Here is a 72,089-nt window from a genome sequence, read left to right as displayed (position 1 = left end):
TAATAATGGGACTGCATTTGATTTTAGGTCATCTGACCCATTCTGTCATTTTGGACTGGCCTTTTGGACTCCTAGTGAAACTTTTGTTGTTGTTCGCACTTTGCCATTATGACTGTTTAAGTTGCTCTTATAATGTTACTGTCTTTCAATTCTAGCTGAAGTTTTAGTTCTTTTATTGGCAGATCCAGGTGAATGATCTAATGGAGTCTAAAGGTGGTAAGAAGTCTAGTAGTAAATCCCTACTCTACGAAGCACCCCTCGGTTACAGTATTGAAGACGTTCGACCAAACGGTGGAATCAAGAAGTTCAGATCTGCTGCTTACTCCAACGTAAGTATCTGGATTTCTTTTGTTTTGGATATGAACCTTAGAAAATGAGCTTTAAGAATTTTATAATTCTGATCACTTGCAACTTTTTTATTTTTGTATATGTGCAGTGCGCTCGCAAACCCTCCTGACATTCCTTAAGCTTCTCTCCTGCACGTGTCTCCTGGCACAAAAAAGAAAAAATCCAAAAAAAATTTCCTTCTGTCAATTGTTTTTGTCGTTAAACCCTCACTCCTTTTCCTCACTTTCTTCCTTCTTCTTCTGCTGCTTTCTGCTCTTGCTCTCCTTGGCTGTGAACTATTTCCTTTAAAAGATCGTTTGTTGCTGTGAACGTATTTTCATCATGGAAGTGGCATTACCAGCTTCTGCCATAGGCTTTGAAGGTTATGAGAAGAGGCTTGAAATTTCATTTGTTGAACCTGGCCTTTTTGCTGATCCTGAAGGAAAAGGACTTCGATCACTGTCAAAAGCACAATTGGATGAGATTCTAGGACCTGCTGAGTGCACCATAGTTGATTCTCTTTCTAATGAGTTTGTTGACTCCTATGTCCTCTCTGAGTCGAGCCTTTTCATTTATTCTTACAAGATAATCATCAAGACCTGTGGTACCACAAAATTGCTTCTCTCAATTCCTGCCATCCTGAAGTTGGCTGATACCCTTTCACTTGAAGTACAAGCTGTGAAGTATACCCGTGGGAGTTTCATTTTCCCTGGGGCTCAGTCGTTTCCTCATCGTCACTTCTCTGAAGAAGTTGCTGTTCTTGATAGCTACTTTGGAAAGCTTACTTCAGGCAGCAAAGCTGTGATTTTGGGCAGTCCTGATAAACTTCAAAAATGGCATGTTTACTCTGCCTCGGCTGGACCTACTCAGTCTAAGAACCCTGTGTACACTCTTGAGATGTGCATGACTAGTTTGGATAGGGAGAAGGCTTCTATATTTTACAAGACCGAATCTAGCTCGGCAGCTCAAATGACTATTAGATCCGGCATAAGGAAGATCCTTCCCAACTCTGATATATGCGATTTCGAGTTTGATCCTTGTGGTTACTCCATGAATTCTATTGAAGGAGCTGCACTTTCTACTATTCATGTTACACCTGAAGATGGTTTTAGTTATGCTAGCTTTGAAGCAGTTGGATATGATTTTAAATCCTCGAGTCTGGGGTCGCTGGTTAAGAGGGTGCTGGCATGTTTCCAGCCTGATGAATTTTCTATTGCTTTGCATGCTGATGTTGCTCTTGAGCTACTGAAGCATACATGCTCTCTTGATGTTAAGGGCTACTCTCCTGCTGAGTGGAGCCCAGAAGAACTTGGTAAGAGTGGTTCTATTGTCTACCAGAAGTTTGCTAGGAGTTCCTTCTGTGGGTCTCCAAAGTCTGTTCTGCAGAACTGCTGGAAAGAGGAAGAGAAAGAAGAAAAGGAGTGGTGTTGAGGGTCGTTTAGTTCAATTACCGGTGTCGTTTGTGGATGTTTTCTGGTGTTTAGTTGTGGTGTTGATCCTTGTTTCTCCAAACAATGGACTTTATGTCCTGGTTTTCTGTCGTTGAATTAGTAATGAGAATTGTGCTAAGTTTGGCTTTTTGGTTCTCTACTAGAAGCCCTATTGCTTGTATTTTGGATTATTACCTCATTTGATTGTTCTCAGTCCACCTACTTAAAAATGTGATTTTTGTTCTTTAGTTGGCATTTTTTCTTCCTGGATTTGCAACCTACCTTGTTTTACCTTTTGTTGTAGCGCTGGCCACTAGCTACCACAGCTTTGCTGTATAAAAGAGATGTCAACTAGTGCCTAAAGGCAAAGAAAAGATGTATTAAGTTGTACAACATCTAGCTTCCTCCCAACACTAATACAACTGCTTAAGAACCTGATACATTTTCATGGAACTTGGATGTACTGTACACCGAGAACAGAATACTTTCTTCAAGTCATGTATGTCTAGCACAAAAAGGTGATGGTTAAAGCTGCAATATACCATTGTTGTAAAAGTCTGTTATTTCCCTCTATAATGGCTTTCTAAAGCTCGTGTAAGTCTCATCCTACCCGCCTATTAGACTTAGAACTTGTATAGCAAATGCCCTACTGGTAAGAGAAAGATGAGCTAGACTGCTTATTTCTTCAACTGAACGCATCTGCCACCACCTTGGCTGTGCCTTGATGACAATGAATGGTGCAATCGTAGTCAACACAGTGGCTATACTACAGAATCCCTCCGTCAAATACCTGGCTAAACCCAAGAAACTGTGTATTTCTATAGCAGTAGGGAGTTTAGGCTATTTCTAAACTGCCTCGATACACACTAGTGCTTATTAACCAGTCCATCTATAGTCTCCCACTTGATTAGTTTTTTTCAAATAGAGACATTCTTTTTAATAGTGTGACTTGTAGTATTTGGCATTTATATTCATGATTGTGGTTTAATGATTTACTCTGAACTCTATAAATTTAACATATTTTAGATTCACAATACATAATTCCTTTCTTACACACTGCTGTAAAAGTTTAACCATTTACTATACTCTTTTTTATTCATCAGTAGCCCTTTGCTTAACACTTTAAAGCCATAATAAAATTGATCTCAACATCCCATAATTGACCCTTAACATCCATTCAAGCAGTCATACACTATATTTATAGTAGTATCTAGGAATCATTCATTTATTCACCATGGATTTTAGCATGTATAATAATGCTTATTAACCAGTGCAATTTCCCCCTTGATTACTTTCTTTAAATACACAATTTCACAAACACATACAAAGCCTCTCATATTTGCTTTCCTTCCATATTTTTAGTTCAAAATATAGGAAAATAAGCCAGTGAGAGCAATTTGCACTTTAGATTCGCCTAATCCATTGAATAAATCAGGGACCAGAGAGTTAGATATTTGGTGCAGCCACCATCTCAATATTGTAAAAGGACAGTAAACTCGAGAAGGCAAGTACTCCCATAGCCACTGCGATTGAAAATACAGCCAGCTTTCGACAATACAAGGCTACTTTGGGCTGTTTTTCTCGCATAGATTCCGACATCATAGACCCTGTGAATGCAAATAACAGTGAAAACATAAATGCATGAAAAACAGCAGGCTTTCTCGTGAATACTATAGTTGGTACTAGGTTGCCATCTATTCTCTCCAATGGAAGTTGTAGAAGTGCAAGAACTGTCAGATATGCAATTCTGAATATGGCATCTTTTGTGGCTGTGGAAAATTCATCTTTGCCACTAAATGGTCGCTTTCTTGAATCATCACTTGTTACCTTCATAAGAACTTACTGTGAAGAAGTTTTTGTTAGGAATTGGTGTATTATGACTTATGCTGTTGCACTTTTATTGGAGGGGAAACTGCATTGATCTTATATATTGGAAATCAAGAACAAAAAGTGAAAAAACGCGTAAATAGGGAAGGCCCGGAGAAAAGAGTAGTGTGTTTCTCGGTACTTTCTCTGTCACATTTCAAAATTAGTGATCAACTTAAATGAACGCTTGGAAATTTCCCTGAAATTTTCCATCAAAAGAAGTACATAGTTCTATTCAGTGGCGGACCCAGGATTTTGTGCAAGCGGGTTCAATCTTAGAAGTACATAACTTTAGTCATAAAATAGTAGTTGTTAAGTGGGTTAAAATAAAATATTTATACAAAATTTACGCTGCTTTAATCGTAATTTATACATATACACAGTATTATTTTTTAGTGAAGCAGGTTCAGTTGAACCCGCTTTCCACCACGTGCGTCCGCCACTGGTTCTATTGTTTGTCTTCCTATAATTATTTTGGTATCCAGAATTCACTATCCCGACTAATTATTTTTCAATTACCAAACCAAACCAAACCAAACCATGATGTCGGGTTTTTAAATTTATAAACCAAACAAAACCAACAAATTCAGATTTTTCAATCTCGATTTTCTTGGGTTTTTCGGATTTTCGAATTTTTTTCCGTTAAAGTCTTCATAGCACAAAATATGTAACTTGTGCACCAAATATTTCTTTAGTCCTAGTAAGAAACAACTATATAATGTACTTTCAAGAAAATAATATAATAATATGAGAAAACTCATAGCATTATACTAAAATATTCAATAACAAAGATAATAAAATTGCATAAAGCAAGTATTGCTAATTAATAAGTCATAATAAAAATTAACATAATCTAAAAATACAATATAGGTCATGCTAAAACAAGTATAGCTAATAAGTACTATTAATTACATAAGTAAGACTAAAGAACAAAATAAACTGAGTTATGCATTTTCATTATAAAGCAATGTAAAATTAAAAATAGAGATCCAACAATATCATCATTTCTAGTTTAAGAAATATTTATAAATTATATTACAATAAATATTTATATGTATAAAATATTTTTAAAAATTATATAAATGTACTATCGAGTTGGTTTGGTTTCGATTTGACATTTTTTTAAGTTAAAATCGAACAAAACCAATTATAGTTAGTTTTATTTTCCAATACCAAACCCAATCAAATCAAACCACAATCGGATTTTTTTTTCCAGTTTGACTTAGATTGTCGGTTTGGTGCGGTTTATCGGTTTTCTTTGTACACCCCTATAATATCCATTTTATATGATGCAGTAATTGACTTCACAAAATGTTTAAGTTTTAGTTAAAAGTTTGCGCTTTGGGGTTTGGACAGTATTTTCTTGTAGTTGAAAAACAAGTATTTGATAGTAAAAAAATATTAAAATAATTGTTAACGAGTTCATTTAACGTAGAATTAAATATCACGTTAAACTTTAAAATTTGAACAGCATGATGAACTTGAATTGTTCAAACTATAAAAGTTGTACTGAAATAAAATAGTGTCTTATATTTTAAAATGTCTAAAGAAGAAAAAAATTACAAATAAATTAGGACGTAAGAAATACAGTATTTGAAATTTAAGCATATTCAATTTATAGTTTTGCAGATAGACATGATCAGATATTTCAAAAAACATAAATAGACAAAATTTAAGAAAACTTTTCACAAACGTAGCAAATAGATATTTGACATACAAGGCAACTAAATAATTATATTCCTAGCAGAAAGCTTTATACCCTTACCTACAATCATGCTATGAAGTGTTCATTTCCTTAAATATAAAACCAAAAGGTTTCATTTTCCCATCTAATAATAAAGTTATCATTAATTATGATTTTATTGGTACTTTCTATTTCGTGGTATAGCTATATTTTATTGATAAATGTGAATGCTTGTATAATAGTGCATACTTGGATGAATAAGTGATATTTATAATATTTAGATATTATACAAATTATATAATTTGTATAATACATTAATATTTATTTAATAATTATATTATGAAGTATAAATTAAATATTATTAGTATAAAATATTATTTTATTTGGATATACATAGTATATAATTCTTTTTCTCAATATGATAAATATATATGATGTATATTCGGAATATTAAATTTTATAATACAAAATATACCACATATTTATTGTATAAAAATATTATATATTAAGAGCACATTGTAGTTGTTTAAATATTATATAGTATTACTATTATATATGAAGTATAAAAATGACTCATGCATGCTTTACGTTTAAAGCTGTTCATTTTATTTAGTGATTGAATTTTGTGGAAGGGAGAGAAAATCATGGCATAAAGGATTCTTAAATTATTATGATAAATTTATACTAAAAAAATAACATAAATCTTTAAATTTATTTTAGAAAGATACGATGAATATGTAACTGTTATATTCAAATGTAATAGAATATAAAATTATTAAATAAAAAAAAACGTGGTTATACAATATACATTTTATAAATATTTACTGAATTTAAGTTACATTACTTCATACATGCTTATAGATCTAAATGTCTAAACAATTAAAAAACATTAAACTCCAAAAAAGTTGAATTTTTCATATTTTCATTACCATATAGATGAGATAGAAACATTTAATAAGGAAGAAGGGAATAAAATAAATCCCTGATTTAGTAAGATCTTTTATTTTCTTAACTTGCCAAAATAGTAAAAAAATCTTTCATTATTGAAATAAACCACAATTGGTGTTATTTATATAAATAGTCTTAAATAAGAGACCTATCATGTAAAAATCTTTATTTTGGAGTTTTGAGCTTAGAAGTCGTATGTACAACAACTGGTTTACGTTGATTTTTGTGTAACATTTGTGACAATTTTGATAAAGAGTGTTGTTAAGGGGGCGACTCAAGTACATGCGGGGTCTAACACCAAAATTTAATATGAGGCCTAAATTTTTAAAAGAACGTTATAAGATATATCTTTATTTGAAATTTATTCTTCTAACTTTTTGAGATATAAAGTTGTTAATAATCCTGTTTATAATCAATATTTTTCTAATTATTCTTTTTTCAATTGATATTATCGCCAACTCGTTTAGTCTTTCTTGAGATATTGTTGATTTTAGGTAAGATATTATAGAACAATAGAAGTATAGAACTATTGGAAGCTTAAAAGTATTGGTGTACATTTAAACTAATAAAATCTTGGAGAAAGAATGTGCGTAAGAAATATTAAAAAGAAAGACAAAATATGTAGAGGTTTTTGAAATATGAGAAGATTGGAAAAAGAAAGATTGACTTGAACAAATTAAGAATGGGGAGTAAAAGTTTTACGCTTTATCTAATGAAGGCGTAAAAAGTAAGAACTTAGAACGTTGGAAAAATTATTCATCTAATCATTTTTAAGTAAGTCAAATTATTATTGTATTCATATATATAAAGAGTTTTCTTTCCTTTTATATTAAAAACTCTACTTTTGTATTAGAAGTACCAAAATATTATTTTTAAATACCTATAAACCTATTATTTTTAAAAAATAGGACCCCCAAATTTGGGAGCCTAAAGCATAAGCCTTACCACTTATGACGTTAGAGCCGGCCTTGGTTGTTTAATTGAACAACATTAACAACATTTCCTTTTTTTCTTTATAAAAAACTAGTTTTTTACACTCTAAATCTCATGAAAAAGTAATATTAGTTGCAATACTACAACTTCTTATTTAGTGTATTTCCATTTCAATTTGAGTTTTGAGCATGTTAATACGTTGATATAGTTGTTTGTGACTTGTTTGGATGATCTGGAATAAACTCGAAGGGTTCAGGTGGGTTTGGCACAATCTATATATATATATAAAATTCAGGGTCTATATATTTATATAATTCAGGGAAAATGGGAGATGACCTGGCACTATTCTCAATCCAGGATTTGGGTTCTTAGTTTTTTGCGTTTATCTTCATATTTTCCAATTTAGGCGCTCTGGAAAAAAAAAATCCTAAAAAGTCACGCCTTTACACCAACAAAAATACAAAGTGAAAAGTCACGTATTTACTCTTTAATTTCATTAATTAATTGCCCTTCCTCTCTTACTCCTCTTTCTGCAAACGAAGGGTTAATCCTCATCTCTTTGCCCTGTCGAAGAATCTATCATTTTCTTCTTTTTTACGCAGTCCTAACTCAATCTTTCTTTGTCTTCCTTCTTCAGCAAATAAATATGGCATCTGATTCGATGTATGTTGTGTTTTTCATGCTCTTTATAACGCTTTTCAGTTTATTTTTAAAATTATAAAACATTAAGATACATTAGTTCAAGTGTTTGTATAGCGCCTTCTATAAATTGCTAGCATACTACTGATTATCTTTATGTTAGAATTATCAATTCACTTCTACACTTTATTACATAAAGGTATATATCTTCTATGTTTGTGTTTTCTGCTAAATGATGTCGCCTCAAATCCTAAAACGTTAAAGAGCATCAATTCCTTTGTAGGAGAAGAAAAAAAGTGCGACGGTTGACAAACTTAAGAAACAAAGATGCGATTGGTACAAGTGAATTGCTATTCCTGCTGGATATATCAAAGCTAAATAATCTATATACGTATACAGGTAAATTCCATTTAGACGAAGGAAATAATCGAGAACACGGGTAACTACTTAAAGTGTATTTTCGGACAGACAGTAACATATTTACTCTGGCTATGCCTCCTCTCTCTTTTTTAAAATTTCAAGCAATAAGAACTTGAACAAGCATTTTTCATAGACAAACTTTGTGATGTCTTTTACAGGTTGTGTCAGTAATTAGTCTTTTAATAGATATATGTTTACCCGAAAAACGGATAGCAATTGAATTTATATGTAGTTCTAAGGATACGTGGTATAACTTGGTACAAATTAAAAAAAATAAGTAAATGAATATCGAAATTAGCTATAAAAGAAATGAATACAAACCAAATGAATTAGTTAGCCTAATCCTTCAAGTTTTATCACCTTCAAATTGAATGGAGAGTGATTGATAGAAGAACAATATGACTCAATATCTGAGCCTTCCAATTGATGGTATTTGCTTTATGTTCTATATATCTCAATGAATCTGATGCCCTTCTACAAATGATAACCACCCTTAATATAGTGGCCAAATCCTATTTTGGATATAATTAAAAATACATAGTGGGGATCCCATGATAGATTAATTAATTAGTCTCTCCTTGATTTGCGCCGTGATTTCCGTCGAGATTCTCCCCCAATTACAGCTATAACGACTTTTTTGTTTCTTGGTCGATCTCAATCTTGATCGGTCTTTGGGTCTCGAGCTCGATCTTGGCCGATCTCGATATTGATCGGTCTCTAGGGCTCGAGCTCGACAACCTAACTTTGCATCATGGCTCGATATTACAATGATGAACCTCGGACCATCACGTTCCAATCTCGATTAGTCATACGAAGGGCAAACTCGGTGTTGACCGTATACAGATAGTCCCCTAATTTCTCGAAAAGAAGATGACGAAAAACTATATGAATTTCTGAACTTCGACTTGGTGGATGATGATGTCAGCGACAAGCCCGATTATGTATGTAACAAACGTCCCGTCGATCCAGTTACCAAGGCATTAAATGCTTGTGAGACGTTGGTCGGCCACTACTGGTTCTGAGCAATCATTATCAGGCTATAAATATTCACACGTTCATCCTCATTCAAACTTTTCACTCAAAAGCTTTTTCTCTACTCTTGCATCCTCTTCAAAAAATTCCTTTGCTTCATACATTCTACATCGCATACAACCCTAATTCTCATTCCCTTTGTTTATTAATGGCGAAAACCTCCAAAACAATGCGGCAAAAAGAGGTCGTTTCTTCATCACGACCCACCAGCGGCGAAGATGCGGCGGAGCCTCGCCCTAAGGAATTCGTTCCGGTAGGGTGCTCAACTGTCATCGATTTTAAGGTTGAAAAACCTTCTTCGATACCGGGCCGATGTGAGCCGATCTCGAGATACCAGTGTGCAATCACCGAGAAAATTCTCGATAAAGTAAAACAGGAATGCAACTGGGGCGACAAGCACATGGTAGTCCCAATGCCTGAAGAATCAATTACTACCCACGTGGAAGGGTTCTTAAGTGTTTATACTTATCCTTTCACGTTGGGTCCATTAGACCCTATCATCGTCGCATTTTGCAAGAGATACGGCGTGACCCTTGGCCAAATACACCCTTCTTTTTGGAGAATAGTGATTCTTCTCCGATTCTTCTCAAGCAAAATCGAGGGGTGTCTTTTCACCCTGAATCACCTTATGCGCCTTTATAGTCCATGACTCTATCAATGAGGGTTAATTAAGCTTGCTTGCCAAGCCACAAAAGCGTCGTTCTTGAGTATAGACCAGACTCATGATCGAGGCTGGATGGGCCGATTTGTTCGAGTCAAAACCTCGGACCTGATCCCTGCCGATGGCATGTCGTTTCCTGAGAAATGGAATATAAACTGTGAGTACTTATTTCCCTTCGAGCGTTTTAATTTGTGACTGCCTTTCATTTTCTTGATCCACTTTTTCTTTCTTATTACAGCTGTGGCTCGAATGCCAGAAATGATTCCGGAACTTAAATGATGGGTTGAAGGTCTGGTGCTACAGATACCGTACTCTGAGCGCGCTTGGGTGGAACTATCAAAGTGTCTATGGGAGGCCCGCAGTCATGGTAAGTCTCTTTTTTAATTTGTTTGTCGTTTGATCTTCTTCACTTATTTACCCTCCTTTTTTTTTCCTTTGTAGGACTTGGGAAGGATGTTTCCATGAGGCCCCCATCTGGTGATGAATAGGTCCCTACTTAAAGCAGGTTAAAGAGAAGAAGAGAAAAGATGCATCGAGTTCCCCGGTCTCGGAAAAGAAAAAAATCGGCGAAGAAATCTCGCAAGCCCAAGGGGGCTCCAGTATCATGCCTCCGGACTCGATCCGTCGATTAAGGGATGAGCCCGGATCAGAAGAGGAATTAGCATGTGTACGGGATAATGTTGTGATACAATAATCCTCCGAATCGGCAGAGGTAGATAAGGGAACCCTAGCCATAACTTCTAAACAAGGAAAAACCGAGACTATCCCGTCTTGAGCTGAGATGGTTAAAGGGAAGACCGAGGGTAAGTCTTCTCGGGCAGCAGAAGATATCTCGAGGGACGAGCTCGTGATAATCGACATTAGCGGATCCCTTCAGATTCCGGATGCTATGATCTGTAAGGCCAACATGTTGGAAGGTCGATCTTACGAGGGTATTCAAGAGTCGACTGATATCCATAGCTTTCTGGATGGGCTCGAGTCGGCTGCCTCGGAGGAGATTATCGGGTTCGGTGGATTACCGGTACCGAATAAAGCATCATGGTCGCGCTCTACCGGGTCTTCATCGGTCCTAAAATTGGTGGACCGATTCCCGACCCCGAGTGTTAATCCCGATCGTAAGCGGAAGATAGTGCTCTCCATCCCGGAGGATGCCCAAATTTTCTCTCCCCCTATGGGGATTGCTAGTTACCTTCGGTCCTTGGTGACCGAAGAGGATCAAGCCGTGATGAATGCGGTAGGACTCACTTGCCTTATCAACGAGGCCCAACATGCTTTGAATCGGGTAACTTTGATGGTATCTCTGTTGTTTCATTTATGCTTGGAGTTTGTAGATAATTCTAACATCGTTTTTCATGTTTGTAGGCTTCAGTGTTGCATCACGAGGCTTTCCTCCGAATCCGAGAGGAGCATGAGGCTGAAGTTCGGAACCTCACTAAGAAGAGTGACTCCTACAAACTTCTTAGTGAGAAGCTTCGGGCGGATTCGGCAACGGCTCGGGATGAGCATGAAGAGATGGCTGAGCAGGTATTCTGAATTCTTCACGATAGTGAAGATAAATTGGAGATAACCACTAACGATCCAATTCTGCAGGTTCGCCAGAGGCTCAAACAGATCAGACGACTCAATTCTCAAGTAGATGAGCTACTGGCCGAGGAGGAAAAATTCAAAAGAGTATGGATATCCTCGCCTCGATAAAGGAGGTCGTTCAAGCGCAATTGGAGTTGGCTGAGGCCCAACTTCGGGCTGCAAAAGAAAATGCCTCATTGCAGATCAAGAAGATTAAGGAGCTTCAACATCGGTTAGATTTGGCCACTTATGATAAGGCAAGCTTGGCTGATGAATTCGAAGTGGCCAAATCTGAGGTGACCGTAGCTAGATCTGAAGTGGCAGTATCCAGATCTGAGGTGGCCGAGACTAAAAAAAGAGTTGATGCTAAAGTGGCCCAGTTCAGGATCGATGTTGAGGTCAACCAGGCCAAGGCTTAGAGCATGGTCGAACATGCTAAATGGAAGGCTCGGAGGGAAGCTCTCGGGGGGTTCAGTGCTCGGGGCTTCGATGTTGCGGCCGAAATTAAAAATGCCAAGGCGGAGGAAGCCAGGGCCCGAAGGCTGGCCTTCCCTGAGCAAGACTCTGATAGCTCGAGCGAATCTAAAGACGGAGAAAATCCCGAGGATGCGGCCTCCGATGAAGATCAAGCCACTTAGGACATTAAGTTTCTTGTTTTTCTTTTGTATTTTTCTGGGGCCGATTTGGCCTTTTGTAAAAAAAACTTTTGAATATAAACATAAGGTGTTTCTTGCCCTTTTGGGTCTTGTATTTTTCCTTTGCTTTTTTGTATTTTACAAAGGTTAAAAATGCATTAGCATAAAATTGTGTTCGAGGGTTCGGACAAACCTTGCATTTATTTCCCTTCTGCCTTATAAAATTATGAAGTTGTATTATAAGGTCCGAGTTTTAGACAATTTGATTTGAACCGAACTAGTGTAGCCCTTAGGATTTACGATCGAGTGAGTGCTTGCTCGAACTCGAAGTAAGGTAACCCTTAGGTTTTTTATTTGAGCGAGGATGGTCTCTCGAACTCAAAGCAAAAAATAGCCCTTAGGCTTTTGTAAAAAGATTGGTTATGTCTTTCTCCCCTTTTTGGCTTAAAAATATTTTTTTATCATTTATATTTGCAAAACTTATAATGCCTTAGCATGAAATAAGGAATTGTCCGAGAGTTCGAATAATTTTGTACTCATTAGAGTTTTCGAGGCTTGATATTATCGAAGCCTTTTATGATTTTGCCGGGGGTAGCCTTTTTAACCGGTTTATGAAAGGATTTTAAGGCATATTTTGTTATGGAATTCGGACGTCTCCGACCCGTGTTAATTCGGTCGTAGCCTTTTTAGTTCGGGATTTTCCCCTTGGGCTTATTTTCCCGTTTTACTTCAAGCTTGCCTGAAGTGTCAGTCCCCGAGTGGGATGGTCGTGGCCTACAAAAATCGAGGGTTGCCTAAAAGGTCTTATGATCTCGGAGTTTTAATAATTGGGTCTCGTTTATTTTTTGAACGGTAGTCCCCGAGCGTGGGGGTAATAATCTGAACTCTGGTCATGGTCGGCCCTTAAGCATGTTTACATAATAGATCTAGAGTATGAAATTGTAAAGTAGAAAAACTTTTCTAAGGCACGAGATATCGGTAAAGAAAAATACTTCTCTTTATAAATGACTATACATGCGTACATGTTCTGTGCCAGGTCTCGAGCAAACTATGCAGGCATGGTTCGTTTGACCTTTTGGCCCTTACAAATTTTTCCTATCGAGACCTTGCTGCCATGAAGTAACTTCCTTGCATCAAAGTTGATAATCGAGGGCAATGCCCCCTAGTGTTCGAGGTTGATTGTAAAGAGGCCCCAGATACTGTTGAATTATTCAAAGTTAAGCACGATCAATGGTTGCCTTATTAAAAACCTCACCGAAAAACCCATTTGGGACAAAACCGGTCTAAGGGAAAAAGAGTGCAACACGTGCTTTCAGACCTAAAGGCTTTGTGTGGAAGAATCCATCATTGTTTCTGGTCGAACACCTGCAAGGGTTAGTTTAAAATATAAATAAAAATGGAAGGGGTCGTACCTTAGCAGTAGTATCATTTTAGGTGCAATACGTTCCAATTGCTTGGCAGTTTTTCGCCGTTTATCGTGCCGAGCTTGTAGGATCCTTTTCCGATGACTTCGAGAACCCGGTATGGTCCTTCCCAGTTCGGACCCAGTTTCCCTTCATTCGGGTTTCGGGTGTTGAGGGGGACTTTTCTTAGCACCAAGTCCCCGATGTTAAAACGTCTAAGATTGGCTCTTCGATTGTAGTACCTTTCGATATGCTTTTTTTAGGCGGCTAATCAGACGAAAGCGGCTTCGCGTCTTTCGTCAAACAATTCTAGGCTCGTATTCATGGTATCATTATTCAACTCCTCTGTTACATATCGAAACCTGATGCTAGGTACTACGACCTTGACCGGGATCAGAGCTTTGGCGCCATAAACTAACGAGAATGGTGTTGCTCTGGTACTGGATTTCGATGTTGTGCGATATGCCTATAGAACTTCGGGTAGTATTTCTCTCCATATTCCTTTGGCATCGGTCAATCTTTTCTTAAGATTTTGGATGATGGTTTTGTTGGTCGATTCAACTTGTCAGTTCCCGCTGGGATGATAAGGTGTTGATAAGATCCTTTTGATCTTGTGATCCTCGAGTTTAGTTACTTTGCTGCCGATGAATTATTTTCAATTATCACATACAATCTCGGAGGGCATCCCGAATTGACATATGATGTGGTCCCAAATGAAGTATATGACTTCATTTTCTTTGACTTTCCCGAAAGCTTGTGATTCAACCCATTTAGAGAAATAATCAGTTATAAACCAAATAAACTGAACCTTACCTGGGGCCGACGGGAGAGGGCCTACGATATCCATTCCCCATTTCATGAAGGGCCATATGGACAAGACAGAGTGGAGTAGTTCCCCGGGTTGATGAATCATAGGCGCATGCCTTTGGCATTTGTCGCATTTTCGAACGAACTCCCTTGCATCCTTGCCCATATTGGTCCAATAATACCCTGTTCTGATTACTTTGTGGACCAGCGAATCAGCACTGGAATGACTTCCACAAGTGCCCTCGTGAATTTCCCGTAGAATGTAGTCGCTATCTCCTGGTCCCAAACATATTGCCAATGGTCCATCGAACATCCTTTTAAATAGTGTATTGTTTTCGTACAAAGTAAACTTTGCTGCCTTTATGCGCAGAGCTCTCAACTTCTTTGGATCTGATGGAAGCTTCTCGTTCTTTAAGTATTCTATGTATTTATTACTCCAGTCCCAGGTTAAACTTGCGGAGTTTATCTCGACATGACCTTCTTCAATTACCGATCTTATGAGTTGAACGACGAACCCTGAGTTGAGTCTTCTTCGACCGATGAACCTAAGTTTGCAAGAGCGTCAGCCTCGTTATTCTGTTCTCGAGGTACATGTTGCAAGGTTCATTCCTTAAATCGATGTATAGTCAGTACCTCTGCATTCGGTCTTCTCAGACTTCAAAAGTCCCGTTAACTTGGTTTACCACGAGGAGGGAATCACACTTAGCCTCTATGATCTCCGTTCCCAAGCTTCTAGCTAGTTCGAGACCTGCAATCATGGCCTCATACTCGGCCTCATTGTTAGTCAATTTTGTAGTTATGATAGACTGTCTAACTACATTACCTATTGGTGATTTTAGTACGATGCCTAGTCCGGACCCCTTCGTGTTCGAAGCACCGTCTGTAAAGAGGGTCCAGATTCCCGAAGATGTACCCGATATTATTAGTAGTTCTTTTTCAATATCGGGTACGAAGGCCGGTGTAAAGTCAACCACGAAGTCCGCCAAGATTTGAGATTTGATAGCAGTTCGCGTTCGATACTCAATATCGTACCCACTGATTTCTATGGCCCATTTAGCCAATCGACCCGAAAGCTCGAGTTTGTGCAAAATATTTCAAAGAGGATAAATTGTTACAACACATATTGGATGACATTGAAAATATGGTTTTACTTTCCTAGAGGCGCTTATTAAAGCAAGCGCCAATTTTTCTAAGTGTGGATATCTAGTTTCGACCTCACCTAAGGTACGACTAACATAATAGACAGGAAATTGCGTACCTTGATCTTCTCGGACCAGGACTCCACTTACCGCTATCTCCAAGACTGCCAAGTACAGGTAAAGTTGTTCGTCCACTTTCCGGATGTGAAGCAGTGACAGGCTCGATAAATACCGCTTTAGTTCTTCCAAGGCCTGCTGACATTCCAGAAATCATGCAAAATTGCTCTTCTTCTTAAGCAACAAGAAATATCGGTGGCTCCTATATGAGGATCTCGAAATAAATCATCCTAGGGCAGCTATCCGCTCCGTCAGCCTCTACAAGGCCTTTACATTATCCACTATCGTGATATTCTCGATAACTTTGATTTTATCGGGGTTGATCTCGATCCCCCGATTGGACACCATGAAACCAAGAAACTTGCCCAAGCCAACCCCGAATGCACACTTTTCGGGGTTAAGCTTCATATTATAGTCTCTCAGTATATCGAAAGTCTCCTACAAATGCTTTAAATGGTCCTCTGCTCGCAGGGACTTGATTAATATGTCATCAATATAAACTTCCATTAATTTTTCTATTTGTTCTTCAAACATTCGATTTACTAGGTGTTGATAAGTTGCACCAGCATTTTTTAGACCGAATGACATTACATTATAATAGTAGGTACCGTACTTAGTGATAAATGAGGTCTTTGCCTGATCCTCTGGGTTCATCTGTATCTGGTTGTACCCGGAGTAGGCATCGAAAAAACTGAGAGTCACATGGCCAGCCGTGGCATCGATCATACGATCGATATTGGGCAAAGAAAAAGAATCCTTGGGGCATGCTTTATTTAGGTCTTTATAATCTACACAAATTCTAAGTTTGTTTCCCTTCTTAGGGACTACCACCACGTTCGCTAACCATTCGGGGTATTTTACTTTCTGAATGGATCCTATTTTGAGAAGTTTGGTTACCTCGTCCTTGATGAAGGCATGTTTGACCTCGGACTGGGGCCTTCTTTCTTGCTTCACTGGATGGAATTTCGGATCCAAGATTAGTCTATGAGTGGTGATTTCCGGTGGGATCCCTATCATGTCAAGATGGGACCAAGCGAAATAATCCATGTTAGCTAAAAGAAATTGAATAGCATTTTCCTGAGCTTGGGATTTAACCTTGTGCCTAGGTATACCTTTCGTTCAGGCAGCTGTTCGATTAGTGTGATTTACTCTAGTTCTTCAACCGTTGATTTGGTAGCATCGGAATCATCGGGGACCACGAAGGATCGAGGGATCTCATAATCATCATCTTCGTCAGTCTCCTGCTTCTCTAGTTGGGTCGAGGCTGGCATTTGTGATTGCTATTTGGTAACATGTTTTACCTTCAAATTTGACCCATTTGTTGATGAGAGTGATGATATTGGAATCACTTCGTCGACGATAAATATTTCCTTTGCGGCTGGTTGCTCCCCGTAGATTGTTTTGATTCCCTTTGGTGTTAGGAATTTTAGAACCTTGTGAAGGGTCGTGGGTACTGCTCTCATGTTGTGGATCCACGGTCTCCTGAACAAGGTGTTATACCGCATGTCACCCTCGATCACGTGAAACTTCATTTCTTGGATGGTCCCAACCACGTTTATTGGCAGAGTTATCTCACCCTTAGTAGTTTCACATGCCATATTGAATCCGTTTAGTACCAGGGCTGCGAGAACGACCTGGTCCTGTAGACCAAGTTTCTCTAAGACCCTCGATCAAATGATGTTGGCCGAACTACCTGGATCAATTAATACACGCTTAACTTGAGTTATATTCATAAGTACATATATTACCAGTGCATCATTATGGGGCTTCATGATTCCTTCTGCGTCTTCGTCATTAAACGACAAGGTTCATTTTGGTATGTAATCCTAAGCTCAAGATCGCTTCTCTCTTACAATCGACATCTTAGTGCATTTAAACACTGGCCCTTGGGGGACATCGATCCCTTCGATGATCATGTAGATAATGTGTTGCGGCTCTTCTTGTTTGTTTTGCCTATTGAAATCTCTGTTTTTGAAGTGATTCTTAGTTTGATCACTTAAAAACTTTCGAAGGTGCCCTTAATTGAATAACCAGGCTACTTCTTCTCTCAACTACCTGCAATCTTCCGTTCTGTGGCCATGGGTGCCATGATACTTGCACATTTGATTGGGATTTCTCTGGGCTGGATCAGTTTGTAGAGGTCGAGGCCATTTAGCATCTTTTATGCGTCCGATAGCCGATACGATGGCGAATGCATCGATGTTAAAATTATACTCTGACAATCGTGGTGCTTCCCTAGGTCTGGTATGCCTGTCGAAAACCATTCTTTCTTATCAGACCTCGAGACCCTTGGCCTCGATCACTTCACATTTCACCTCGTACGGAGTTATGCCTTGATCCGCTTCCCCTACGATCTCTATTATGCGGCTGGTATCGGTCCCTGTTCAACCTCGATTCTCGGTCGATGTCCCTTTTGGCAACGGATCCCAACTGGTAGTCTTCGACTCTAATCTTTGATTGATATCGATTATGTACATCGGCCCAGGTAACAACCGGGTACTCAATCAAGTTCTGCTTCAACTGTTGTGAAGCCACCGAGCTTCGTTTGTTTAGTCCTTGGGTGAAAGCTTGAATGGCCCAATCGTCCGTGACCGGTAGCATATCCATTCGTTCCATTTGGAAACGAGATACAAACTCTCTTAGCATCTCGTTCTCTTTTTGCCTTACTTTGAAAAGGTTCGACTTCCTGGTTTCGACCTTTATGGCTCCAGCGTGTGCTTTTACAAAAGAATCTGCAAGCATGGAAAAAGAATCAATAGAGTTAGGTGGTAAATTATGATACCATATCATTGCTCCCTTTGACAAGGTTTCCCCGAATTTCTTTAATAATACAGATTTGATCTCGTCGTCCTCTAGATCGTACCCTTTAATGGCACACGTGTAAAATGTGACATGTTCGTTAGGGTCAGTCATTCCATTATATTTAGGAATCTCGGGCATGCGAAACTTCTTGGGGATCAGTTTTGGAGCTGCGCTCGGGGGGAAGGGCTTTTGTACAAACTTTTTGGAATCCAAACCCTTCAATATTGGTGGTGCCCCGGGATTTGATCGACTCTGGAGTTATAAGTTTCTACTTTCTTGTCGTTTGCTTCAATTCTTTTTTCTCCTAACTCTATCCATTTTGTCAGTTCCTCGAGCATCTTTATAATTTCGGGGATAGTCCCCGATTCTTGTTCATTTGACCTTACTACAGTTGGCCTTGTTCTGTGGGTGACTTTTTGGGGTGGACCGGGCTCAGGCCTGCTCGGTGTGTTGGTTTGGCTCTGCAACTGAGCTATCTCTACCTGTTGATCTTGCAACATTTTGAAAATCATACGCATGTTGATCCTGTCCTCTCCAATTTTTTGGGTATTTCGAACTGCAGATCGAGTTCCACCATGAATGCTGTTTTCGGGGCCGGAATGTTGGTTCGCTTCAATAGCCACATGTGAATTAATGTCAATTGGATCCACGACCCGAGTCCCAGCGGGGTCAACGGGTGGCCCTTCATCCCTCGGGCGTCACGTTGTTATTCTCATCTTGATGGCCAGATTCGTTGTCGATAGGTAGGGCCATTACTCGAGAGTTCATCATTTTTATCCTGAAATCAAAGATACTTCCAAGAGAAAATGTAAAATAGTGTGTTTTACAGAGATTTGTATCAAATAACCACTATTATCCTTAACCCCACGGTGGGCGCCAAACTGTTTACCCGAAAAACGGATAACAATTGAATTTATACGTAGTTCTAAGGATGCGTGGTATAACTTGGTACAAATTGGAAAAGATAGGTAAATGACTATCGAAATTAGCTATAAAAGAAATGAATACAAAATAAATGAATTAGTTAGACTAAGCCTTCAAGTTTTATCACCTTCAAATTGAATAGGAAGTGATTGATAGAAGAACAATATGACTAAATATCTGAGCCTTCCAATTGATTGTATTTGTTTTATGTTCTATATATCTCAATGAATCTGATGCCCTTCTACAAATGATAACCACCCTTAATAAAATAGAAAAATCCTATTTTGGATATAATTAAAAATATATAGTGGTGATCCCATGATAGATTAATTAATTAGTCTCTCTTTGATTTGCGCTGTGATTTTCGTCGAGATTCTCACCCCCAATTGCGGCTATAACGCCTTTTTTGTTTCTTGGCTCGATCTTGATCTTGGCCGATCTCAATCTTGATCGGTCTCTGGGTCTCGAGCTCGGTCTTGTCCGATCTCGATTTCGATTGGTCTCTGGGTCTCGAGGTCGGTCTTGACTTATTTCGATATTGATCGGTTTCTGGGTTTCGAGCTTGACAACCTAACTTCGCATCATGGCTCGATATTACAATGATGAACCTCGGACCATCATGTTCCAATCTCGATTAGTCATACGAAGGACATACTCGATTTTGACCGTATACGATATGTTAATTGGTTGAACAACGTGTTGCTGTTTTTATGCACTATAGTATTGGTAGTATATTCAACATTCATAATATATTTATTTTAGGCCAAAAATAGTTAGAGAAGGACGAATTTGTCTGACATGGCTCTTGGCCAAACTTAATAAGAAAAAGAAATTGTCAGCATATATAGGCTCTTGAAACACTAAAGAAATGTTTTCACATTTATTCTTTTGCTGTTGACCTTATCCAATCTTTGATACTACTATTGTTAGGATAACGAAGACCAAACACTGCTGAGTCATTCTCTTTATCTAATTGAACTCTTTCAGCAGGTTATGCTGATGCACCTTATTATGTAAACTGAGCAACTGTTAATGTGTTGACTATTAGAGAATGGATCTGATGCCTGCTCCCACCCTGTTGATTGAGATGACCAAACTCAGCTTGAGACTGAAAACTATTACTTGCATACTCATTGCTCTGGATTCAAACATAGGGTTAATTGATAGGTGTACTAAACATGACCACAATAGGGATGACTGATAGGTAAGGGTGTACATAGATCGGGTTGGTTCAAATTTTTTAATTATCAAATAAAACTAATTGTCTTGGATTTTTAAATCTATAAACCAAACCAAATAAATAAAAGTCGGATTTTTCAATTGCGAGTTTTCTCGGATTTTTTCCAATCAAATTTTCATAGCATAAAATTTATAATTTATACTCTAGTATTTCTTAGGTCCTAGTACGATAAAACTATATAAGATGTTACCCAATAAGATAATACAAAATAATGTGAGATGGGTCATGATTATACTAAAATACTCAATAAATCGCATAAAATAAATATTGGTAATTAATAAGTCATAGTAAATATAAACATAATCTAAAAGTACTAAGTCATGTTAAAATAAGTACGACTAATAAGTACTAAGTATTAATTACATGACTAAATAATATTAAAAGTAAGTTATGCATTTTCACTATCTAAACCAATGCAAAAGTAATATTGTCTCCCTTTGCTTTGCATCTTTCTTCTAGATTTCATGATGCTCCTATTTTTCCTATGATTGCTGTTGTGATACTAATATTGTCTCCTTTTGTCCTTTTGTATTTTTATTTTTTTTGAGCCGAGGGTCTTTTGGAAACAGTCTCTCTACTCCTTCGGGGTAGGGGTAAGGTCTGCGTACACACTACCCTCTCCAGACCCCATTAGTGGAATTTCACTGGGTTATTATTGTTGTTGTTGTAAACCAATACAAAAGTGAAAAAAAAAATATCCAATACTATTATCATTCCTAGTATTGAATTGATTTTTTTTTATTAGAGTATTGATTTGATTTTTGTCACGACCCAATTTCCCCTCCGTATGACGTCCTGACGGCACCTAGTCTTTATGACTAGGTAAGCCTAATATTTTACGGAATAAATGAAATGAAAACATAAATTTAACAACTAACTCCTCAATATACTACACAACATTTTTCAAATCCGAAATATCGTGAATCACAAACTACAGGAGAAAAATCTAGTGTCTCTATATACAGAAGATAATGGACATGGGGAAGAGTAGAAGGGGACTCCGTGGTCTGCAGACGCGGCAGATATACCTTGAAGTCTCCAAAGCTGTCCCGGCTCACTGATAGTGTGGATGATACGGATTACCTGGATTTGCACACGAAAAACATGTGCATAAGAGTAGCATGAGTACACCATAATCGGTACCCAGTAAATGCCAAGCCAAACCTCGGTCGAGTAGTGGCGAGGTCAGGTCAGGGCCCTACTGGTGTCACACCTCCTTTTTACCGAGGGGATAGGGGATAGAGAGTTTTTTCAATTTAAGTGACATTATTCGAAATAGGATTATTTATTTATTCAGAGTCGCCACTTGGAATAATTTATGGTGTCCCAAGTCACCGATTTATTTTAGAATCCCAAATCGAGGAAATTTGACTCTTATTTTTGGTCCGTGAACACAGAAGACTGGGTAAGAAATTCTGTTAACCCGGGAGAAGGTGTGAGGCACTCCCGAGTTCTGTGGTTTTAGCACGGTCGCTTAACAATTAATACTTAGCCTAATTATCTGATTTTTTTTTTTTACTTTTTAATTATCTGATTTATTACATGTTTTAAACCTATTGTGCATTTTACCTTTGACCGCTTTTAATTATGTATTTAAATTGATTTTTAGTATTTATGGAGTTATTTCTTGAATAAGTTACGATGGCGTACACTTGTCGTTTGGTACACATTGCAAACCGCGCCACGTGAAACGCACCCGCGATTTACAACATGTTTATTATTATTATTTGAAGTTATGGTCAAGTCGCGTGAAATGCGCACTCGAATTGGGATTTACGTATCGTGACCATGCCACGGAAACCGTACCCATGGCCACGATAATTTATTAATCGTGCCTAAAGCAAGCTACGAAGTTTATGAATTATTTGTCTTAAACTAATTTGAGATTTGTAAAGCCATAAGAGTATGTTATTGTAGAAAAGCATGAAATAGATTAAATTAATTATACAAGAACTACAAAAGGGGGCCATTGTATGAGATTAATGGGCCTAGCAAATTTCAAGTTTTGGCCCAAAAATAAAATAATTTTCTTCATTAGCTTATAGTAACCTCACAACTCCACTTCCTTCAACAACCCATGTGTCTAGGCCCAAACATTAAATCTTCACCAGTGACATAATTCTAGTTAAACTTGTTTAACAACTTAACTCTATACTTTAGACAATTGACAGCTTAATTTAAAACAAAGATGGAACTACTAAAGCACATTTATTAACACATGAATGACTAAATAACCAAATAGAGACATAACATTGCTTGAGCTTCCATTTCAATAAGATTTTTTTTTAAATAAACAATCACAACTCACTTATCAATTAGCAAATTACATTAAACTATTCATGGATGAACCTTTTTTAAGAGAACATGCTAATGAACTAAAATAAATATACAAAGAGGAAGCTAAAAAATTGGCATGTTTAAGAGAGAATAATTTCATTCATTCAAGATATAAATAAACACCAAAGAACATCAAAAGAAAAAGAAGCAACTTATATCATTAATCAAAACAAGATAAGAAGTGGGCCTCAAAATTTGAATCTGAAACTTTACGGTTTTACAACTTTGAATCTTAAACTCATTCAGACCGCACGCAAGAGCTCAAACGGAGCATCGAAACTCGCCGACGACCTCAACTAAAAACCACACTAATTCGATTGGGTCTGGATGGTAGTTTATGGTATTAAAAAGGCTGTTCTATAGAGGTTTAAATGTTGTTTTTGGGTGGTGAAGCTGCTAGTTTTTTCGAAAGAAAGAATGACACAAGTAGAAATTCTCTTATCCTAAAAAAAGAAAATAAATTTCTCTCAATTCTCTCCTCCCTCTTTTTTCTTTCTCTCCCTCTCCCTTTTTTCATCATATTTCTCTTCTATTTATAGAAAATAATTTCAAAATTTTCAAATTTTTGTTTTTTATTTTTAATTAAAAAATATTTTCACTTCCCATTTTTCTTATTTTTTTTAAAAAATAATTTCACACTTTCCTTTACTTTTATTTTTTAATTTCTCACTTATTTTTACTTTTAATATATTTAAAATCTCACTTTTTACCTTTCTTTTTTTTATTTCCCACTTATTATCCTTTTCTTTTTTTATTTCCCACTTACTTTTACTTTTTTAAAAAAAATCAGATACCCTTACTTTTATTTTTTAATTCCAACTTTATTTTACTTTTTATTTTTTAAATTTCCACATTCTTTTACTTTTAATTTTTAAATTTTTTACTTTCTTTTACTTTTTTTATTAAACAATTTCTACCTACTTTTACTTTTACTTTTTAATTTTATATTTCTACTTCTCCTATTTTTTAATTCCCATCCAAAATTTGTTTTTTTTAAATAATAATAATTAATTTTTATTTATTTTAGATTTTTAATTCATTTTATTTAAAAATAAAGATAAAAATAATAAAAAATAATATTAATAGTAATAATTGACCTTTTAAATTATTAATAATTTTTTTGAAAAATAATAAGAAAAATAATATTAATAATATATAGTAAATTCTGAAAATATTTACATAGTAGAAGGTGATAAAAAATCAAATATAGTAAAATATTAGGTGCTCATAACTGTTTGCTTGGAAACATGAAGAGTTTTTAGGCAAAGACTAGGTGAGCTACGTGACTAATTTTTGACTAAACCATTATTTAAAAGGAAAAGAAATAAAAGATAGGGTGCAACCGAGTCCTGGTTTTGGACAACCTACATATCCCGGGTTATAGGGGAATCAGGCCGCATGTAGTTCAAGGAGAATGGTGGAATGATGAGTTGAGGAGTCGAGTGAAGTTCCGTCGAGGCTGCGGTCCGCGGTCCTGCTATTATATCAAAATAAAAAAGAAACTAAAGAAGCCTATCAATTATGAATTACAAGATTCCTATCTATGAGTCTTCAGAAACTTGATCTTGAGTCTTGACTGATTCTTCATGCAGACTCTGATCCAAACCTTGATGCTCGCTAGCTGTAGGTTCTAGTTCATTGTTCTATAGCTTTTTCTAATCAAAACGGGACTCCAATGCTCGTGACTTTAGTCATGTCTTAGCATTCCACATCTTTTCAATTGCTTTTGCATTTTGGATTCACTTATTTTTTTCTTTTCTTTTATTCTGAATTGAGACTTCTTCTTTTGGTCATCTCGAACCCTGTGCCTTGAGGTAAAACCTATTCAGACACCAAAACAAACAATCGAACGAAATTTTTCTGCCCCAGTTTGCACTAGGAAAATTTCGTGAGTTATTATAACAAAATTCTAAACTACTACTTTATTGAAAGCAATAAAAGGTCGGGAGTGGTGTACCCTGAAAATGTCATGTTTTTTTTTTTTTTTTGGAATTGTGTTCTTTTATTGTCAAAAGGATGTCTCAACTAAGAACCTTATGTTGGGAAAATGTGGCCAAGGAATGAGATACCCTATATTGGCAAAGATATCGGGGAATGTTGTACCCTGAATTTAAGATCAAATCAACTAGGGAGAGGAGACTCTATGTTGGAAAAAGCGACTAGGTAGTGGAGATCCTATGTAGAAAATAAAATCAACTAGGGAGTGGAGACCCTATGTTGGAAAAGACGACTAGGGAGTGGAGACCCTATGTCTACAATAACATCAACTAGGGAGTGGATACCCTATGTTGCAAAAGCGACTAGGGAGTGGAGACCCTATGTCTAAAAACATCAACTAGGGAGTGAAGACCCTATGTTGGAAAAGAAACTAGGGAGTGGAGACCCTATATCTAAAAATCATCAACTAGGGAGTGGGGACCCTATGTTGGAAAATTATCAACTAGGGAGTGGAGACCCTATGTTGGAAAAGAGACTAGGGAGTGAATACCTTATGTCTAAAATATCAATCAACTAGGGAGTGGATACCCTATGTTGGAAAATCATCAACTAGTTAGTGGAGACCCTATGTTGGAAAAGAGACTAGGGAGTAAAGACCCTATGTCTAAAATATCAATCAACTAGGGAGTGGATACCCTATGTTGGAAAAACGACTAGGGAGTAGAGACCCTATGTCTAAAATAAAATTAACTAGGGAGTGGAGACCCTATGTTAAAAAAGACGACTAGGTAGTGGAGACCCTATGTCTAAAAATAAAATCAACTAGGGAGTGAAGACCCTATGTTGGAAAAGCGACTAGGGAGTGGAGACCCTATGTCTAAAAATCATCAACTAGGGAGTGGAGACCCTATGTTGGAAAAGAGAAAAGGGAGTGGAGACCCTATGTCTAAAATATCAATCAACTAGGGAGTGGATACCCTATGTTGGAAAAGCGACTAGAGAGTGGAGACCCTATGTCTAAAATAAAATCAACTAGGGAGTGGAGACCCTATATTGGAAAAGGCGACTAGGGAGTGGAGACCCTATGTTGGAAAACGCGACTAGGGAGTGGAGACCCTATGTCTAAAAATAAAATCAACTAGGGAGTGAAGACCCTATGTTGGAAAAGCCGACTAGGGAGTGGAGACCCTATGTCTAAAAATCATCAACTAGGGAGTGAAGACCCTATGTTGGAAAAGCAACTACGGAGTGGAGACCCTATGTCTAAAATAAAATCAACTAGGGAGTGGAGACCCTATGTTGGAAAAGCGACTAGGGAGTGGAGACCCTATGTCTAAAAATCATCAACTAGGGAGTGGAGACCCTATGTTGGAAAAGCAGACTAGGGAATGGAGACCCTATGTCTAAACACATCAACTAAGGAGTAGAGACCCTATGTTGGAAAAGAGACTAGGGAGTGGAGACCCTATGTCTAAAAATTATCAACTAGGGAGTAGAGGCCCTATGTTGGAAAATTATTAACTAGGGAGTGGAGACCCTATGTTGGAAAAGAGACTAGGGAGTGGAGGCCCTATATCTAAAAACATCAACTAGGGAGTGGAGACCCTATGTTGGAAAATCATCAACTAGGGAGTGGAGACCCTATGTTGGAAAAGCGACTAGGGAGTGGAGACCCTATGTCTAAAAATCATCAACTAGGGAGTGAAGACCCTATGTTGGAAAATGCAGCTAGGGATTGGAGACCTTATACTACCATGATTTTTTTTTATTTCTTTTTAATTTCATATATATTTTTAAGATAATGAGTAAAATACGGGAAAGAGTTTGGAGAAGACTTCCCTTTTGCAATAGTTGCTACAAAACTGTTTCTAACCTTTGCGTAGTTTCGTTTTGGTTGCACCTGCTTCTTGCAAGGTTGCTTTTGGATTGCACCTGTTTCCCTATTTTTTTTTTTCAAACAAAGAACAATCTGTCAGTTTGAAACGGTGGTTGGTTTTGTCGCCTTGATTGTTTCAGTCACTTGGTCTCAGTCCTTTCAGTTGCAACTGGTTGTTTCCTGAATATCGATTGCATTTCTAACCTCGGAGAACCTCTGGCTTTTCCGTACTTTTCCATGATGGTTAGTCACGTGGGACTTAAACTTTTCAACTTTTATTTTGCCCTTGTGGGCATTTGACTTTGAATTTTTGCTTTTAACAGTTTTTGATTTCGAAACATCGGCCAACATGGCCAGTTGGAGTCAACTTGATGCCCTTGCCGAGATTGGGTGCCTTTTCTTTTGCATATTGGCTTATATCAAGTGAGAACCTTGTAAATTAGTCCTGCCTTCCCTTCTTTGTCTTAGTTTCAGAACAGAGTTAAACCAAAAAGGATTCAAAGAAAAGCAAATAATGGAATGGACAAATGAATTTAGATAAGAGGTATCCCTTTCGGGGGAAAGAAAGGACTTATCTGGAGTGTATACAGACTTCAATGAACATGACATACCTCTTGGACTAGATGCCTGATCTGTGTAAACATTCCAACTCTCAAAAATTCATCACAACTCTTGCTTTGAGACTGAGAAACTTTGCCAAGGACTGTGTCGATGCCAGTGACTGTGAGGATCCTCTTTTCGATCAGTGGCGCCCTTTGCGGGTTTTCACCAGCTGACCCCTCTCATTTCTCTTCTCACCATCGCCTTATAGTGCTCTTTGTGAGTTTTCACTAACAAGACTCTCTCATTTTCGAATTTCTCTGCTTACCATCGCCTTATGGTGCCCATGAGGTTTTCACCAATAAGACTCTCTCATTTTGTTGTATCAGATCCGAGTAACTGTATCTTCCCATTTTGAATCTCTTTGCCGATTGATCGGAAGGACTTGAAAAGGATTTGGGTAAAAAGAATTTGGATTGAATTACAAACTTTGGAACCTTTCAGACAAAACCATCGCCAAACCATTATAACATCTACCCCAGTTTCACTTTTGAGGGAATTTGAGTTTTTGTTTTGGTGTGACTGAACCCCAGAGAGAGGCTGCCTACGTATCCTTTCGGAATCAAGTCAAACGTAGTTCAAGGAACTTTATTTCTGATTTTCTTTTGTTTTGGTTTTCTTTTTTGTTTTGGTTTCTTCTCTTTCTTTTTTCCTCATTTTTTATTTCATTTTCCTTTTCTCTTTTTTTTTTCATTTTTTTTTTGCAATAACTCTTTCAGGTACCAAAGAGGGTAATCAAAGAAAAGGTAATCAGCTCAAAGGGTTTGCAAATGGTTTATAGTGTTTGGGTATCAATGAATGAAAGCCTTCGTCATCCCAATCAGAGAGTATTAAAGTTACGTAAAAGGTCAAATATAATACCTTTTGACCGCGTCTGCATTGACAGTTGTCTCAGGGTCATTTCCTTCGATTCTTCCCAGGTACAATACTCCCCTTTGCAGTACTCTCATTACAATGTATGGACCTTTCCAATTTGGAGCCAATTTTCCTTTAACTTCTTCATGAGGTGGGAGGATTCGTCTTAGAATGAGTTATTCTTTTTCAAATTTCTTGGGTCGCACTTTCTTGTTGTAGACACGAGCCATTCCTTGTTGGTACAACTGCCCGTGGCAAACTGCGACCAATCATTTTTTATCAATCAATGTCAATTGTTCAAATCGTTTCTTGACCCAATCTTTATCCTCAATCTCGGCTTCAACAATGATCTGAAGAGAGGGAATCTCAACTTCGTTCCAATTTTCTATTTATTTTCTTATAAGTCTTGTCTTCAAAACATTCTGCTTCTTGATTCATTATTTCGAGGTCTGACAACATTTTAGGATTTGGTCATAAAGTCCGCAAGCATGTCATGTTATTAAAATCTGCATGAACAGAACTGAAAAAAGAATAAGAAAAGTGACAAGATTTAAAAAAAAAAAAGCATTCCTAGACAATGAAATATTAATTTCATTTGATTTTTTTTTTGTTTTGCTTTTTTTTTTTTTTGAAGTTTGAAGATAGAAGGGCTTACATCGGAAGGTAAGACAATAAAGTAAAATATTTGGATCACACCCTGAGACAATCCAGACGCAAAAAAGATAGCAAGACTGGCTACCGAGACTCCCGTCTGATGGGGAACTTTCAGGCTTGACGACTCTTTTTATCTTTTCTTTTGTCTCGGCAATGGATACAATGGCCTTCCGTGCCGGATCAAATTTTTCATCTTCACAAATCATTCCGACTAATGGCACATTGGTGTGAGTAGGCAGATGATTGTTCATCATATTAGGGTCTTCTTCATCCCTAAGCATTATTGGTTGGACCTCGATGAGGTCTTCCACTGCTCTTTTGTGAGTCCAACAATCTTCAGTATCATGTCCCACTGCTCCGGAGTGGTATTTACATCTAGCATCAACTCGGTGCGAGGGGGACTCGGGGTTTGGCCTGTTCGGGGGCACTGGTTGCAGTAGACCTAGCCTAATTAGCTTTTGGAACAAGCTCGGGTATGATTCACCAACATTGGTGAACTGATTCCTTCTCTAGAGGCTCTCTTTTTTCTTTTCTCTTTTTTTAATTTTTTTTTTCATATCTTAATTTCTTTTTCTTTCTCTTTTTGTTGTTTTTCACTCTTTGTTTTTCTCGATTATTTTTTGTCACTCTTTTCTTTCTTTTTCACTTTTTTTTTCCAGTTTATTTTTTCACTCAATTTGTTTATGCTTATGATCGAATCCGATGGGGATTGCCTACGTATCATGATGCCGCATAAATCATATCTTGCGTAGTTTAGGAAGATTAGGAATAAAGTAAATAAACTAACTCTTTTCTTTCTTTCTTTTGGATTTTGAATTTTTTTTTTGTTGTTTAATTTCCGAAAGAAAGACTAATAAAGAAAAAAGAAAATATTTTTTGATTTTGATTTCTATGTTTTTGTTTTTGAGAATTTTTGAAAAGAAAGAAAATAGTTTTTTGGATTTTGTTTTTGATTTTTTTGGGAGAAAGACTTCTAAAAAAACGGTAAAAATTATTTTTGAATTTTGATTTGACTTGTTTCTTTTTTCAAATGAAAGACTTATATAAAGAAAGTTTTTTTTTTGTTTTAATTTTTTTTTATTTTGCATTTTCTAAGGAAAGACTTCTAAAGAAGAAATTAAATGAAAATATTTTTTGGATTTTTGAAAATTGGGGACGGAACCGATGAAGTTTGCCTACGTATCTCACACCCGGTGAGAATCAGACCCGCGTAGTTCGGTCAATTTTGACACAACAAGAAAACATGACTTTTGTAAATATTGGCTTATTTTCTTTCTTTTTAAAAAAACGAATTCGGCAGAGTTTCGAAATTTTTCAAATACCTACCTTTCACTCTTTCTTTCTTTTTTTTGATTTTTTTTTCTTTCCCTATTCTAGAAACCGGTCAACATGCAAGTCGAAACAAATATATGCATAAGTAGCACATAAAAATGTATCAGGATGGTCTTTTATATTGGGTACACCTATCCTAGACGAACACAACCCGTGTATTGAGTCCCCAAAGTCAAATGCACGTGATGCAAACAAATGTACCTACTAGGGATCCGGCATGAGGTTATGTCATTCTACGTTTAAATCTTGGGTGTATTGTTCTAGACCTGGCTTACCCGAGCGGACAACTCGAGCCGAGGGGGCAGCGTACCGGGAATACAGAAGCTTCACCGACTTTGCAACTTGTTCGTACCTCGTTCTAAAATTAGGATATGACTCTAACAGAAAAAAAGCCACGTGAAGCGCACACTTCCCAGAAGATTCAGAAGACTCAGAGAGAAGAGGGTTTCGTAACAGTTTATATACAATTCAATTAATATCAAAGCGGTAAAAAATGACATTTAGCACATTAGGCCCAAACATGTAATATTAAAGAATCACAAGAAAGCCAAGCATAACAGTTGTTCTAAGCTCGAATTTTGAACCCTGAACCAGAGATTCTAGATTCGTTTCCCCAGCAGAGTCGCCTGAGGTGTCACACCTCCTTTTTTCCGAGGGAATAGGGGATAGGGAGTTTTTCCAATTTAAGCGATATTATTCGAAATGAGATTATTTATTTATTCAGAGTCGCCACTTGGAATAATTTATGGTGTCCCAAGTCACCGATTTATTTTAGAATCCCAAATCGAGGAAATTTGACTCTTATTTTTGGTCCGCGAACACAGAAGATCGGGTAAGGAATTCTGTTAACCCGGGAGAAGGTGTGAGGCACTCCCGAGTTCCGTGGTTTTAGCACGGTTGCTTAACAATTAATACTTGGCCTAATTATCTGATTTTTTTTATATTAATATTTTACTTTTAAATTATTTGATTTATTACCTGTTTTAAACCTATTGTGCATTTTACCTTTGACCGCTTTTAATTATGTATTTAAATCGATTTTTAGTATTTATGGAGTTATTTCTTGAACAAGTTACGATGTCGTACACTTGTCGTTTGGTACACATTGCAAACCACGCCAAGTGAAACGCACCCGCGATTTACAACATATTTATTATTATTATTTGAAGTTATGGTCAAGTCGCGTGAAACACGCACTCGAATTGGGATTTACGTATCGTGACCATGCCACGGGAATCGTACCCATGGCCACGATAATTTATTAATCGTGCCTAAAGCAAGCTACGAAGTTTATGAATTATTTGTCTTAAACTAATTTGAGATTTGTAAAGCCATAAGAGTATATTATTGTAGAAAAGCATGAAATAGATTAAATTATTTATACAAGAACTACAAAAGGGGGCCATTGTATGAGATTAATGGGCCTAGCAAATTTCAAGTTTTGGCCCAAAAATAAAATAACTTTCTTCATTAGCTTATAGTAACCTCACAACTCTACTTCCTTCAACAACCCATGTGTCTAGGCCCAAACATTGGATCTTCACAGGTGACATAATTCTAGTTAAACTTATTTAACAACTTAACTCTACACTTTAGACAATTGACAACTTAATTTAAAACAAAGATGGAACTACTAAAGCTTATTTATTAACACATGAATGACTAAATAACCAAATAGAGACATAACATTGCTTGAGCTTTCATTTCAATAAGATTTTATTTTTATTTTTTATAAACAATCACAACTCACTTATCAATTAGCAAATTTCATTAAACTATTCATGGATGAACCCTTTTTTAAGAGAACATGCTAATGAACTAAAATAAATATACAAAGAGGAAGCTAAAAAATTGGCATGTTTAACAGAGAATAATTTCATTCATTCAAGATATAAATAAACACCAAAGAACACCAAAAGAAAAAGAAGCAACTCATATCATTAATCAAAACAAGATAAGAAGTGGGCCTCAAAAGTTGAATCTGAAACTTTACGGTTTTACAACTTTGAATCTTAAACTCATTCAGACCGCACGCAAGACCTCAAATGGAGCATCGAAACTCGCCGACGACCTCAACTAAAAACCTCACTAATTCGACTGGGTTTGGATGGTAGTTTATGGTATTAAAAGGGCTGTTCTATGGAGGTTTAAATGTTATTTTTGGATGGTGAAGCTGCTAGTTTTTTCGAAAGAAAGACGAAGAAAGAATGACACAAGTAGAAATTCCCTTATCCTAAAAGAAGAAAATAAATTTCTCTCAATTCTCTCCTCCCTCTTTTTTCTTTCTCTCCCTCTCCCTTTTTTTCATCATATTTCTCTTCTATTTATAGAAAATATTTTCGAAATTTTTAGATTTTTATTTTTATTTTTTATTTATTTTTTTATTTTTAATTAAAAAGAATTTCCACTTTCCATTTTTCTTATTTTAAAAAAATTATAATTCTCCACTTTCCTTTACTTTTATTTTTTAATTTCTCACTTTTTTTTTACTTTTAATATATTTAAAATCTCACTTTTTACTTTTCCTTTTTTGCATTTCCCACTTATTTAACTTTTTTTTTTTATTTCCCACTTAATTTTACTTTAAAAAAAAAAAATCAGATACCATTACTTTTATTTTTTAATTTCAACTTTATTTTACTTTTTATTTTTAAAATTTCCACATTCTTTTACTTTTATTTTTTAAATTTTTTACTTCCTTTTACTTTTTTTATTAAACAATTTCTACCTACTTTTACTTTTACTTTTAAATTTTATATTTTCACTTTTTCTATTTTTTAATTCCCCATCCGAAATTTGTTTTTTTAAAAAAAATTAATTTTTATTTATTTTTAATTCATTTTATTTAAAAATAAAGATAAAAATAATATTAATAGTAATAATTGATCTTTTAAATTATTAATATATATATATATATATATATATATATATATATATATATATATATATATATATATATATATATAAGTGTAACAAAGCTAAATAATATATATTAAATTCTGAAAATATTTACATAGTAGAAGGTGATAAAAATTCAAATATAGTAAAAACTTAGGTGTTCACAGCTGGTAAATATATAATAACACAAGATAAAATAAAATATCGTGGTAAAATAAGGACTGAAATTTAACAAGAATGAAATCATAGAAGACAACAGCTCAATACATAGAGATAACAACAGAGAATTTTCCGAGATACCGTTTCTTAGTCCCAACGTAAATGTACAGAACATGGGGATCTCCCGAAATACCGTTCCGTAGTCCCAAAGTAAATATGCAGTACATGGGGATCTCCCAGAATATCATTCTGTATCCCCAAAGTAAATATGCAGTACATGGGGATCTCCCGGAATACCGTTCCGTAGCCCCAAAGTAAATATGCAGTATAGGGGGATCTCCCGGAATACCGTTCCATAGTCCCAAAGTAAATATGCAGCTAAACAATAGAATTCAATAGTTACGGCATAAAATTCTATAGTTCAACCTAAGTACTAGTTAAGGAAAGACAGGTAAATTCACTAAACATGCTGCACGTAGTTCAAGTAAGCAGTTAAGACAAGTAGGCATACTATTCTAGTCTAGTCGGATACCACACATGCTGATGGAACTCAAATAAGAAAAAAATCAGGTTATTACTTAGTAGAAAATCGGGTTTTTACACAATTAGCCCGTGTACGTACTCGTCACCTCACATATACGACGCTCATATATAAAAAGCAGTACAAATCCTACGGGGAGTTCCCCCACACAAAGTTAGGCAAGCCACTTACCTCGAACCAAGCTCAATCAATCGGTAAGAATGCCTTTTTCACGAATATCCGATTCTGAGTGGCTCGAATCTAGCCAAAATAAATCGATACAGTCAACAAAAATTATAGGAATCAATTTCATAAGAAAATACTATATTTTTCAATAAAAATCGAAATTAACTCAAAAATTCTCGAAATCCGGCGAAACTGATAAAATCCGACAATAAATTTAATTACGAGTCCAACCATACCAGTTTCACTCAAATCCGACTCCGAATCGACACCGAAATCTCAAAAATTTATTTCTATGAGATTTCTAAAAAATTTCCAATTTTTCATCTCAATACACTAATTAAATGGTGAAAATAATGATATATTCGTGTATATTGACCAAATTCGAGTTAGAAACCCATACCCAAATATTTTTCCTTGAAAATCTATCAAAAATCGCCTCTTCTCAAGCTCCAATTCGTCAAAAATGGCGCATGGGACGAAATCCCTTGTTTTATAATTTTGTCCAAGCAGCCCTCGGTCTTGCCTCGATCCCAGGCCTCGATCATGGCCCTCGATCCTGACCTTCGATCATGGGCATCGATCATGGCTTCGATCCTGGCCCTCGATCATGGCCCTCGATTCTGGCCTTCGATCCTGGCCCTCGACCCTGGCCTTCGACTCTAGGCTCGACTTCTAGGCTTCGATCCCGGGCTCGATTTCTGCATTTCCAGCAGAAGAAATTGAAGCAGCTGTTTAAGTCCAATTTTTTATCCGTTAACCATACAAAATTTACCCGAGGCCTTCGGGACCTCAACCAAATACACCAACAAGTCCTAAAATATCATACAGACTTAGTCGAAGCCTCAAATCACATCAAATAACGCTAAAACCACGGATCACAACCTAATTCAAGCTTAATGAAACTTAAGAATTTCCAACTTCTACATTTGATTTCGAACTATCAAATCAAGTCCGATTGGCCTCAAATTTTGCACACAAGTCATAAATGACATAACGGAGCTATAAATATTTTTGGAACTAGATTCCGACCCAAATATCAAAAAGCCAACTCCTCGGTCAAACTTCCAAACCTAAATTCCTATTTTAGCCATTTCAAGCTTAAATGAGCTACAAACCTCCAAAATAAAATTCAGACACACCCCTAAACTCACAATCACCTAACGGAGCTAACGGAACCGACGAAATTCCATTTCAGAGACGTTTTCATACAGTTCCAACTACGGTCCAAATTCCTAGGGCTTAAACCTCCATTTAGGGACTAAGTGTCCCAAAACACTCCAAAAACCAAAACGAAACCTCCCGACAAGTCACAATAACAGAAATAGATATGTGAGAAGTAGTAAATAGGGGATCGGGGCTATTACTCTCAAAACGACCGGCCAGATCGTTACAATTTTGCTTTGGGCTTTATTTGAGTTACTAACTTTTATGGGCTACAAAACATATTTGACCATTCAAAAGTTCTAAATCCAAGCATGAAATAATACATTAAAAGAGAGAACTACAAAAAAGTTTAAAAAAATATTAATTACATTATAATAATTATTTTTATGTATAAAATATTTTTAAAACTTGTATACATGTAATGTAGGGTTGGTTTGGTTTCGATTTGACTTTATTTTAGTTAAAACCAAACCAAACCAAACCAATTATGGTCGGGTTTTTTCCTAACCAAACCAAATCAAACCAAACCATAGTCGGATTTTTTTCTCAGTTTGACTCGGATTATCGGTTTGGTGCGATTTGTCGGTTTTTTTTGTACACCCCTACTGATAGGTAGTGGAAAGATATATATAAAGAAAAATACAGTTTTTAAATAATAAATTTAATTTAGAAAAAATACCTACAAAAAACGAGATTGAAAAACAACATATTTTCGCTAGATATATAAGTTATCACCATCACTTAATATATCTCACTCTAGAAAGAATTCGAAACATAATAAAATAGAGAACAAAACTAGAAGACTGTTTGAATAATCGAGGAGAATTCAAACTAGGTGTGATTAATAACGATAATAATTTTAAAGGATTTCTTACTTGGGAAATTAAGAGAGTTAATAATAATAATATTATACAAGAGAAAGAAGTAAAATAGAGCACTCAGAAGTAAAATAGAATACTTTCCTTTAGGATAGAGTATACGAGACAACATCTTTTGATTAAACGAATAGCCTTTAATTATTGAGTTTTAAACAGAGGTATAGTGTATGTGTGTGTTGACATAGATGACGTGGTACTCCCTCCGTTCTCTTTTGCTTGTATATTATTTTAAAAATAAATTTTCATATTTATTTGTCCACTTTCGCTTATCAAAAGAAAAATAATTTATTTTTTCTATTTTACCCTTATCATTAATTACTCATTCCAAATTATTTTCCAAATCTATTAAGATTATACACCAATTAATATGGGTATCATGGTAAATTATATACTTTATTTATTATTTCTTAAAGTGTGTACAAAGTCAATAGTGGACAAGTAAAAGTAAACGGAGGGAGTATCTTTTTTTCCTGGTAAAAATATAGTATATCTTTCCACAAATCTATCATTCTTCTCATTTTTCAAATTAATTAAAAAGCACTTAATACATCATAATGATTCAATAAATGTAATTTTGCCGTTACTAATTCCTCAAAGTTTTTACTCTATAGGTGTGTATTCATCTCATCCTCCTCATTCAATAAAAAATTCTGAAATCTCTATTAAAGGAAAAGTAAACACAACCCTTTTACCATTCCCCAAAAAGTCCAATCATCATCATAAAAAAACTAAAGGCACTCTTGTGTTGGTCTCCATTAGTGATTTCTCTTATAGGATTTCGTTCTCTATGCACCTTTGTGTATCTCCATAGTCGATAAATTGAATATAACTATATTCATTGTAGTATAATTGAATCTCAAGAGCACCTTAATTAACTTTTCATTGTTGAAAGGAGTTTACGCTTTATAATAAATCTGATGTTTGGTGTAAGCAAGGAAAGAATCAAAATAGAGTAGGAGGTGGCTACAACCATTTTGCTAAAAGGTTCTGTTCTTTCTTCCAATTCTTTTGTTTTTTTGTATTTATGATCCATATATTCTAATCCTCAATTGAGGGTTTACTGTGATTTTTGATTCCATTATTTTGAGTAATTTGATATAACATGTTTTGACATCAGTATAAAATAATAATATCAATTCTTATATTTTCAATTCTTCATTCCCATTTTGTTTGAGAAATTTCAAAGTTCATGATTAGTAATATCATTAAGAAATTGATTGGACGTGTCAGCCTTTCCCCCCCAATCTTATTTTAAAAATCCCAAAGGATACATATAATTACTAATATTATTTACAACAATTATTATTACTATTATTTGTGAATTATATTTAAGTAGGAAGACGAGGCAGTAGGACATACATTACATTTTTTATTCCAGAAAAATATGTGTCAACTTGTCTTCCAATTAAGAATATTGCTTTCAAGCACAATCTCTTTTCTTGCCATTAAAAAAAGCGATTATATCCTACTGCGTGAAGCACAAGGAGGTTAAGTAATTTGGAGATAAGAAAAAGGCCGAATTCACCAAATGAGCAAAAACCTCTTTTAATTAGCATTTGCTAAATGAATAAATTTATTTAAATTATTTTTTGTCTCTTTGTCGCTATCTTGATTTTAGTCTTTTAAAATATATTATCTTGCTATTAGTGCTTCTTTCATCTTTTATTTAATCGAGTATCTATCGAAACCAACTGTCCTTATAGCGAAGGGTACTACCTATATCTTAGTCTCCTCAGACCCCACTTATAATTGTATTTATTGTTGTTGTTTATAGTCGTTCTCAAATAAGAAATGAAGTAAATAAGATATTAAATTCTGGTAAAGCTTTCACTTCATAGTAATATCGTATAAATTAGATGGCATTTTGCTGTTTTTTGCGCACCTTTGCTTGTTGCTTCGTTCACATCATGTCCAAAAGGTTGGTTGGATCTGTTCAAATAAGCTGCTTGTACATCTTGTTCACAATGGTAAGCAAACTTTTTAATTTCTTAACATCAGGTCCAAAAAGTTACCAATGAAATGGAGAAACCAATTCTAAAAATTAAATCCAAATAAAAGAAAGCATGAAATTTCTCCGATAGGGTCTCGTCAAACTCAAGGTTGCTCCGTCCTAAGCTAATTTCTCTACAATGGCAAAGCAGAAGGAAACTTCCACCATTGAAATCGATGATCAGAATTCTAATCCTTCCGATCAGATCAGCAGTTACCCTAAGATCTCCGTTAATGGTACTCTCTCTCTCTCTCCAAAAGCTTATGCTTGAAACTTCGTCAGTCTTTTCTTCCAATTGCAATGAAAACTTTGGGATCGTCTTATCTTTTTAGGTCACTGAATTTTAGGTACTTTTACATGATTTTGTAGTGTTACAGCTTATAAAATCTGAATAAATGCTGCATGTATTACTAATTTGGTGATTACGACAAAATGACGTCTTATGCAGATGCTTTTTCTCTTTGTTAAAAAGTTCGAACTCCATTGAATTTTTCTTTCTTGCAAGAAATGTTAAAAAATATGTGAGAATTAAAAGTAATATTCTTGAAATTTTATTAAAATCTTATTTTTTGAGTTAAGAAAATACATGAATATTTTATATTCATCAGGGTGGTCGAGCCCGGCAATGACAAGCTTTTGGGATCAAACCTAGTATGGACACAGTGAACAAGGTCCAATTTACTTATTCAAGACTAAAAGCAAGCCAATGCAGATAGAAATCCTGTGCGGAAGGTAGACAGTAATGACTATAGTACACCAACAAGTAAGGAAACATCATTCCAAGGAGATAGCTTCGGTTAAATTAGTACTATGGCATAATCACTCCAGTACTAATTTCCAGAGAGTTGCTTAAGATATTTTCTGCCAGCTTCAACTTTTATGCATCTAGTGATTTGGCTTATCAACACATTATCTTCAGACATTTGTTTCATTGTTTCCTCTATATAGTATAAGAGTTTGTTCTCAAAAAATATACAAGCGATCACTCTCTCGCAGAGCAGCCAAATCCTCCATTTGAGAACCATCTGCCATGACAATAGTGGTTCCACTTTTCCCAAACTTTCTTTCTGCATCCACCAAATAATATAGTTAGACAGGATTCTGAATATTGTCATAATTCCTTTCTGGTAATCTTCTCGTTGATTCAAAAGGATGGTAAATTTCATATGAGCGGATGAGTGGAAATGAAATTGTTTGAAGGGACTTGCTGAATTCAAAATGTACAAGAAGAACTACGATCTTTCAAAATTTCCTCACCTGCTATACTTAGAAGATGTTCAACTGAATCAGGTAGATGGATTAGTTTTCCTCTTTCATTTGATGTATCATCCGGATGATATCCATGAATTATCACCCTTGTAGGAAGCGTCTTTGACAGGGCAGGAGCTCTGGGTATTACTGCATCCAAAATGAGGGCTTAGAATCCGTCAAGTTAATTGAATCAATGAGAATACCATAGGAACATCTGAAGCAAATTTTCATCATATGCATGGATACAGAAAAAAAAGTTAGAAGTAGTAGTCACACCCATTCATGGTTGAAATGGAACAGAAAGAAAGGAACATTGAGAAAGGGTATATCAGATAATAATCAACATGTAATTTATCTATCGACGATTTAGCCTGTTCAGAACCAGCCCTTCTCTCATTTATGTCCATCACTTTCGATTATTCTCTATGATCCAGAATATTGAGTCAGCGGGTTCAGAGTTCTACTTAGGTTCACATTGACCTTAAGTCAACAACAAGATAAAAGAACATAAATGGGCCTTCAGTTAAATGGTTAAAAATATCAACATCTACATCAAGTTCTGCAGAACTGATAATCTATAGTATCTTCTTAAACCAGATAGAACTGGTATGCACATTCCACCTCTCTGTGACTTGTATCTCCAGAAGTACAAAGTATAGTATAAGAGCACATTCCACCTCTCTCTGACTTGTATCTCCAGAAGTACAAAGGATAGTATAAGAGCACTTGAGCTCCAAACCTAGCCACTGTTTCCAGATAAAGATGCAGCAAGCATAAAATAACTCTTTCTGTTTCCACATTTTATTATTTTTCACATGAGTATAGAAGGCCTGAGACAAAATGGGTTTGATTAAACTCTCTGCCAATGAGCTATATTCATCACTGTCTCCTATTGGGCAGAGTTATCTTATCAAAGTTATATAATATATATTTTATCTTTGGTAAATTTTGATATGAACTGCACACTTTTTTGTCATCAGCATTGGTTCCAAGTGAAGTGAAAGCTTACTGTTTTCTTGTTGAACATGTCCTGCATGATCTTGTGATCCAGCCTCAATCACTGTGGATTCCTTCAAGAGGTCAATGAAGCAACATAAAATTTATTCTAAGTGAAAAGGTTTGGAAGTTTTCATATGTTCTTACTTTACTTTTGCATTTATTACACGTCTAAATTTAGCTCATTCTGCATGTTAACTAAGAGATCATTGAAGTTGTCATTTGGAGTATGTTTTGTTTCTGTCAATGGATACTATCTAGGAGTGCTTAGAAACTTACCTATCGCCCATTTTTTTGTTCTTTTCAATTTCTTGGGGAAGTTGGGGCTATTGTTTGAGTTTGCTACTTAGCATGAGATGGTTTCTTGTAAATATTTTCCCATGCTCATCATTATTAGGTCCATAACTCCGGTAAGTTTGCAAAAGAAAGCACGTGTATTAAATTTGTCGGTAATGTTCAACAGTAATGAAAAACAAATCAGACTTAAGTTCGTATTCAATTTAATGCATTAGGTTTTGCAAGTTAATGACAAAGAATTACCTCTCTGTTTAAGTCATCGAGAAATTCTGATACGACCGGCATCTCTGCTATTTCCTCCTTTTTCAATCCCTTCAGATGCTGATAATATAGTGCCACAAATTAAGATCAACAATAAGGGTGACATAATTAAGTATAAACAGAGATATAACCCAGGAAAGAGCTGGATGCTGATCTAATGGGAATGCCAGTATTTTCTGATGGCTGAGGGTATCAAGAATAGAGTGTAGATACAGGGAAAATGGACAACTCACTTTTTACTGGGAATATTATGATATTCAAGAATATTAGTAGCAACTAAATAGAAGGTACCAGAGCATGCACCTGAAGAAAATTGGAGAGAATTATCTGTCCGTCTTCTTTAAGGGGGCTGAACCAGTTGCTTGAAATGATGATGACTAATACGGACAACTTGAGAAAGCCTCTTACTTCTCACTGTGAAAGGTTGAGGGATATTAAACACCACACCTATTTCCCCAAACATTTCTTGAGACCCCAACTTCGAAAGAAACTGTCAGCAGCAACATTTGAACTTTTTATCAGAAGAATTAGTAGTCATATATATCCCAATTAAAAGTAGTTTGCATAGAGAATTTTATGTCGAATCGTTGTATCTCTATACTGTTAATAAATCTTCATAAGAGAAAAGTGAAATACGTTCAGACCTGTTCCGTTCCGTTCTTGTATGTTACAACATCCTGCAGCGGTCAGTTAATCAGTAAATTGGTAACTGTCTGGGTATACCAAGAGAGCAAATTAAAACTTGAGTAGTTGAGTGGAATGGCACATACCATGGCCCCAGATACAATAATGTAGAAATCTGTTGGTATCTCATTTTGAATAATGATGTCCACATTTGGTGGGAAATATTCTGCCTTTATCTCTGAGACCTGTAGTATTAAAAGTGAAACAACATATATAGCTTAGATCTGTGGAATCCTTAAGCGCACAGTTAAAGTTTAAACCAAGAAGAACATGGTTTCTAGAAGGTAGCTAGCTAATTGAAAAAATATTGATTTGAGCCTGAAGGTAGCTTGCTTATTGAAGAAAAACAAAAGGGGGTGGCTTGCAGTAGGTTTGATGATTACAAAACAAACCCTCTTCCCTGTTAATAACAGTTGGAAATAAATTAGCTGCGCTAGGGATGAAAACATTACCAACTGGACTATAAAATCTTCGGGGACTCTTTTGAAAAGGTAGGTATTTTGTAAGGTTGTACGAAAGAGCTGCTGTGAAATGCTAGATCTTATAGCCTTTGGCAAGTCTTCTAAAACTTGTTCTTGCTGTAGTTCTGTTGTCTTGAATTTCAGTGTCAAATGTGCTAGCATTTGCTCTTTTAGTCCTTCTGGAAGTTTATTCTTGCTCGCATATCTCAAAATCTGATTGATGGCATCCCTCTGCATACATTCACAAGTAATTTGGTTTATGGAACTATGCATGATCTTGAAAAAAAATCGAGAAAATTAATGCAGGAAAATGATCGGTCCACCATGGCAAATGTTCGAACAGCATGATGGACAATAAGGTTAGTCATGTTGCCAATGAAGTAGGCAGTAAGTCCAATGTTGAGAAGCATGTAAAAGATGGTGAAGATCTTCTCTTCAGTATTCACAGCATAGAGATCACCATATCCGACTGTTGTGAGGGTGGTAATAGACCAATACATGGAGTAGGTGTATCCTTGCCAGATACTTTTTGTTTTGAAATCAGGAATATTTTTCCCAATCCAGGTATCCTCTGAATTATGATAACGTGTTGCCAGCCAGAAATAGAAACACCCTGCTGAATGTACTGAAAATAATGTCACCTGTCATGTAATACAGTCATAAGAAGATTAAAGCCATTTCAAGAAGATATATAGTCATGCCTATATCATATGATCATGTAAAACTTATCTAATGTATAGCTAAGATGACAAGTATTTACACAAATTAGTTTGCAGTATCTTGTCCAGAAGTAGCTGAATCGAGTGTCCTTCTCTAGCCTAGAAGGAAGGGGAAGAGATTAGTTGATACAATGTCTAACTTTAAAGGAAGTGATTATATTGATGCTACAGAGAATCGATCCATGTTTAAGAATTATAAGTATACCTTGAGAAGAATTCACTAACGCGCCGCAGTCGCCAGAGTCTCAGCAAGTTGAGGAAGCCAAAGACTGGTCCTCGGTTCATTTTTCCAGTGACGATCCGGTTTATGGTTTGAAATGGTAGAGTTGAAGCTACATCCATTGGAAACCATAGATGTGTGACGTACCTTTTCAAACAGAAGAAAATACTGAAATTGTAATCTTCATAAGAAAAAATGAGAGAAAAAAATTAATTAAAAGAAATTAAAAGATTTGTCCATAGCCCAAATCCATGGCACGTATTGTCCCCTTTAGCCTAACATGCCTCAGAAATTTGTCCCTTGGGCTACGTCATCATAGAGTCCAAAAACGCACGTACAATGAGAACTTGTGTTATGCCTTATAGTATATAATGCTCTTTCACTTTTCTCTAGCCCAAGTCTATGGCACGTATTGTCCCCTTTAGCCTAACATGCCTCACGAATTTGTCCCTTGGGCTACGCCATCATAGAGTCCAAAAACGCGCGTACAATGAGAACTTGTGCTATGCCTTATAGTATATAATGCTCTTTCACTTTTTTCACCTATTTTGATGTGAAATTCGCCTAAGGTGTCATGTGCACCCTTCTTTGTCAACCTAGAAGTTTGCCAGTCCTATTTTAAACGTCCTTATCGGCTCGTCCTCCATCATGGAAGTCATAAACCTCTCCTAAGGGACTTGGTGTCATCGCTGAGGTCTGCCCCACCACCGTATTGAGGAATAAGTGTACAACTCTAATGCCATATTTATTATAGGCCAACCCATTACACGTATTTTCCGTTTGGCCCAACAGGTCTCATGGATTTGTAATGGCTACACCATCATCAAGCCCAAAAGCGTGCGTACCATATGAATTTGTATTATGTCTTAAAAGATCTCACTTTCCTATTTGGCTATTCCATTCCGATGTGGGATTTACTTGAGGTGTCATGTGGCTATTCCATTCTGATGTGGGATTTGCTTGAGATGTCATGTGCACACCTTCTCTTGTATCAAGATTAGTACAAATATAAGTGTTCTCTCTTTTCTTTTCTTTTTTGCATCAATATAAAGTTTCTTACTTTCTTCCAATACAACTACACTTCTCCACTCAAGTCCCTTCAAACTTTTGCTGCACTAACAATAAGTGCCTTCTCTTAAAGCTTTCTATGCATTATTACCTAGTTTTTATTTCATGTGATATCACAAGGCTTTAGTAGCTTCTGCCAAAAAATATTTCCATTTAACCCTTTGACAACAAGTAACCACTCAGAAATACCCAGCCTGAAACAAAATGAATACCTGAAAGCTATTTTCTTATGTTCTTCGACAAGCAAGTAAGTAGATTTGTCCAAGTATGCAACGAAGAAAGTGAGAATAATGTCAATAGCAAAGAAGGCGTCAACCACTAAATCAACAGGCAAAAGTGCTCCAGTTGCTGCCTTGTTGAATGCCAGTTCAAAGGGAGATGACCATGCTGAGTACACCACCAGTACCACTAGAAATGTTTGCCACAATCTGCATTTGCCGTTAGGTTATTAAAAAAAAGAGTGAAAAATTCTCCTTTATATTTCAGGCTGAATAGTTATCATAAGATGCATGTATAGGTTTTGCTTCTTTTTTATTCCTATTATTTTCCTGAGTTTTGTACAGTATGGAGATATTCTTTCTGTCGCAATGTATATATCCCCACCATTTTAATTTATGTGATACAATTTTCTCATCACTTTGTTAAAAAATAAAAATACTTTTTTGTATTTGAAAATAATTTAACTTTAAACTTGCAATCTTGAGATGTCTTAAAGAGTATTTCCTCCATTTCTTTTGTTAGTTTTCTGTTACCCTAGTGCTATATCAAGTAAATTGAGGTAGTTCCGACTTCATTTATCAGGGACCTGCACATGATAAGGGGAATCATATGGAAATGTCCCAAATAAGTCGTAACTTACTAACCTCTAGCCATTAATTATATACTTACCAAACTAGTCAAGCACGTACAAAAATTGAAAACCAGAACAAATAAGGATTCTTTCTCTTCAAAAATCACACGCAAAAATCTTCCCCCACATTTTAAAGCGTGATCAGCAACATTTGATACAAGATTGAAAGAAAATTTCATGGATGAGGTAGCAAACCGTACAGGGTGATAGAAAATAAATAAATAATATAAACATACAGATGAGTCAATATACGAAATTTGAGGAAGATTGGAGGTGCTTTGGACTGATTTGGTATCAAAATTCGTACTCCCTCCTTTTCAATTTAGATGAGGTAGTTTGACTCGACACGGAGTTTAAGAAAAAAGAAGAAGACTTTTGAAACTTGTGGTATTAAAAGCTTTATGGGGCCATGACATTTGTGTGGTTGTAAAAATTTCTCATTAAGGGTAAAATGGGTAAAATGAAGAGTTTAAAGTTGAGTTATTTCCAAATTTAGAAATGTGTCATTTATTTTGGTACAGACTAAAAAGGAAAGTACTTCATCTAATTTGAAATGGAGGGAGTAATTAAAATCGAGTTCAAAAAATTCTTCTACGACACATGTATCACGCATGTATCGATCATACACACATGTATACATGGATATACATGTGATACACATTTGATATAATATAATATGTAATATACAAATAATACGTAGTGTGATACACATAAACCACCTCAAACTCTACCAAATCATTTCAAGACTGAGATTTAAACTCCTTAAGATGTATCCAATCTATTCCAACAACACCACTCAAAAGAAAGCAAAAAATTGACCTTTGTTTTAGCTACTAATAGCTAATTGGTTAATATTGATAAGTAATATTTTATGAATGACGAAATACATAAACGACCCCTTTTAACACCCTCCAACAAATCTCATGCGTGAGTTACAGTCGCGGATGCCGTGTCAAACTGATCAATCACTAAATGACACGTGGAATTTTAAAAAATAATATATATATATACACACTAGCAACTCTCTTAATAAAAAACAGTATTTTATTTATTTATTAAAACTACCACAACCCTCTTTCTTCTTCCCCCAAAAAAGAAAAAAAAAATAGTCTTTCATGATTTCTCTGTTCTTGTAATGCTCATTGCACACTTCAATTACTTCTTTATCATAGTGGGTAATCAGGATAACAAAAAAACTACACCATAAATTCTCTTGGTTAGAAAACGATTTCGTATATATAATAAACTGAATAAAAAGAAATCAAGTCATGGAAATCCAAATGGTTTGTATACGGAACAAGAAAATGGTAGGTTTGAAAAAGAAATGCGTAAATGTGAAGAACTGAAAAATTTATAGCATTAGACATACATAGTTGATAAGAGCAAGGGGATCTTTGTAGAATAGATTTTCACAAAATTTAAGTTATTAGTCATTTATGCCATCTGAAGGAACCTTGAAGTGTGAAATGGATGATTTAGGTCATAGAAAATAAAGTATGTTAAAGTGTGAAGTAAAGGAATAGAAAATAGAGGCAGACGTGATTTAGGATAGAGGAAGGTCAGGATGGTGGAGGAGAAAATTGGAGGAGAAGAAGGTGTTAATTAAAATTAGGTGGGGTCCATATTGTTTTCAGAAAAATAAAAAAATAAACCTAATTTTAGGTAGATAACTCGCATATGTGAGAGTGCATTTCACGCTATGGAGGCTGATAGTGTCCTGTGTTTAGTTGATTTCTTTTGTGAATTAATGAGGTATCTAGCTGAAAATGAACTCAGTTGAGGTGTCCAACTGATAGTTGGGATAACTTAAAGGGACCCGTTTATATATTTCGCCTTTATGAATTAACTAATTTTTGTACTTACTTACTTATGGGCAGATATAACTGATAATTTTTCCATGATAAAAAGAACCCATTTAATCTATTTTGTTTTCCACACTTTGCTACGTCTAAGGGGCTCAAAATAAAAACTTTATACTAAGTTTGGCACAATATATTTTGTTTATGTACTCCATTGAATTGAAAACTTCCAATTATGTAAGAAGTATCGAGAATATCCTACACTTTATGTGTAATATTTTTTCTTATTAGTTTTCAATATGACATTTTGTTCGCACCCAACAATTTCCCCTTCGAATCAAGTAACACATGGCGCATTACCAAGATTAATTCATAGGCTTATTTGGAGAAAAATTGTATGCTACCCATATTATTAAAGTAATCATGGATCATGCATGGTCAATAAAGTCCAGGCTTCTCCTTATATATATATTCTCTAAACTGCAGAGAAAGACAACTCGTTCTAAACCATCACTGCAACTAGAGGGTTACTCTCCACTAGGTTCATACTTCTTTTGTCGACAACTATGCTACGAGTTTGTTGAGCTAACCTAGCCCAAAAGTTTTTTTTAACACGATTAATAGTGTCTGCTTTGGATCAAGTTTGCATAATTTTTCACAAAATATCGTACACTAATAAGAGTATACGTACATCTATTAATTTACGTAATTCTTTTCCTTATCAAATTCCAAAGTGAGACTTTATATTTCACGCCCAATTATTTTCCACCAGAATTCATGGGTTATCTCAAAATTCAATAGGTGTCACCCATATCATTTGAATATTTATGGCTACGAAAGATCACAAGCTTCTTTTTTGTGTGTGCGCCTCCACACTAGGAGAAAAGGTACGTAGTAAATCAGCCTGCAAACGGGTCAAGGCAGTAGTTAATATATGTTAAAATTGTTTGGGGTGCCCTATTTGGTCTCCCATTTTTAACATATACCCGTTTTGTTTTTTCGTTTGCATCCGTACCCATTCTTTTTGTTAAAAGTATTTTAAAAAGATGATTTTGCCCTTCTTTAATAAAAGACTATTGACAAACTGCAGGACAAAAATTTAAGCATGTTTAGGCTGAAGTTTTAACAAATAAACTAAATAACTTCAGCTTGTTTAGACTGAAATTTCGGATAAAATTCAGGATAAAACTGTAGACTGCGTTACAAAACTTCAGCATGTTTTGGTATGAAATTTTAGCAAATGAACTAAATAACTTCAGCATGAATTAGCAAAAACTCTTTAAAAAATTACATACTGCAAGACAAAAATTTAAGCATGTTTAGTCTGAAATTTTAGCAAATGAACTAAATAATTTCAGCATGTTTTGTCTGAAATTTTAGCAAATGAACTAAATATTTTCAGCCTGCATTAGCAAAAATTCATTAGAAAATTACATACTACAAGACAAAAACTTAAGCATGTTTAGTCTGAAGTTTTAGCAAATGAACTAAAAAACTTAAGCATGTTTAGTCTGAAGTTTTAGCAAATGAACTAAATAACTTAAGCATGTTTAGTCTGAAATTTTAGCAAATGAACTAAATAACTTAAGCATGTTTAGTCTGAAGTTTTAGCAAATGAACGAAATAACTTCAGCATGTTTATTCTGAAGTTTTAGCAAATGAACTAAATAACTTCAGCATGTTTAGACTTTTACATATTTTGACACTCCCTTATGAAAATTCTGGTTTCGCCACTGCTTGTAAAAATGGAAACTTCAACAAGAGAAGTAAGTTGTCTTTTCAAGCAATAAAAGGTAAAAGACTCCATGAGATCCATTGAAAACGATCTTTTATCGAGGGGTGTTCAAATGAAACCGACAAACCGCACCAACTCGATAATCCAAGTCAAACCGAGAAAAAACAAATCGACTATGGTTTGGTGTTGGAAAAAAAAATCCGATCATATTTGGTTTGGTTTGGTTTTAACTAAAAAAAGTCAAACCGAAACTAAACAAACTCGACATTATATGTATGAAAGTTTTTAATATATTTAATACATAAAAATATTTATGGTAGTGTAGTTTATAAATATTTCTTAAGTTTTTTCATAATTTTATCTTTAAACGTATTATTTCAAACTTGGGCTTATAAGTTTTGGATTCTCCAATAAGTTTTATAGTCTATAAATGTTAGTAACTCAAATAAATCCTAAACCAAAACCAAATCAATACTAATGCTAATAAAAGACACTCAATTCAATTGTACAATGAATGAAAATAGTGTTGGATATCTATTTTTTTAGTTTTTTTCATGGTTTAAATAAAATGTATAAACTTATTTTTTTTATTTATTATTTTATTGAAAAACACCTTATATAATTCTTTCTTACTAGGATTAAAGAACTATTTGAAGCACAAATTTTACGTTTTGTGCTACGAAGACTTTATGAAAAAAAAAATAAAAAATCTCAAAAATCCGAGAAAAATCGAGATTAAAAATTCGACTTTTATTGGTTTGATTTTGTATTTAGATTTAATAACCCGATACAATTGATTTGATTTGGTTTGAAAATACGAATCAATCCGACTCATATACACCACTAAAAATGAGTAATAAAGTCAAAGTATTCAGCCTTTCATGTCAAAAGGTGTTGAAGGAAAGGGACATACCTGTATCTACGATCATAAGGAGCAATAACAAATCTTTTAAGCTTAACAGAGCCTTCACCCATCACAGTTCCAAAAGCTGGCAATATGCTGCTGGAAACTGAGGCTATGTTTCGTATTTCCCTGCTTGAATGCCGCCGGAACAACAACGACGTCGGAGATCTCGTCTCCGTTAATGGCGCCGGCGACCTCGTCGTCGTCTCTGAAAATGGCATTTTGTTGGCTGAGGTTGAGAGGAAAATTTGAGAGGTGGATTGGGTGAAGCTTTGCTGGAGACTTGGTTCCTTTTCTTTTCTAAGGGAAGGTAGTCATCTTAAGCATTATCATATCAATAAGTCAAACTCTAGGGAGTATTATTTTAGATGGAAATAATTCAGTTTTATTTATACTAAGGTCGAGGAGACAAAGAGAGATATACAATGGTTGAACTCAAGTTGGTCATACCAAGCCATGCGATTAAGGATCAAATGAGGATGCTAAGATTAAATAATCAAAAAGACTAAAAATACATCATTCTTTTATGAACAAATAAAAGAAAGCATATCACATGATATTGAATTAAGGTTACCAATTAAACTTCGAAAAGTTGAAGCCATATAGACTTATACTATATTCGTTTCAGTTTATAAAGAATAATTTATTTCTAAATTTGGAAATAATTTTGCTTAAACTTACAATTATACCCTTAATGAGAAGCTTTTATAACCACACAAATACTCAGGCCCCTTTTTGAATTGTTTAGCACCACAAATTCCAAAATTTTTTATTTTTTTTTAAATTTTGTGTCAGTCAAACATGTTCACATAAATTTAAATGTATGGAGTATTATATTATTAAACAGATAAAATAGCAAAATAATGCGAAACTTGTACTTTATTTAATTAAACTTTGAAAAGTTGAGAAATCCGAAAAAAGTAGTACAATTATATATTAGGAAAATAGAATAGCGAAGTCCTCGTACCAATGCAAAACTTGTTAAGTATACTTTATACAATTAATGCACCCTTTAAGATTTATATTTTTAACTGGATGTCCCCTAAGCTCCCCTTCAGACTATTTGACCTACCTAAGCTACTCTAAGCTCCACATGTCAATGGATGTCCACTTGATCTTGGAGATAATTAACAAATTAAGGACGCAGGCGTCATTAGTTGACAAGCTTTTAAGTTGATTAGCTTCTAAGGAGGTGCTTACCTGAAAAACGGATAGAGTTGAATTTATACGTAGTTCTAAGGATATGTGGTATAACTTAACATAAATCATAAGGATAAATTGAAAGTATCAAATATGGATTGTAAAGAGCGAAAAATACACAAGGTTGGAAAGAAGATGATTTAAGAACTAAGCAAAATAAATCAATCTATGAAACCCAAAAGAATAACCCTTCAATATAGGAGTGTATGGTCTTTTAGCTACAATGTAAGCAAAAGCTTGGCCCTTACGGAAATAATAATCATCCCATTTATAGTAGAGGGATCTTACTTTTAGATATAATTAAAATACATAGTGTGAGACCCATAATAAGTCAACTTTTCTATAATTCCTGCCAGGATTCTCTCCTCTAATGGGATTGCAACGACTCTTGTCTATGAGCTCGGTATTGACTCGAGCTCTCGGTCTTGACTCGAGCTTTCGATCTTGACTCGAGCTTGATTCTGACTCGGATCCCTGTATTGATTCGGGGTCAGTGTTGGTCGGTCTCTGCCTCATAAGCTTGATAACTTTATTTTGCACCATAGTTCGACTTGGATTCGAGCTCGATAATGACATTGAGCTCGACATTGATCGATCCTTCGGGATCGAAGCTTGGTGATCTGACTTCGGACCTCAACCTGATACTATGGAGATGCTTCTCCGATCCAATGTATTATCATTTAAACCAGCTCATACGAAGGACTAACCGGTTTTTACCATAAACAGATAGTCCCCTCGCTTCTCGGGAAGGATGTAGCGAGAAACGACATGATTTCGCAACGGCTCGACCAGATATAAGTTGACGTTCACATTGGGCTCGATCATGACCCGCATGATAGCTGACCCGTCAATTTAGTTTTTTAATGCATTTAATGCGTGTCAGATGGTGGTCGTCCATTTATCGAGATCGAACCGCCATTGTTATACCTATAAATAACCCCCTTTTCACTTTTAATCACTTTTACATCTTCAAACTCTAAATTTCTAACTTCTTTCTCATATTTTCCGAATTCACTCGCAAATGTGTGATTATTCTCTGCAAAAACCTTTCTTCAAAACTACCAAATCTTTGTTACCTCATTCTATTCTCGATCTTTAAATCCAAAAAAAAAGGCGAAAACATCAAAAACCATTCCTCAGAAAGAAAAAGCTTCTTCTTCAAAGCCTGTCGTCGATAAAACACCGGTGGAGCCACGACCTGAGGAATGCGTTCCTATAGCGTGTGTTCTTACATTTGATTTTAAGGTCGACAAAGGCTCGTTGGTTCCTGGACGATGTGAGCATGTATCGAGGTATATGTGTTCGATAACCGAGAGGCACCTTGAACAGCTAAAGAAAGATTGCAATTGGGAGAACAAAGAAATAGTAATCTCATCTTCTGAAGAAGATATCACCACTTACGTGAAAAGGGTTTTTAAGTGTGTATAATTACCCTTTCACGTTAGGTCCCCTCGATCCTGTTATTATTGACTTCTATCGTCAATACCAAATAACCCTAGGCCATATCCATCATTCTTTTTGGCGGATCGTTATTTTGATTCGATACTTCGTGAACAAAATCGAGGGGATGCCTTTCACCTTTGAACATCTCATCTGATTGTATTGTCCTCGCCTTTTTCGAGGAGAGTTAATAAAACTTCAACGTCGGGCTACCAAGATTCTGTTCTCGAGCATGGAAGAGGACAAAGATCGAGGTTGGATGGGCAGGTTCGTTCGAGTAAAGACTTCGGACCTGATTCCGACTGAAAAGATGCCTTTTCCCGAGGAGTGGAACATGAAGCGTACGTATAATTCTGCTGTTATCTCCTACTATTTTGCCCTTTCATTTCTTTTCTCACCGATATCCTCTTTTTGTGATGCAGCGGTTCTCTGGATGCCCGGTGCAGTTCTCGATCTCAAGAAATGGGTACGAGATCTGGCTTCGACCTCCACATACGCCGAGCGCTCATGGCGTAATTTGTCAAAGGGCCTATGGGAGGCTAAAAATCACAGTAATCCCCTTTTTCGTATTTTTTGTAGTTCGAACGAGATGCTTTCCATATACTTCAATAAAATTTCCCGTATGTAGGTGTGGGCAAAGATGCGGTTTTGAGGCCCTCGTTCGTCGAGGAAGAGGTTTCGGCCTCTGTTCCAAAGCTGGTGAAGGATAATAAGAGGAAAAGGGCCTCCGCTCCCGATGATCCAAAACTGAAGACGAAGACGGATCGTAAGCCGAAGAAGAGTACAATTCCTTTATCCGTAGAATCAGTTCTGCATCTAAGGGATGAAGACAAAGAAGAAGAAGAAGTAAACGACGGGTCCGCGCTGGCGGCCTGAATGAAGAAAAGCACCGATGCCCCAAAGGCGGCTGAATCGATGGTGAATTATAAGGCTCCACCTTGTACCGAGGAGATATCGGAGGAAGGCTCGGGCAAAGTCTCCGAGTCATTAGAGATCGAGAATTCTTCCTACCGAAGTTAACAAACGGAGGGTACATCGGAAGGGGACGGTCCTAAAGCTCTCCGAACTGAAGAGAATGCCCCAAGCGAGTTGATTAGGACAATAGTAATCAGAGACTAGCCCACTCTCCCTGCCTTTTCTGAAGGGGCGATTCGGGAAGCCCATGCTTTGGGGGCCCTAGAGATGAGCCGGTCTCATGAAGGGGAGGACCCCTTCAGTGATTTGTTTACTGGGGTCGAGGACGCTGCTTGCCCTAGTGATGTGTCGGGTCTTTTATGCGAAGTGCAGCAAGCTCTGAATCGGGTAAGCTTTAGCTCCCTTCGTTGATATTTTTTTTATGTTTTGCTATTCTTTTCTAACTTCTTTTCCTCTTTCTTCGCAGGCCGTGGCGGTTCATCGAGAAGCATGTTCTCGGTCTCAAGCTGAGCTACATCGATTCTAGGCCGACCTTCGACGCACTACGGAGGAGAGGAATGCCCTCAAACTCCTTTCCGGTCAAAGAGAAGAAGAAATCAAAGGCCTTCGAGCTGAGTTGGCCAAGGCTCATCAAGACCAGGCCAACCTGACCGAGCAGGTAATGATAATATTAAGAACTCCTGGGCTTGATTCAGGATCAGAGGCTAATATTTTGATCTCACAACTGCAGCAGAAACTCAAGATGATCGGGCAGCTTCGTGAAGACATTTATATAATAAGGGCGGAGACTATGGGATGTAAAGATGGCATGGACCGTCTTGCTACAGAAAAGGAGACTGTTTGGGCCCAATTTTCATCGACTGTAAGCCAACTTCAAGTCATGAAGGAGAAGGGCTCAGTTCAAGCGAGAAGAATTTAGGAACTCGAGGCTCGGTTGGCCTCCGAACTTGCCAAGGCCAAATCTAATGCCGAAAAGGCAAAGTCCTATGCAGATACATTAGTGGTCGTCTATCAGGCGGATGCTGAAGCTGCTCAGGTACAAGCAAGAGAGGCAGCCGAGACCGCCAATACTCGAGCACATTGGGTTGCTGAACTTGCTAAGTGCCGATCTTGGAGGGAGATCCTCGAAGAGATCCATGCTCAAGGTTTCAACCTCACTGAAGAGATAATAAGGCTAAAGAGCTTGAAGCTGATGCTGAGGCCTTGGCTTCTGATGATGATGATGACTATGATGGGAGCAAAAGCAGGTCCGAGAGCCGGGAGGAGCCCGATGGAGAAGAGACCGCCCCCGGGGATGACCAAGAAACTTAGTCCCTTAGTTTCTATTACGGATGTTGCAAACAATCATGTAAACAATCTTGTAAATATATACAAATATCTTTTCTTTTCCCGTCTTGCCTCTGTTTTATTTTCTGCCTTGCGAAGATTTTGTTTTATTCATGCCTTATGAATGTTTTCGTAAGGCTTAGGCAATTTGATTGAATTCGGACTTTGTAGCCTTTATATCCGAGCATGCATTTTCGAACATGAAGTAATGTAGCCCGTAGGCTTAGTAGTCGAGTGAGTGATTTCGAACTCGAAGTAATGTATCCAGTAGGCTTAATAGTCGAGTGAGTGATTTCAAACTCAAAGTAATGTAGCTTGTAGGCTTAGTAGTCGAGTGAGTGAATTTTAACTCGAAGTAATGTAGCTCGTAGGCTTAATAGTCGAGCAAGTGATTTCAAACTCGAAGTAATGTAGTCCGTAGGCTTAATAGTTGAGTGAGTGATTTCGAACTCGAAGTAATGTATCCCATAGGCTTAGTAGTCGAGTGAGTGATTTCGAACTCGAAGTAATGTAGCCCGTAGGCTTAGTAGCCGAGTGAGTTATTTTGAACTCGAAGTAATGTAGCTTGTAGGCTTAATAGTCGAGTGAGTGATTTTGAACTCGATGTAATGTAGCCCGTAGGCTTAATAGTCGAGTGAGTTATTTCGAACTCCAAGTAATGTATCCCGTAGGCTTAATAGTCGAGTGAGTGATTTCAAACTCGATGTAATGTAGCCCGTAGGCTTAATAGTCGAGTGAGTGATTTCGAACTCGAAGTAATGTAGCTCGTAGGCTTAGTAGTCGAGTGAGTGATTTCGAACTCGAAGTAATGCAACCTGTAGGCTTAATGGTCGAGTGAGTGATTTCAAACTCGAAGTAATGTATCCAGCATGCTTAATAGTCGAGTGAGTGATTTCAAACTCAAAGTAATGTAGCTTGTAGGCTTAGTAGTCGAGTTAGTGATTTCAAACTCGAATTAATATAGCCCGTAGGCTTAATAGTCGAGTGAGTGATTTCGAACTCGAAGTAATGTAGCACGTAGGCTTAATAGTCGAGTGAGTTATTTCGAACTCGAAGTAATGTAGCCCGTAGGCTTAGTAGTCGAGTGAGTGATTTCGAACTCGAAGTAATGTAGCCCGTAGGCTTAGTAGTCGGGTGAGTGATTTCAAACTCGAATTAATGTAACCCGTAGGCTTAATAGTCGAGTGAATGATTTCGAACTCGAAGTAAGGTAGCCCATATGCTCAGTACTCGAGTGAGTGATTTCGAACTCGAGGTAATGTAGCCTGTAGGCTTAATCGAGTGAGTGTTTGCTCGAACTTGAAGATTTACCTTAATCTTGTTTGCATAATAAATCTCGAAATAGAGGAAGTTTTCTTGGATATAAGATATCGGTAAAAATCTTTCGTTGTAAGTCATTATACATGTGTTCATGTTTTGCGTTCAGGGCTCGGGCCAATTACATGAGCTTGGTTCGTTTTGACCATTTGGCTCTTACAATTTTTCCTATCGGAACCCTGTTGTTATGAAGTGACTTTCTTGCATCGAACTTGATATATTTGAGGGCTAATTCCCCCCCACTATTCGAGGTCGATTGTAAAGAGGCCTCGGATACTGTCGAATTATTTCTAAGTTAGCACGATCAATGGTTGCCTCATTAAAAACCTTTCCGAAAATCCTGTTTGGGATAAAACCGGTCTAAGGGAAAAAGAGTGCAACGCGTGCTTTCAGACCTAGGGCTTCGCATTGAAGGATCCATCCTTGCTCCTGATCAGACTCCTGCAAGGGTTAGTTTCAAAATATAAACGAATTTGAGAGGGTCGTACCTTAGCCGTAGTATCGTTTTAGGTGCGATACATTCCAATTGCTTGATAGTTGTTTGCCGTTTATAATACCGAGCTTGTAGGATCCTTTTCTGACGTTTTCGAGAACCTGATATGGTCATTCCTAGTTTGGACCCAGTTTTCCTTCATTTGGATTTCGGGTACTGAGGGTGACTTTCCTTAGGACTAAGTCACCGAGTTTAAAATGGCGAAGCTTGGTTCTTCGATTATAGTATCTTTCGATTCGCTGCTTTTGGGCGGCCAATTGTACGAGAGCATCTTCTTGTTTTTCATCCGATAATTCTAGGCTAGTGTTTATAGTCTCGTTATTTGACTCTTCTATTGTATATTGAAACATGTCACTAGGTTCCCCGACTTCGACTGGAATCATGGCTTCGCAGCCATATACTAAGGAGAACGGGATTTCCCCCGTACTAGATTTTGATGTTGTTCTATATGACCAAAGAACTTTGAGTAGGATTTCTCTCCATTTTCCCTTAGTGTCGTTCGACTTTTCTTTAGGTTTTGAATGATAGTTTTCTTCGTTGATTCGGCCTGTCCGTTCCCACTAGGGTGATACAATGTTGATAATATCCTCTTTATTTTGTGGTCTTCGAGGAATTTTGTCATTTTGCTGCCGACAAACTGTTTCCCATTGTCACACACTATTTCGGCGGGTATCCCGAATCGACATACGATATGATCCCAGATAAAGTCTATAACCTCTTTGTCTCTTACTTTCACGAACGCCTGTACTTCAACCCATTTAGAGAAATAGTCAGTCATAAATATAATGAACTTAGCTTTACTTGGGACCGATGGCAGAGGGCCGACGATATCCATTCCCCATTTCATGAATGGCTATGAGGATATGACTGGGTGCAGTTTCTCTTCGGGCTGATCGATCATTGGTGTAAACCTTTGACATTTGTCATATTTTCGAACAAACTCCTTTGCATCTTTGTCCATATAGATCCAATAATACCCTGCCCTGATATTTTTTCGGAAGAATGAATCGACATCAGAGTGATTTCCACAAGTGCCCTTGTGAACCTCACGTATGACGTAGTCGGTGTCTCCTGGACCTAAGTATGCTGCCAATGGTCCATCGAATGTCCTTTAGTATAATGTTCCATCCGTTGTCAATGTGAATCGAGCATCTTTGTTCGTAGGCCCCTCGAATTTTTAGGGTCCGATGGGAGCTTTCCATTCTTTCAGTATTCAATATACTTATTCCTCCAATCCCAGGTCAAGCTTGTAGAATTTATCTTGGCATGACCTTCTTCGATCACGAATCTCGAGAGTTGAACGACAGTCCCCGAGCTTATCTCACCTTCCTCGACCGATTATCCCAAATTTGCAAGTGCATCGGCCTCACTGTTTTGTTCTCGTGGAATATGGTGTAAAGTCCACTCTTTGAAATGGTGCAAAGTAACTTGCAGTTTGTCCAAATACCTTTGCATTCTATCCTCTCGAATTTCGAAGGTTTTGTTTACTTGATTTTTCACCAGTAAAGAGTCACATTTGGCTTCAATGACTTCAGCTCCCAAGCTTTTAGCTAGCTCGAGACCTACAATCATGGCCTCATACTCGGCCTCGTTGTTAGTCAACCTAGTAGTTATGATAGATTGCTTATTTATGTTACCCGTGGGCGGCTTTAAAATGATGCCTAGCCCGGACCCCTTCACGTTCGAAGCCCCGTCTGTGAAAAGGGTCCATACCCCCGATGATGTACCTGATTTCAATAAGAGTTCTTTTTCAACTTCGGGTACGAGGGTCGGCATGAAATCGGCCACGAAGGCTGCTAAAATTTGAGACTTGATGGCCATACGGGGTTGATATTCGATATCGTACCCACTGAGTTCGACGACCCATTTGGCCAATCGACCTGATAGTTTGGTCTTGTGCATAATATTACGAAGTGGGTAAGTGGTTAATACGCATATGGGATGACATTAAAAGTACGGTCTTAACTTTCTAGAGGCATTTATCAATGCAAGTGCCAATTTTTCAAAGTGTTGATATCTAGTTTCTGCTTCTCCTAAAGTTCGACTTACATAATAAACGGGAAATTGTGTACCTTGCTCTTCTCGAACTAGGACACCACTTACCTCGATTTCCGATACTGCCAAGTACAAGCAAAGTTTTTTGTCTGTTTTTGGAGTATGAAGCAGTGGTGGGCTCGATAGATATCATTTTAATTCCTCTAATGCCTGTTGGCATTCCGGGGTCCAAGAGAAATCATTCTTCTTTTTGAGTAGAGAAAACAATTTGTGACTTCGATCTGACGACCTTAAAATGAATCGGCCAAAGGCAGCAATCCGTCCCGTTAGCCTCTGCACGACTTTTACATTGTCCATGATGGCAATGTCTTCGATGGCCTTGATTTTATCGGAGTTAATTTTGATCCCCCGATTTGATACCATGGAGTCGAGGAACTTGCCCGAACCGACCCCGAAAGCACATTTCTCGGGGTTGATCTTCATGTTGTATTTCCTTAAAATCTTGAATGTTTCCTACAAATGAGCCAAATTGTCCTCTACGCGCAGGGACTTAACTAGCATGTCATCAATATAAACCTCCATTGATTTACCTATTTGTTCCTCGAACATTTTATTTACTAGGCGTTGGTAAGTAGCTCCTGCATTTTTAGCCCGAAGGGCATCACATTATAACAATATGTTCCATACTTGGTGACAAATGAAGTCTTTTCCTGGTCTTCCGGGTTCATTTGGATTTTATTATACCCGGAATAAGCATCGAGAAATGAAAGGACCTCGTGGTCGGCCGTGGCATCGATAATGCGATCGATGTTGGGCAGCAAAAAAGAATCTTTGGGGCATGCCTTGTTTAAATCCTTATAATCTACACACATTCTAAGTTTGTTCCCATTTTTAGGGACTACGACTACATTGGCTAACCATTCTGGATATTTCACCTCCCGAATGGACCTTATTTTGAGAAGTATAGTTACCTCATCCTTTATGAATGCATGCTTTACCTCGGACTGGGTCTTCTTTTTTGCTTCACCGGTTTGAACCTAGGGTCCAGGCTTAGCTGATGCGTCGTTATATCCGGTGGGATCCCTGTTATATCTAAATGGGACCAAGTAAAACAATCTATGTTATCGATAAGAAATTAAATAAGTCTTTGCCTGAGTTCGGGGGTTAATCCCGTTCCCAGGTATACCTTTTGTTCGGGAAAATTCTTGATTAGTATGACTTGCTCCAATTCATCAATCGTTGATTGGGGAGTGTCGAAATCGTCGGGAAGCACGAAGGATCGAGGGATCCTTTGATCGTCATCTTCATCAATCTTCTGATTTTCTGGGTGGGTTAAATGTGAGGTCTGTGATTGCTATTTGGCATCTCGTTCCCCTTTTGAGTCCCATCCCTTTATTGACGAAGGTGAGGATATCAGATTCGTTTCCTCGACGGCAAATATATCTCTTGCGACCGGTTGTTCTCCGTACACTGTTTTGACTCCTCTCGATATTGGGAATTTAAGAACTTGGTGTAGCGTCGAAGGTACATCTCTCATGTTGTGGATCCATGGTCTTCTAAAAAGGGTGTTGTACCTCATGTCGCCTTCGATTACGTGGAACTTCATTTCCTGGATGGTCCTGGCCACGTTTATCGGTAAAATTATCTCGCCTTTGGTGGTTTCACATGCCATATTGAATCTGTTTAGAACCAGGGTTGCGGGTACGACCTGATCCTGTAGACCGAGCTGTTCTACAACCTTCGATCTAATGATGTTGGCCGAGCTACCTGGATCAATTAACACACGCTTAACTTTAGTTTTATTCATAAGTACAGATATTACCAGTGCATCGTTATGAGGTTGTATGACTCTTTCTGTATCTTCATCATTGAAGGACAAAGTTCCTATGGGTGCTTAATCCTGAGTTCGAGGTCACTTTTCTCTCATAATTGATGTCTTAGTTCGTTCGACCCTTGAGGGGTATCGACGTTGCTGATGATCATGTGGATGACGTGCTGTGGTTCTTCTTGTTCATTTTGTTTTCCGAAATCCCTGTTTTTGAAATGGTCCTTCGCCCTGTCGCTTAAAAATTCTTGAAGTTGCCCTTTATTAAATAACTGGGCTACCTCCTCTCTTAGTTGCCTGCAATCTTCCATTATATGGCCATGGGTGCCATGATATTCACACATTTGATTGGGATTCCTCTGGGCAGGATCGGTCTGCATGGGTCGAGGCCATTTAGTGTCTTTGATGTGTCTGATAGCCGATACTATGGCAGATGCATCAATGCTGAAGTTATACTCCAATAACTGTGGTGCTTTGTTAGATCCGGTAGGCCTGTAGAACCCACTTCTGTTCATCAGCCCCCGAGACCCTTGACCTCGATCACTTCTTTCATTGCTTTTTCTTGGGTTACGTCTCGATTCATTGATTCTGTGGTTTCCATTATACGGTTGGTATCGGTCCCTGATCGGAGCTTGTTCTTGATTGATATCTTTTCGAGCAGCGGGTTCAGACCCCAACTGATCATCTTCGACTATAATTTTTGATTGGTACCGATTGTGCATGTCGGCCCAAGTGATAGCTGGGTACTCGATCAGGTTATGCTTCAACCGCCGTGAAGCCGTCGAACTTCGTTCGTTCAAACCTTGAGTGAAATCCTGAACAACCCAATCGTCTGTGACTGGTGGCAAATCCATTCATTCTATTTGAAAATGAGATACGAACTCCCTTAGCATCTCGTTATCCTTTTGCCTTACCTTGAACATGTCTGACTTCCCGGTCTCGACTTTTATGGCCCTGGTGTGTGCTTTTACGAAAGCATCTGCAAGCATAGCAAAAGAATCGACAAAATTAGATGGCACATTATGATACCATATCATTGCTCCCTTTGACAGGGTTTTTGCCAAATATTTTCAATAATACGGATTTGATCTCATCATCCTGTAGATAGTTCCCTTTGATGGCACATGTGTATGAGGTGACATGTTCGTTGGGGTCGGTAGTTACGTTATATTTAAGAATCTCTGGCATGCGGAACTTCTTTGGGATCCGTTTAGGAGCCGCGCTTGGGGGGAAAGGCTTTTGTATGAAAATTTTGGAATCTAAGCCCTTCAATATTGGTGGTGCCCCCGGTATCTGATCAACCCTGGAGTTGTATGTTTTCACCTTTTTGTCGTTTGCTTCGATCCTCCTTTCTCCCGATTTTATTCGTTTGGTCAGTTCTTTGAACATCTTAGCAATTTCAGGATTAGTCCCTGACTCCTACTCATTTGATTTCACTATTGCTGGTTCCATTGTATGGGAGATTTCTCGGGGTTGACTGGGCTCCGGCCTGCTCTGTATCAGGATTTGACTCTACAACTGAGCTATTGCTGCCTGTTGAGCTTGCAACATTTCGAAAATCATACGCAAACTGACGCCGTTTTCCTCGACGTTATGGGTATCTCGAGTTGCAGATAGAGTGCCACCATGTATGCTATTTTCAGGTTCAGAATGTAGGTTCGCCTCAATGGCAACATGCGAATTAATATATATCGGCACTTCGATTTGAGCTCCAACGGCGTTGACAAGAGGCCTTTCGGTACTGGATGTCAAGTTGTTGTTCTCATCTTAAAGACTAGCTTCGTTGTCGATAGGTAAGGCCATTTAATTGTTAGTTTAGTCGTTGCTAAATAGAAATCAAAGACACTTGCAGAACCCAGCGCAAAATGGCATGTTTTTGCATATCCGTATCAAATAACCACTGTTATCCTTATCCCCACGATGGGCGCCAAGCTGTTTACCCGAAAAACGGATAGAGTTGAATTTATACGTAGTTCTAAGGATATGTGGTATAACTTATCACAAATCTTAAGGATAAATTGAAAGTATTAAATATGGATTGTAAAGAGCGAAAAATACACAAGGTTGGAAAGAAGATGATTTAAGGACTAAGCAAGATGAATCAATCTATGAAGACCAAAAGAATAACCCTTCGATATAGGAGTGTATGGTCTTTTAGTTATAATGTAAGCAAAAGCTTGGCCCTTACGAAAATAATAATCATCCCATTTATAGTAGAGGGGTCTTACTTTTAGATATAATTAAAATACATAGTGGGAGACCCATGATAAGTCAACTTTTCTATAATTCCTGCCAGGATTCTCTCCTCTAATGGGATTGCAACGACTCTTGTCTATGAGCTCGGTATTGACTCGAGCTCTCGGTCTTGACTCGAGCTTTCGATCTTGACTCGAGCTTGATTCTGACTCGGATCCCTGTATTGATTTGGGGTCTGTGTTGATCGGTCTCTGCCTCATAAACTTGATAACTTCATTTTGCACCATAGTCCGACTTGGATTCGAGCTCGATAATGACATTGAGCTCGACATTGATCGATCCCTCGGGATCGAAGCTTGGTGATCTGACTTCGGAGTTCAACCTGATACTATGAAGATGATATCCAATGTATTATCATTTAAACCAGCTTATACGAAGGACTATTTTTTACCGTATACATGAGGGGCTTAATTATGTGACACTTTAAGTGAATTTCAAATTAGTGAGGGGAAAGTCCCGAGCCATTGTAATACAATCAACCCTCTCTATAACAATATCGTTTGTTCTGATAGTTTTTGGCTTTTACAATCTCAAAAGATATGCATATTTTACTAGTTAAATATTGAAGAAAGCTAATATATTATTAATAAATTCATAACTAAACCTTGTATAGTTAAAAATATGCTATGCTACGTTGCCGTCCAAAAAGAGGGACACGTGGAACCTAAGGCGAGGGATAACTAAAATCGAAGGCGATTGTCCCTTCTGTCACCGAAAAGAATAACGCTCATAAAGATACAATAAATACCCTCTGTCTGGTAGCATTTAATAGAGAATATTCCACAGTATTTAGTGCGCTGCCCGTTACAGAGAATTTATGCTCACCATTACACCTTCTTAAATGACCCTCATAATTGATATTGAAGAAGAGCATGATTCTAAGACCTTGTTTCCTAGGTGCAACTATAATAGTGAGCTCTGTTATCATTGTAAATAACACGATTTTCCTGGCAAACTTACGCTATAATCAATAAAAAGCTTATACAATTTAACTTTCTTGTTCCTTTGTTTCATCACTGTTGTGCCCGGAAGCTCTGCTCCCGAATCATTGTTCTTCGTGATTTTATCTTCATTTCAAAGATAAGTATTGTGCACTTCCTTAATTATATCATGATCAAATTAATTCACTTGTCTAGAAATCACGTATAAATTCAATTGTACCATTTTACGGGTATATAATTTGACGCCCACCGTGGGGCTTAGATATACGTGTTATTATGCTGATCCTTACCTTTTTTACTAACGTGTTTTGGTTATTTATCTTAGCAAAAAATCATAAGAAATGGCAGATAATGGTGTTAACAACGCACACAATCCCGAGGTTCAAGGAGACCAGCCTCATCTCGAGTATTCGGTCAGTGACACCCACAATGAGTGAAACGATGCCACGTCGGTTCACGACAGGCGGTGCCCACAACATGTTCGGGAGGCAACTCCCGATGATGCTGAAGAGGAGCATGTTTTTGATGCGGTAAGGGTCCTACAATAACAACAAGAGATCATTCTAGTCCACCTCACATGACAGGATAAGGTTATGAAAAAGTTGAAGCAGGCACTGTCAGGGGCTTCAAATAACGTGAATAGATGAGCTCCGGTTCCTCCCGATGCTCCCGCGAATCAAATAATGCAGAGGGTAAACAACAACACCCCGAGGAGTGAAGTTGGATCCGATGGGGTTGGGGGGAGCGGATCCGGCCCCAATAACAAAAATGATCCCTTCAAGAATGAACTCTTACGGTTTATGAAGGAAGTGAACGCCGGCATGGACCAAATCTCAGGCGCACCACCGGTGCTGAAAGGTCCGGACTCAAAGAAGTATACTCAGTCACCGTACAAACCAAGTGCGACACCAGAATTGATCCCAAAGCGGTTTAAAATGCCCGACGTGCCAAAGTATGATGGAACTTCAGACCCTTAGGAGCATATTACCACCTATACGACGACGGTGAAGGGGAATGATTTAGCTCCTCACGAGATTGAATCTGTTTTGCTGATGAAATTTGGAGAGACTCTCACGAGGGGAGCCCTAAGGTGGTATTCGCTTTTACTTGAGCATTCCATAGATTCCTTTGAGATGCTCGCAGATTCTTTTATTAAGGCTCATGCCGGGGCCAGAAAAGTGCAGGCCCAAAATACCGACATATTTAGAATTGCACAAGGAGAATTCGAGTTACTGCGAAAGTTCGTTACCCTATTCTAAAAGGTGAGAATGATGCTCCCGGTTGTTCCGGATGAATGGGCGGCTAAAGCATTCACCAAGGGTCTCAATCCGAGAAGTTTAGACACTTCTTGAAAATTGAAGGAAAACTTGCTTGAATTTCAAGAAACGACTTGGGTGGATGTCCACAACCGGTACGAGTCAAAGATAAGGATCGAAGATGATCAGGTTAGCTTCCTGTCATCGGCAAAAGGACAAGAGAAGAACAAAGAAAAATCAAAAAATTACTTTGACACGGACAAACGGTTTTTAAGGGGCCGGTTTTTGCCCTACGAACGGGCCGAAGGCCATGAAAGAGGCTTTCGTTCCGCGGACAGGTTTGCCACTTACAGAAGGAATGATCGCGGTTGGAACAATCGATCATTGCAGGACAAAGAAGCGTCAGGTACGCGGGATCCTTCCTACCCCAGGCTGTCAGAATACAATTCCAACGTTAGTGTAGTAGAGTTGGTGTCAGCCATGAGAAACATCAAAGAAGCACGGTTCCCGAAGCCGATGAGATCCGATCCTAGCCAGAGGGATCCCAACTTGTGGTGTGAATACCACATAATGAATGGCCACCATACAGGGAATGCCGATATCTCCGGGTAGAAGTGGCAACACTGTTGAATAATGGGCATCTCAGAGAATTCTTAAGTGTCGGGCCAAGAACAACTATGATCGCAGCCGGGATAATGCGGAACCCTTGAAAGCAGGAGGAAATCCTCCACACCGGATGATTAACATAATCTTCGGGTGGAATAAATTAACAGGGACACCTTCTTGGAAGCAAAAAATATGAAAGTATCGATAACCCATAGAAAGAGACTCTGGGAAGTTGTTGAAGACGACATCACTTTCACGGAGGAAGACGCAGACAGACGGATTGTATCTACCGCACAATGACGCATTGGTGATTTCTTTAAATGTGCTAGACTTTAAATTCAAACGTGTTCTAGTAGATCCAGGAAGTTTGGCCAATATCATACAATGGAGAGTATTAGAGCAAGCTAAACTCACCAAAAGCATCATTCCGACCACAAAACTCCTCTCTGGATTCAACCTTGCGAGCGTGACAACCCAAGGAGAGATTTTGTTGCCCACGAACGTTGAAGAGGTGATAAAAATGACTCTTTTTGAAGTGGTAGATGGTGACATGGTATATAATATTATTCTGGGAAGACCATGGTTGCACGATATGAGAGCTGTACCTTCAACATACCATTAGCTGCTGAAATTTCCAATGCTAAAAAACATTAAATAGATAAGGGGCGACCAACTGGCGGCAAGGGAGATGAATGCGATTTTGATCTCCAGTAGCAAAGGGAAGGAACACGCGGCATAGCAACTACAGGAACCGATGCCCGCTCCCAAATCGAATGAAGTTAGCCCAGGGGAAAAGGCGTCGAAATCTTATCAAGTGCCAAGGTATTTCTAGGTACCAGAAGAAACGGTTGCAACAAAATCCACAACGGAAGAGCTCGATCAAGTTGTATTATTTGAAGAGTTCTTAGAAAGGAAATTCCACTTGGGGACAGGACTGTACCCCAAGCTCAGGTTTGGCTTTATTGAATTTTTTAAAGTTAATGCCAATTATTTTGCTTGATCACATGTGGATATGACAGGTATCCCAATGGAGGTGGCCGTACACAAGCTAAGTTTGGATCCAAACATCCATCCGGTAAGACAAATGAAATGCCCTATTGCGGAGGCCAAGAACAAATTCGTCAAAGAAGAGGTAACTCGCCTATTCAAATTATGTTCGATCCGAGAGGTAAAGTATCTAGACTGGCTAGCTAATGTAGTAGTAGTTCCTAAGAAGAACAATAAATTTCGCATGTGTGTAAATTATAAAGACTTGAATAAGGCGTTCCCAAAAGACTCGTTCCCACTGCCAAACATCGATCAAACGATTGATGCTACAGTCGGGCACGAGTTAATGAGTTTCCTCGATGCTTATTTCGAGTACAACCAAATTAAGATGAACCCTGAGGATCACGGAAAGATTTCGTTTATAACGAATTTCAGCACATATTGCTATAATGTGATGCCTTTGCATTGAAAAATGCCGGAGCCACTTATTAGCGGCTCGCAAACAAGATATTTGAAAACGAATAGGGAAAACTATGGAAGTTTATATAGACGATATTCTTGTTAAGTCTTTGAATGCAGGTGATCACCTTAAGCATTTACAAGAAACTTTTGACATCCTAAAGAAGCATAACATGAAGCTTAACCCCGAGAAGTGCGCGTTCGGGGTCAGCTCCGGTAAGTTCCTAGGATTTTTTGTATCACAAATTAGGATCGAGGTAAACCCTAATAAGATCAAGGCCATCGAAGACATTTTGGATAAGCTTTGAAGCGTGAAAGAAGTCCAAAGGCGCACAGGGAGATTGGCCGCTTTGAGCAGATTCATTTCTCGGTCATCAGAGAAATTCCACCATTTCTTTGCACTGCTCAAAAAGATAAACTTCGAATGGGCCCCATAATGCCAACAAGTTTTGAGAGATTTGAAAAGGTATTTGCCAGGCCCTCCATTGCTTTCGAAACCAAAGGAAGGTGAAATACTATTGGTCTACCTTGCAGTCTTAGAAGTATAAATAAGTGCAGTTTTGGTCCAAGAGGATGAAGGTACGCAATCTTGCATTTATTACGTTAGTAAAATTTTAACGGGAGCAGAAGCTCGCTACCCACTCTTGGAGCAAATGGCCTTAGCTCTCGCAGTCACTGCTCGGAAGCTAAGGCCCTACTTCCAATGTCACCCGATAGCTGTGGTGACCACATTTTCCTTGTGGAATATTCTTCACAAACATGAACTCTTGGGTAGGCTGGCCAAATGGGTCATCAAAATGAGTGAATTTTACATAGAATATAAACCAAGGACTGCGATTAAGTCATAATTCTTGGCTGAATATTTGGCCAATTTCAGTTCGAGATTGCTGCCTCTAGCAACCAAAGAGGCAGTCATGGTGTCAGAATCGACACCGGAAGTTTGGACCTTATTCACGAACGGATCCCCACCGTAAAAGGGTCCGGGCTTGGCATAGTATTAACAACTCCTTCGGGAGAAACCTTAAGGATGCAATAAATATCGAAGGCGATCGTCCCATTTGTCACCGAAAATAATAACGTTAATAAAGATGCAATAAATATCCTCCGATCGGTATCATTTAATGGAAAATATTCCACAACAATAAGTGTGTTGCTCATTACAGTGAATTTATCCTCACTGTTACATCTTCTTCAATGGTCCTTATTATTGACATTAAAGAAGAGCATGATCCTAAGACTTTGTACGCTAGGTGTAACTATAAATAGTGAGCTCTGTAATCATTGTAAAGGACACAAGTTTCCCGGCAAACTTACGCTATAATCAATAAAAATATTTATACAATTTTACTTTCTTGTTGTTTGGTTTCATCACTGTTGTGCCCGGAAGCTCTGCTCCCGAATCTTTGTTCTTCGTGATTTTATCTTCATTTCAAGGCTAAGTATTGTGCACTTCATTAATTATTTCATTATTTCAGGATCAAATTAATTCACTTGTCTAGAATCCACGTATAAATTCAACTGTACCGTTTTACGGGTGAACAAACCTATACATATTTAACTCTAAAGAAGACATTATTGTCATACCCCGACCTCGGGGAGCGTGACCGACGCTCAACTGAGATAATCCGGCCAAGAAAGCCTGCTAGATTTCCTTCTACCTGACTTACTCAGAAATAAAGAGAATATAAATTTCATTAATTAACACCAATAGGATTCTGGAACAACACTAATTCTATTACCATTAGTTGCTTCATTTTAAAGTCTCAAAATACATACACTTTCATAATTGAAGGGAAACAAGTGATTCTAATACACCAAGACTAGTTTGACTTTTCCCAACGCCCATATATATACAACCTACATTGTGTCTACGGAGCCTCTAATGGATACAAAATAATTCTATGATAATGCCGACAATAAGGTCCCGACTATACCTCAAACACAATACACATGGAACAAAATACGGAAGACCCCGAAGTGAAGTGGGGCTCACCAAATCTGCTAGGAAGAGGGTGTGCTGCTATCACTTATCAATACCACCTGCAACCATTAAAGATGCAGTTGCCCCGACAAAAAGGGACGTTAGTACATATGGAATAGTACTAGTATGTATGACTAAACACCCTCTCATTAGAACAGGTAACAATACAGGAAGAACAATCATAAAATCAATGGAAGCCTCAAACAATACTAAAACATGAGGTTAGGAGCAAGATAAGTTTTCAAGTAAATTTTCATTATTTTAGGTTGGGAGATCTTAGCACCAATGTACCACCATAATTTTTGCACGGAGTCCGATCACGACCCGATCGTCTAGGCCGTCTCACCTAGAGACATCAACCACATTCACAATCACTATTACAGTTTAGATCATTATCTCAATTATAATTTCACGCACAATAACCATTATCTGTACGGCATGGAATCCGATCACGACCCAACCAGCTAGGCCATCTCACCATAATGCCGTGTGGATGTATGTCACCCTTTTCTATCAATCCTCTTATCCCAATAAAGGGGAATAATTACAATCCACTCCTACACCGGTATGTGTAGTTTCAGGGTTAGGCTATTTCAACCTATCCTTCCTCGGTGACTGACGATACTCCCAAAGTGTTCATTATTAAAAGGGTTTACGACTAATTTCAATATCCTTTATGCGTTTCTTAGTTTCATTGGCACTAGTAACCCCAAACGTAATATCCTACTTGGCACGTTGGCCGTGTTTCACATTTCATGCTCACCTCTTTCACTTTCAACATCATCACGAATTATCGACAACAAGCATTTCTATTCAAGATTTTAAGTATATATGTGAGTAAGTAAGAGTCTTAAGCACATTGAGATTTCATCCACAATTCGGCATAATTGCTTTCATTTGAATCATGACTTGAAGTTATAACATTTAGATATGCAACCCATACTTTGAACACATTCTCAAATGGTAAAACAACACAAAAAAGAACATTTGAAATCCATATTGAACACATATATCTTTTGACACAAGGCTTATTCAGAATAATTAATTTATAATGAGAAACTCGGGGCTTACAAGGACATGGTGGGGTTCAATTCTAAAAGAGGAGTTTAGCCAACATACCTCACCTTGAGCTTCCCTTAAATTACTACAATATTCCGAAAATCTTAGCTACTTTGATCTATTTAGAGATATAGCAAAATTGAACACAAATTAGGAACGAATTCGTAGTTCCATCTCATTTGAGCATTTTATCAAACACTAGGTGTGCATTAAGGTTTCAAAGTCCTCTTATGGTGGATTCCTTCATCCCCAACCCAATATCTACCCTTTTTAGCTCAACAACCTTCCTACAACTTTGTTGGTACATGCATACATAGATAACACCCCACACCTAAGAATTACACTCCCCATTATCCATCTTCTACCCTAAACCCAAAATTAAAGACTAGGGTATGGAACCTTACCTCTTGGATGAAGACCTTTTGACTTTTTCTTGCGAATTCTTCAAGATTTGAGCAAAGATTGGTAAACAATTAGTTTAGGAATCCATTTTCACTCTAGAGGACTTCCCCACTCTCAAAATATCAGGGTTTTACCTTACAAATGGTCTTCAATGACTATATATCGAAATAGGTTTGGGTCACAAAATTAGAAAAATGAAGCCACGATGCGATTCTGCGGTCGCATTCGCGGTCCGCAAAATGAACAGCATAATGGCCCTCTAGGACTGGGTATTTCTGCCTCACTATGAGACAAGTTTGCGGTCCGCAGACTAATTCTGCGATCGCAGAAAGAACCGAAAAACCTCCTTCCGAAATTTCTGATGCTGGCCTCTACGATGAATGTGTATCCCGCGAAACGATTATGCTGCCGCATAATGGTCCTAAAATTAGCTCAAGTTTCTACTTCATTCTACGGCAGATATGTGGTCCATATATCAGTTATGCGATCGCAGAATGGGCCACAGAAAGGCCCTGCTCTGCCAAAAACTTTCTTCAACTCCCCAACGCATTATTCAACCCAAAAAGTTCGTACCGGGGCTCGCAAGCTCGCCGGGAAGAATATCTACAATCATCAACATATAAGTTCACCTTGGCGCCACGAAACCCTAGGTTTTAGGTCAATTTCATAGGGCCTTACATCCTCTCCCGCTTAAGACCATCCGTCCTCGAATGAGGGTCAAAATTAACCACTAACATTCAATGTGACTCGGCTACTATATCACACATCAACAGTCCCAAATTTTGACTAACTCTCTAAATTTCTAGAAATTTTGGCTTGGTTTCCCCTATAACTGGGCCTATCCACCTGTCAGAGAATCCCAGAACCAGTCCTAACAGTATAACCATATCACAATAATGTAATACAACATGGAAACAACATCGGCCACAACACCATAAACATTATATTACCAAGAAAGTGTATCCTTAACATAATTTGTACAGGAGAAACATAATTCATAGAAGGTGGACTCCTAATATTTTCATAGAAAACGGCTAAATAATTATATAATTATTCAAAAAAATGAGGGTACTTCTTCTTTATTTCATCCTCGGCCTCCTAGGTGGCCTCTTCAACCTGCTGGTTCCGCCATAGTACTTTCACGGAGGCAATTTCTTTATTTCTCGGCTTACAGTCTTGCCTATCAAGAACGACAACTAGAATATCCTCTAAAGTCAATTCCTCATTAATATCAATAGTCTCGACCGGAACGATGAGCGACGGATCTCCAACGACCTTCTTCAACATGGATACATGAAACACTGGGTGCACCAAAGACATCTATAGATATAGTTCAAGCTTGTAAGCCACCTGGCCAATTCTCTGAATGATTCTGTATGGTCCGACATACCTCGGGCTCAATTTCCCTTTCTTACCAAACCGCATTATACCCGTCATGGGGGAAACCTTCAAGAATACCCAGTCTCCCTCTTTGAACTCCAAATCCTTGCGATGCACATCTGAATAGGAGTTCTAACAACTCTGAGTAGTTTATAACCGTTCTGTAATTGTCTTAACCTTCTCCATAGCCTGATGCATGAGGTATGGCCCTATCAATTCTGCCTCCCTATTCTCGAACCATCTAATGAGAGATCAATATTTTCTACAATAAAAAGCCTTGAGCGGTTCCATCCGAATGCTAGAATGATAATTATTGTTGTAGGAAAATTATATGAGCGGCAAATTATCGTCCCATCTACCCTTGAACTCAGGAACACAAGCGCGCAACATATCCTCAAGCATCTGAATGGTCTGCTCTACCTGCCCGTCGGTCTGTGGATGAAAGGTTGTACTAAGATTCACCTGAGTACCCAAACCTGGCTGAAATATTTTAAAAAAATTAGTCGTGAACTGTGCCCCTCAACCGGAGATAATAAAATCTGGAGTGCCATGCAACATGACTATTTTCTTGATGTATAATTGAGCATACTATTTTGCGGCGTCGGTAGACTTAACAGGTAAGAAGTGCGCTGATTTCGTGAGTCGGTCCACAATCACCCAAATCAAGTTGAACTTGCGAGGTAGTCCCACCACAAAGTCCATATTGATCATTTCCATTTTCACATCGGAATTTCTATGTTATGTGCCAATCCACCAGGCCTTTGATGTTGGGCCTTCACTTGCTGACAATTTGGACATCTTGCCATAAAGTCCGCTACGTTCCTCTTCATATCATTCCACCAGTAGGCTTCCTTGAGATCATGGTACATCTTCGTAGAGCCTGGGTGCACAAAATACCTGAAAGTGTGAGCCTCGGTCATAATGCTTTCCCGAAGACCATCTATATTTAGAACACATAGTCGCCCTTGGTACCTTAGTGTACCATCATCCATGCCAAGAGAAAAGGCCATGGTCTTATGTTTATGAATCCCCTCCTTCAATCGTAC

At 37.5% G+C, this 72,089-nt stretch overlaps 1 protein-coding gene, 1 long non-coding RNA gene and 1 pseudogene across 6 annotated transcripts in view; 2 read left to right on the top strand and 1 right to left on the bottom strand.

The window, feature by feature from the left end:
* The window catches only part of LOC104086330 (S-adenosylmethionine decarboxylase proenzyme-like), a 4,445-nt gene extending 2,440 nt beyond the window's left edge, over positions 1-2,005 (top strand). The window contains exons 3-4 of one of the 2 annotated variants that reach the window (XM_018767382.3): positions 189-329; positions 437-2,005. In XM_018767382.3, coding sequence (XP_018622898.1) covers positions 670-1,758 — 1,089 coding nt within the window. In that variant the 5' untranslated portion in view covers positions 189-329; positions 437-669 and the 3' untranslated portion in view covers positions 1,759-2,005. Of the gene's footprint in view, positions 1-182; positions 330-436 lie in introns of both variants that reach the window. The other variant, XM_018767381.3, reaches the window with a different exon arrangement.
* Positions 2,006-37,894: 35,889 nt separating this feature from the next.
* On the top strand, positions 37,895-42,685 carry LOC117274409 (uncharacterized). 4 transcript variants are annotated; one of them, XR_004504515.1, is made up of 3 exons: positions 37,895-38,196; positions 38,569-39,250; positions 40,263-42,685. It is a non-coding gene; the product is annotated as an uncharacterized lncRNA (long non-coding RNA). The 4 variants fall into 4 exon arrangements; XR_011411842.1 differs by having other exon boundaries at positions 40,192-42,685; XR_011411844.1 differs by lacking the exon at positions 38,569-39,250.
* Positions 38,818-49,594, bottom strand: LOC104087281 (potassium channel KAT3-like; annotated as a pseudogene).
* Positions 49,595-72,089: the final 22,495 nt, after the last annotated feature.

The sequence above is a fragment of the Nicotiana tomentosiformis genome, chromosome 11 (genome assembly GCF_000390325.3).
Source record: "Nicotiana tomentosiformis chromosome 11, ASM39032v3, whole genome shotgun sequence".
NCBI classification, from domain to species: Eukaryota; Viridiplantae; Streptophyta; class Magnoliopsida; order Solanales; family Solanaceae; genus Nicotiana; species Nicotiana tomentosiformis.
The sequence above is the reverse complement of the archived record's forward strand: the minus strand, read 5'-3'. Positions and strand labels throughout refer to the sequence as shown.